The sequence below is a fragment of the Chelmon rostratus genome, chromosome 9 (assembly GCF_017976325.1).
Source record: "Chelmon rostratus isolate fCheRos1 chromosome 9, fCheRos1.pri, whole genome shotgun sequence".
Classification (NCBI taxonomy): Eukaryota; Metazoa; Chordata; class Actinopteri; order Chaetodontiformes; family Chaetodontidae; genus Chelmon; species Chelmon rostratus.
The window spans coordinates 25,554,620-25,626,708 of record NC_055666.1 but is presented as its reverse complement, the minus strand read 5'-3'; the positions used below and the strand labels follow the sequence as shown (position 1 = coordinate 25,626,708).

Below are 72,089 nucleotides of genomic sequence, written 5' to 3'. Positions count from 1 at the left end.
CTTACAGTTGGTCAATGGTGCAAATTCACAGGTCAGAATTGACCACAGTTGAACTTGAAGCATGCTAATCCACTATCACCGTGTTAAGTACCGGTGTGACCCGGTTTTTATGCATGCTGTGGCCAAGCAGTCCCAGTCAGACCAGGAGCAGTGCATAGAGACAGACTGGCCTCTACTAGTATGATTAGACAAAGGGGGAGAGCATATTGGGTACAACAAACTTTTAGCTTTAAATTTTACATTCAAATTTGGAGAAAAAACACAGATAAATCACTATAAAATAAATAATGGCAATAAATAATAAAGTTTTCTGACATTGTTAGAGTTTGAAGCTTCTGCAGAACTTTTGTTCTGACTTTCAAGTCATTTCTCCAAACAAAGTCGGGGAAAATCTCTCTGCATTGCTTCATCCTGTACAGCTATTTATTTTTGCTCATTTTGTTCTCTTGTGTCTGCCTGAGTTTGACTCTGAGTCCCTGAAGTGTTTCCCTTCAGAAGATGAGATGTCTGATCCACCATGAACGCAGCGACGGCGCCTTGGTGAACCTACCGTCGGCGAAAATCTTCAACAGCACCTGAGATATGAGATATGAAACTCTCTCAGAGCACTGCAATATTAAAATGGTAGCACTTAAACAGCATGGGCAAAAAAGACTAACATAGTTCATTTGTCATTTTTTACAGTGAAGACAACAACAGTAAATCTAAAAGATGGACTGAGGTTTTTCAGCATTACAGATTTTCTTTTAATTTCCCACATGACCTGTCTAACTAGAAACCAATATTGAGGAGTGCAAAAGGTCAGGGCTGTCTTATCTATAGGTAGAAAGATCTTGATTCTGACTGGCTGACAGGTGATAATTAAAAGGAATACAGTTCTGTTCAATGTGCAAGGTTTCTTGAATTAGTGTAGCAACGCATACCTGAGAGGGACTGAGAATACCTACAGTAAATATACATTGAACAGTTAAATGGATTACCTGTTGTACCTTGTCCTTCTATGGCAGGTGACCATACATCAGCTGACCCCAGGGCTGCCGTCCGAACGTGAACACAAACTGGCATTGGTTGTTGGATTACTAAACGAACGGGCTTCGGCAATCACCTCCACCTGTTCGCCACCCTCCTGTCTTTTCAGTGTTGTTGCTGTCATTTACCAGAGTGAGCCCGCCCACTTAATACAACAGGCGTGCAGCACAGATGACTCAGAGACACTCATGCATGCATTTGTCATGAGCAGGCCGGACTTTTGCAGCTCTCTCTTTATGGGTTTAACGAACAAATCAATCCACAGACTACAATTTATCCAGAGCTCAGCTGCACACATCCTAACCAGGACAAAAGAATCACACCACATAACTCAAGTGCTCCAAAACCTTCGGTGGTTACCTGAAAATCCTCCCCGATGTTTACAAAGCACTGGCTGGTCTAGCTCCACAGTCAGATTTACAATACATGCATGCTGTCAGTTCACAATCCCAGCAGATCTCTTCAGTCGCAAGGTGGAAATCTCCTCCACGTGCCTTGAGGGTGTAAGTCTGGTTCAGACTCAAAAATTCAGCATTTACGCTGAATGTTAAACAATGTTGAAAGGTCGAGACAGTTTAGAGTCGAGCAGAAAGGTGGACGTCTCTGTGATTGACTGAGACCTAAACGAGTCCACCCACAGGTTAGAGTCATTACAACACCCACCTGAAAGGAAATGTACCATCTCTGCTCCTATTTCTTTGTACAGCCATGGATGAGGCCACTACCAGTTAACCAAAGAAACACTGTCAACGTTCATTGAATCATGTGGAATTCTGGCAGAAAATTTGCTAGCTGGCTAACAGCACATTTAGAGAAATTAATTAATGTGCGTTGTCAGTGGAGATAAATTAAGGAACTGATTGAGACAGCAACAAAAAGGGAAAAATTTTCATCATTAGCTGTCATTCAAGGACATTAGGATCATAATTTAGCAATAGAAATGCACCATTGGAAGCCTTTTACATTATTGACCCAAACACTTGTCTCTTTATAGAAAAATGACAAATCTGCAAAAATATAGTTAGATATTTTTTAGCCTCTTTAAGCTTATTGTTTTTGTTCATTGACCCATTATTAATTTGCTGTTATTTGTCCTTCTTATCTTCCTCTTTTAGTGAACTTCCTCAGAAATGAAACCACAACATTTAATGCAAACCTGGAAGTACTAAATAAGTGATCAAGAAGCGCTCTGAAATAATGCTCCCTTAAGCATTTGCCTTGAGGAAATCCTCACTCCTCTCAGACTTATCAGAAGTACACTTCAAAGTTTGACTCCATTAGAGCAGACAGAGGGACGAGATGAACACCACAAAATAAGACAAGTTTTCCTCTATTAGGTGGTTGTCGGTGTCACGACTTGTCGACGTGTCGCTTCCTTCCTGGCACTCCGTGCCTCCTTCCTGATTGCAGCTCATTCATCTCACCTGTCCGACCTGCTCATGTGCCTTCAATCTGCTCATCAACCTAACAGTACATCCAGTTCTCTATGCAGTTGTCATTGGATCATTGTCTATACTGATGAGGATGATCACCTGCCTGCCTGTTACCCACCATCTCCTCTCCACCTCACCTCCACTCCCCATATCTTCACACAAAACTTCATAGCTTCACCTCACCTCTGTGTCTGCATCCTGCACTCGTGTCCACGCTGCAACACAGGTGCCATTGGTTGTCACGGTACGAAGCAGCTCAAAGCCAAAGGGAGGTGTGCTGCCATGCTGTTGTTTTTCTAGTGAGGACAGTCTCTCAAAAGAACACTGATGAGTGGTCGAAAGAGTTCAGGAGGCATAAGAGACATCTACATTTTGGTTAAAGCATCATCACAGATTCTCTAACACCTACATGTTTAATTAAAACCTCATAAGACTCCAACCTTCTCCCAGTGTTACGACGTTTCGAGATAAAATCACACCAGCAGGTACGATCAGCGCCAACAACAAACAAACAATAAAACTGAGGCTACTCATTGAATCCACGGATCAACACCACAAAAATGGTCCGGTTATATTGGCAACGGTCTGGATGATGGCCGCTGGACTCTTTCGACCTTTAGACTGACACCTTACTTTACTAATTAAGATCTTCTATGTCGTGTCCGCAGACGACAACAGCCAATGAGAGTCCACATCAAGAGGAGGAACCTAATTCTCTTCTTTCATGTGAAGAAAGCCAGTTACAAGCAACCGTGCAGATGACTGGCACTTCTTACAGCCAATGAAATTCTTAAAACAAAAAAAAAAAAAATGGAAAAAGATGATGTACAGTCAAATCAAGGAATTCAGTGCAAATAGGGATATTACACAGGGTTTGAAATGATGAATATAGTAAATAGCCTCAAAATATATAGCCTAAATATACATATAGATACACAAAATATGAATATACATGGCCTAAATACGGACTTCCTGAATAGAAATATATATTTTTATCTACACAAATATAGCAAATGGCCTTTGTTTAGAGAACACCTAGACATACTGTTAAATATAAGTTTTCTATTGTTATCAGTTTTTATTAAAGTAGGATGAGGGTAGCGCTTCATGCTGCGGTCCCTTTGTGTTTTGCAGCTTGCAGTCATCAGTCATCTACTTCAGTGTGTTCAAACTTCTATTACTCAACGCCAGGAGCACTTACAGTGATTCTGACTGCTGGGGATAAAACTTTGTACATTTCAAAGGCGACCAAAACCAGCATGTACTCCACAGACATTTAGGCTAATTTTACAGGAATTGGAAGGGGTAGTCATCACAACACCCACCTACAACAAAATGTACCATCTCTGTTCCTGGATTTGAGCCCTGCACCAACACTATTTTAGTTTGCTTTACATTGGTAGTGACTGCCTTCAGCTTTACTATGTTTTGTGTATCTGGATAAACCCTAAAAAATATGTATTATGAAAACAGCCAATTAGTTTTCCGATTTAAATCAACTGTCACCAGGTACAATTGATTGTCACGGTCCAAAACAGCTCTTACACAACGAGGTGTTAGGATAAAAATGTTTTAGCTTAACATTTAGCAAAAACAGGATTGAAGATCCATACAAGAAACATTTGCTACCAGGCCAAATTCTGCTAAAGAAACTCATAAGTTATGCAATTTCTGCTGTAATTAACTTGAATTTAGTGCAGTGTGTCTCTGCATTTTTCGTCATTATTTCCTGTCACGTTCCGAACAACAGGAGGAGCAAGGAATCAAACCACCAACCCTGTGATTAGTGGGCAAGCCACTTCACCTCCTGAGCATCCTGAACTATCTCTCTTAGCCTGCTGTCACCATGACACAGACTGGACAGACTGATAATGAATTACACTGATATCAACAAGCTTCAGTTCCTCCCGTCTCAGCAGCCTCTGAGTGAACATGCTGTGGAAGCTCCCTGCAGAAATGATGATTCTTGTGCAGCCCACAATAACTGATGACTCGTCATCACTCCAACAAAAGGAGCTATTCAGAGACTCCCACAAGAGCATTAGATTTTACCAAACCCTCTCTTTCACTTAAAGACAAGGAGCCAATTATGTACCCCTCATGCACTTCTAATAAACATCACCCCCGCGCCACACCCTACGCTCAACACACAAGGGCGAAAAATTGGTTGTTTATCAAAAGCCTCTCAAGTCTGTGGATGTTTGTGGATGGAGGAGAGGAGGGAGCGAGCGGCCCAGAGAGATACCGATATAATTACACACTCCTCTGGTCGTTGTCTTTGAACTGGTCTTAGGAAAGTTTGGAAACGGAGGTCAGTGGTTTAAAATAGCATGCTCTTTGTAGCAGAAGTGGGAGAAAATCTTAATGCACTGATACAGAAGCAGGAGAAGGAGAACCAGGACGTAGAATATAGTCCTAACCCTGTACGGTACCTGTTTACAGTCTGTGTGTGCATCATGATTTATGTCCTCAACATCATTTCAACCATGACATTTAGTTACAAAGCTTGTAAAGAGACCTTGAGTTAATGTTATTCTGTCAAACTATTAATTCCAAAGTCAATAATGTACCTTCACACTCATCTTTGCCTCTTTGTTTCCTAAACTTTGGATATTTGAGTTTGCATTATTGTACCAGTGAGCACCGAGTTCAGGCTGCAGTAATAAACTGAGAGGTTTATTTTCTATATTCCCACTTGAATAATTGTCACATTAACAAGATGTTTAATCATTAAAAATATATATACATTTATAGTATAGGTTTGAAAATGATTTATGGTTCTGATTACAGGCTCTATCCTTTTCACTACACATAAAGCGAAGTTCCAGAGATTATTATTTAATATTGCCATCTTCCACACAGATGATCCATAAGTAAAGGTCAATGAAAGACTTCAGTTTCCTTCTATCAACCTGTAAAAGATCGCTGCTTTAAAACTGTCAAGATCTCAGCTTGGAACCACAACGTCTTGCTTGCTTGCTTGTTTTTCCTCTGCAGCTTCATGGATCATTTCATTGCGCCTATTTTGGGATTGAAGATGTTTTTGAGTGCTTAATTAACTTCTGCTCCCCATTTATTTACCAAAGAAGCACGAGGCACTGCGGTTTGAAGGATTCTGATGAATCTGTTAAAATGTAATTCACCAAGGTCAGTAGTGACTTATTAGTGAAAAGTGATGCTTCATCTTCCGTGGTCACTGTTCAAAATCCAACAGGCTCACAGGACTAAAACAGGTTCCACCATAATATTCAAGCTACATCTTCTTGAGTAAAACCATTATTCGTGTAGAGATACAATCATCTGTTTTTGAAATGCTGACAATTTTGTTGCACATCAGCCATCTCATGCAAATACACTTTGATCACTGCTGATGCTGTTTCCTCTGATTTCAGCCGACACTTTCCCTCTCTGTCATGATGCATCAGCACATCTGTCGTCCATCCACATGTGAATTATACAGACACCCGCCCGACACTGAACCCATTCAACATCATAACCACAATTCATTTCAGCAGCCCATTTCCCTGCATGGAGCATTATTACCCATGATTCATTTCTGCATCATTAGGAGCTGTGACTGCCTGGCAAAATGTAAAAATTTAGATGATAGTAGAAAAAAATTGATCAAATACGGATCACTGAGATCATCCTATACCGGACATATCTGTCTCCAGATGATTGCCTAATATTGTGCTGTAATTGCAACGTGAGTGCACAGAGTTTGATTGGGAAATTAATGATAATTTCGCCAATGTGCAACACGGCACGCTCTTGTTTGACCCAGAACTAATAACGGCAGACATCTGGGAGGGAAAATGGATTGGTGAGCATTGAACATGATAGATGAAGCGCGGTCAACAGACGAAGGTGGTTTCTGTGTCACTGCGCTTCTTTGCTCAGGCTGACAAGTCCATACTGCCCCAGAAGACGTTCAGATGCAGGATATGTTTGTTTAGCAAAGATAACAGCCAGGAGGATGAAAAGACCACTTCAGAAGTCAGTAAAATCTACAAGAAGAAGTAGTTAAAAGTCTACCCTGCCCTCACAGAAGTTTTCTAAAAAAAAACACACACACACAATCTTAATCTCTAAACAATGCATCAGACACTAAAAGAGTTGGATTTAGACTGCAGCAGCTCCAGTCAGAAGTAATGCCACCTCACGTGAGTTTGTTGCTAAGCACAATTACCCAAAATATGTAACATGGCAACATTAGACGGCTGCTCAACACAACACATTGCTATGAGGAACTAGCAAATACCTTAGCAGGCATGTCCAAACTGTTCCATAAAGGGCCGTGTGGCTGCAGGTTTTCATTCCAACCAAGGAGGAGCACACCAGGATGGACTCATTTAATCAGCTGATCTCAGTCTGGTAATTAGGTTGATTGGTTAGAACAAAAACCTGCAGCCACACGGCCCTTTATGGAGTAGTGTGGACATGCCAGCCTTAGATGGATGTCCTAGAATGATGATTTTGGTACCAAGTAAAGCCCTTTTCACATGGGACTAGTAGCCGAGGGGATAAGTCCGTATTTTAGATAGATTTAGAATTTACTGACATTATCCCCCACATATGATGTCAAGGCTCTGCTTAACGTCCGTTTCCTGAACAACAAGAGATGAATCTCCAGAATTTGCACCAAAAATGCTGTCACACTTTCATTTAAAACTGCCAAAGCAGCCTCCACAGTTCTCTGGTGGGAAAGAGGCGGAAAAAGGTGCGAGAAAATGAAAACCTTGCAAGAAACAAAACAACAACAACAACAAAAAAAGATCCCAAATCATGGATTTGCCGTTTGGCAGGAGACTCATATTATCTCATGACCTCTGTGTCTGGAACAGTAGGTCATTTGTGATGGAATTTTTACTTTACAAACTACAGGTTTGCACAGAGGTCACAATGTCATACTAGTTCTGCGTAAATTGGGCTTAAGAGAGTCATACCTTCAGGTAGTAAATATGGTGAGATACTTCAACGTGTAGTGTCAACCCCACTGCCCGAATCGTGCTGAAAATGACCCTGTAATGGACAAATCGTCTGATCTCATTGGGCTGCGTACTGACTCACTGTGAAGGAGCTGTGAGCACATTTGTCTCTGTCTCTGTATCTTTCCCTTTGGCCATAGTGAGCTGTCAGATTTAAGAGGTGATGTAGTACAACTGCTGCATTTCTCGAGTCGTTGCCAACTCAAACTCCATCTGCTGGAGTTGTCGAGATTGAGTTATTGACTCCTGTATACACAGTGAACAAAAGGTTGAGCTGCTGTAGGGTCTCTTTTGAGGGAGTAACCCAAACCTAACGAGCGTGAATTAAAGAAAGCTGATCATGAGCAACAATAAATTAGATGTTTTGAGGCTTCTTCTTCTCCATACCATTAAATCCATGCTCGCTCTGCAGGCTGTATACCCACATGGCTTCCTAGACATCTGTGGCTCTGCTGTAAAGCCACCACCAGCTACAAGAATTGGTGACTACATTCGTGTTGTGATCTGCGGAGCTTCGTTCGTCATCCTCCGCAGAGAGACTTCTGAACCTGCTGAAGTGGAGTACAGCACCGCACCATGGATTAGCCTGTTTTCTGAAAACCGTGATGTCTGTATCTCAGTGAGGCCTCCAGGTAGCATGTGATGACCCAGATGAACAATTAAATTTCATTATGAAATAACATCCAAACCGACGGAGCAGCACTTCATGGTGAGAAATTTAACAACGCAGGCTCAGGCGCTGTGAAAGCATGTTTATAAAACTGCAATTCCTCCAAGTCTGCATGCAATAAAAAGCAACAACAGCTCAGGGACCGACAGAGCACAGATTATTTGTCACTAATTATCTAAGTGTCAGCTTCTCCATATTAATCTGTGGAAGACTCTGGAATTTGCCCCTCCATATAACTGAGGAGTTTGATTTTTTATTGATTATCTGCCTGCTGAGGCCTGCACACGTGTGAAGAGTTGAAATGATCATATTGTGGGTCAAAACTTGTTCCCAGTCACATTATGAGGACTCACCACCACCCTGGGATTAACATTAGGTCCCCTTAAGGTTATACATCTATATCAGGGTTGTTTGAGGGTTTGAGTTTGTAACAGAGTTTAGTTTATTTAGTTTAGTTTTAAAGAAGGGATCGTACAAATAAATAAAGCACATGGTAAAATGCCAGAATTAGTTAAAAGGTTATTTTCGTTGTGGTGCCTCACCAAGGTGTTAAAAATACTTCCTTCCACAGAATGGATTACTTCAGGATTTCTGGCCACAGACTCTTCTTACATATCTTGACACCTGCATACAGGTAAGTCTGTGCTGCTTGTGAGAGCCCTCGTCCACGTAATGCACTCCCTGACCATAATCACCGCAAATTAGCGAGAACTGGCCAAAACGACTCTCTGTGATCAACATTGTGAGGCTTAATGGAGGTTAAGAAATTCACAGTTCTTCTGGTTGACAATGAGAAAGGACCATTATGGAAATCAGTTCCTTTATGAAACAGTAGGGTAAAAAAAAGATAAGAGCGTGGAAGTTCATTCTTTACTTTAGAATCAGTGTGTAACAAAACAGTAAAGTCCACTTTCCACCGTTTTCAGACCTCTGAAAGCAGCAAGTGAAAAGGCTACGAAGCAGCCCTTTTGAAGTTAAGGTGCAGCCATATTACACTTGCAAATATGTGTGCCATCTCCCATTCAATATGATTAAAGCCGGCTGGAAGATATTGATTGGAGGATAACATATTGATTCCACATGTCCAAACCATGACATCACATCCCTTGTGGGGGCTGAGTGCAGGTACCTTAGGATGGGAATATAACCTCACTTTCTCTGCAGTTTCCCTTCTCTGTGTGCTTTGGAGGACGTTTGGCAAGGCTACATGCACTATAACAGTAATTAGACACAAACAGTAGCCATCATTTGCCCTCGTCCTCCAGGTCAAACAATTCATCCTCTGAGGAAATGTGTGGGCTGAGTGCAGATCAACAACCACACAGGGGAATAAATGCAATATGTCAATGGTGTCTTGCAGGCTTCCCGTGTTGATTTAACAGCCACCTCACCATTTAAACACACAGATCAGCTCTGACAGGTCACTGGGGGTCCTCTGATGTCAGTGAGTCAGTACAGGCATTACTGTTCCTCTCGCACAGCCAAACGCATAGCACTAACTACCGTGTGTGTGTGTGTGTGTGTGTGTGTGTGTGTGTAGACCAGACAGTGAGAGAGAGAAAAGAGAATAGTACATTAAAGTGGGCCTGAGTTGCATTAACAAGACATCAGGGGAGTACTGTATGTGTGTGAGAGAGGGGAGTGTATGATGATGATGATGTGTGTGTGGGTGTGTGTGTGTGTTTGTGCTCGGTCCTTGCAACAAAAGTGTGCCCAGGAGGATGTGAGGTTTTCATTTTGTTGCTCCTTTTAACCAGCTGAGCTCTCAGGGATATTGCATCAGGTTAGATTTCGGGCAGAGGTCGGATTTAAAGTGTGAAATAACAGTTTGATTTGAAGAATCAGTGTATTAGTGTCACTTCACCTCCAGTGAATCCTTCATTGACCGAGACAGAATTTTCATATCAGCTGCTGGGAAACTACACTACTACACAGACAGTTTGTGTTTTTAAAAAATGCCATTACGAAACCTTAACATGCTATTGTGACATTTGATAATGGAATTAAGAACGAAAACTTGCTGATGATTGATTTAAAAGAAATTTACTGTGAGACATTCTAGTAAAACACAAAAAGTCTCTTATTAACTGCATTTCCTGTTTTATTTTGTAGTAACGTTCTTTCTGCATTTCAGCCTGCTTTACTTCCTGTCATTGTTCAGTTTCCCGCCAGTTTCACTCATCACCTGTTCTCAATTGTCCAATCAGTCCTCCCAGTACTTATGGTGGTTCACTACCTGTTTGTCAGATTGTCTTTGTCTTCCTGCAGAGTTCCAGTCTTTTGTTATCACCGTTGTTGCTTTGTAGTGTTTGACTTTTGGCTGACCTTGTTCTGCTTATTACTTTTGAAGATCAGGTCATTACAGAACCTCTCAGTTAGCAAACCTGTTTTAAAGTAGCCATCTTCAAGCAAACAAAATCTTGGGATCAGAAATACCAAATACTCCTCTTGGCACATTTTCATTCTTTTCATCTTTGCAAAAACATGTTTTAGATTTAAAAAAAAAAATGCAACTTGTCACGAGTTAAAAGATCAAGCATTCAAACTCTATTTTGCATTTGATATATACACCACATGAAATGCTCTTGATGAAATTAAAATATCATGAATTTTCACCAAAGGCAATTCAACCACAAATTTTTGTATGTTGGGTTCAAAACATCCTCCACGTTTTAAATATCGGACATATGACTTCCATAAGACAACAAAGTCTAAGAATAACATCACTGCCACATGCTCTTTGCATGATTTCAGCACTGTAATTATCAATAAGATTGATCAGAAAACATAATGAAATCAAACAAATTCAGCCCCACTGGCAGTGCAATACTGCAATGACAGTAAAAGCTTTAAAACAATCACTTAATGAGAGTTACTATTGATCTCAGCTCCTGATCAATAGTCATCTCAGAGGCTGATGGAGGGGACACAGATGACCTCTGCTTTGGCCAATAGCCGTCCTGGGAGGAAACCTGTGGCAACAGACACACTGTAGTTTGACAGCTGAAGCTAATGGAAATGAATGGAGAGCAGCCACAGAATCAGAGACCTGTTCTCAAATGCGTTTTTTCTGTGCTCCATATCAGCATTTTACCCACTTACCTGTTTTCTGATTTCTTCACATCTCACGTCCTTCGAGCTCAGTTTTACACATTCTCACATTGCATTTAAAATAAACTAAGTTTTGAGTGACCAGCGATCAGGAATGCAGGAGTCAGTGCGAAGAAGCAGACGAATAGAAAAGATGCATGAGCTGTGTATGAAAGCTGCACTCGGCAGGTTTGTGCAAAATGAAAAGGAGGGGTCACTTCTTCAGAAATCCTGTAAGGTGACATCAGCAAGACATGCACAGTGTGCTCATGCTAATCCGCCCAGAGGCTCTTCAATGCTTTATGTCAAAAGAAACCAGAGGGACGGGAAGGAAGAAGGAAAAGTTTAAGCATCGGATTTTGCAGTTTCCGTTCCAGTGTGCTTCCTTACAAACTGACCTGAAGAATAAAATAAATTTGAATTTATTTGAAAGATTTCTGAATCACCAAACTGCGAGATTAACCGCATCCCTCCTCTGCTGCAGTCCTGCTGTTTTATAAGAGTAAGATGGGGGTATTTCGATATGAAAATCTTGGCCTGTGCTGCTTTAAATGAAATGTAGTGCGCACAATAGTTCCATGTAGGTAATTCCCTTTGCTTTTAGAACATAATTTTATACTGGCAGGGATTTCTGTGAACTCCATTTAGCTGCTTAACTCAAGCTTCATTTTTGTGCGGTTGCATACAAAACAATTTGATCTCCGTCTGAGGCACAGTTTTTGAGGAAAATACCTTGGTGAGGAAATTGAGGAAGCCTAATTACCTGAGTTTGGTAAGATGTTCAACCTTTTGTTACAGCTATTCCTCCAATAAAGTGAACAGGTGAGATAAAATGAGAGCGGGGATTAAATTTCTCTACATGCCGCCTAATTCCAGGAAACATGTCAAGTGTCTGCTATACAGCTGTATAGTGAAGGGCCTCAAGTTGGCACGATTTTACATACAAATCATGCAAACCAAAGAACGGCGATGAATGCTGAATGGGATGCTAAATGAGCTCCAGCTCCAAGGGTGTGAGACGTGTAGTTTTAGTGTCACGGCTTTGCATAAATTTGCAGAACACATCATCTATCTGGATAAAGTTTAATGCTGTATTATGTTTGGTGTCACGGCAAAGATCAGCCTCACAGGTTGAAACCTCCCCGCACGCAAGATCCAGGTAAGACAAAATGATATGAAGCGGGAACAAAGAGGACTCAAGTGGACTAACACAAACTCATAAAATCATGTATCTCCTGAAGTTCAAGCTCACTGAGCGGAGTAACAGTATTCTTTTATGTAATAAACAAGAACTGCTCAAACACTTTTTTTTAATATAAATTTATTTCATATACAGACTCACAAACTTACCAAATATGTCACTGTACACACATTGTTTGGGGTTTTTTTTACATTTGTTGTCATGCAGCTGCCATAAAAATGTTCTGCTCGGTTTGAAGTGATGCAACTTTTATCTGTAAAGGGTGAAACAAGTAGATACAGAATAAATATGTAGGATATGTGACAGTATCACATAGTGTGTATGAATCTGACGCTGCAAGCTTGCAATTCTGCAGCAGGATTTAAGAGTGTAGGATGACATTTGGCGTATGGAGCCTACGTCAGTCCAGAGTCGATGGAGCTGAAGGAAGCCACGTTAAATCTTTTAAATCATCTGCATTAAAGAGCACAAATTGCTCTGCCTTTAAAGGGGCGCTCCAGCAGTTTAATAAAAGGATGATCAAAACTGATGCACAGTTTTACACTGCGTTCAGGCTTCATGAAAGTTCTGGCTATAACGATGGTCACTGTGTCACGATTAGGCCATTATGTCATACATTCTCTGCATGACTTGGCCGAGAAACACTGCAGCCTGCATGTTGGGTGGTTCCCGACCAATCATAGCTTGCTGTCATTCATGACGTACGTGATGTCACAGGGAAGGAGGTGCCAGGGAAGGACTTCCAGGAAGAAGAATATAAACAAGCAATGGCAGTGTGTATGATACCGGCTGTCTCATGATTCATGAGGCGTCCCAGATGTGGCAGCAGTTGTCTTCCACTGTGACGCACTACTCAAGATAAAATGATCAGTCTTCACACCTGATGGACATTTTCACTCCTGATGCCCTACATCTGTTGGGTCGGGCTGATATTGTGTAGTCTGAGCCCGTCATTAGCCTCCATTATGGGTCAAGCTCAAAAAATGTGGAGTCCTACATTTCCTGTAATGCAACCCAAGCCCATGTGTCGTTAGACTTCCCCTGCCTGGTAAATGGCCACACCAGTCGAAACTCCCTGCAGCAGTTTGTACTGCAGGCTTTCAGCAACCTGAGATGAGTCTATTTCTCAGACACTTTAAAGACCCACAGAAGATATTGCACAACTGTTTCGCTGGCTGTGTAGTGCTCCCTGTGGGAAGTGAACAGATCTTCATGTCTAAAATCTAAATCCTGCTATAGATTGATGTCAGAGTTTGACTTCATGTAACAGGTGAACATCAAACACTGGACTCACTGTTCAGCAGTGTAAGAACTCTGGGACACAGGAACGTTAAAGCAGTCCACTAACAGATTTGCAATAATGGGTCTACTTAAAGGTCAAATCTTAGTAAAGTTAAAACAGCAACTGTGATAGTATCCCATTAAAAACACTTCTTTTTGCTGCGTGTTTCAGTTGGAAATGTCTGCAGGCAGTGTTACCCTGAGTTGCATGTGCAGAGGCAGTCTTGGCCATAACAGGATGCTTCACTTTTCTGTTACAGGTCTTATCAGGAGGGTACCTGAGCATCCCAGCTGCCTTTCTGATGTGACCTGGGCAAACCTAAGCAGAAAGAGGTGCCTCTCTCATTTTGCCCCTGCTTCTCACAGAGTCGATGCACACATCAGTCATACTGTATGTCCTGATGTCTAGAAGAATATTATCATGTATCAAATGTAATAAAGAAAAATGTGATGTAGGGAAGAGCACACGCTGGAATTCCCCATAGTAACATGAGGAATCCCACAGGAATATTTTGTGAGTTTTCACGTCTCATCTCGCGGAAACAAACACTAAACATGAAACAAGACGGTGCAGGCAAACAAAGAGACATCCAGCCACAGCATATTTACCCAGTACCCATCATTTCCCCGTTATTTTCTGCACTACCGTTTTAAGTGAAAGCCGAGTCTCTCTCCCTGTTGCAGAGAAGGGGGGCGGGCTGTAGGACGGAGCAGCCAGCCAGCGTCAGGGCTGAATAATTGATCTCTCTCTATCGGTCAGGAGGACGTTAGCGGGACGTTTCCCTCTCCATCCCTCCATGTGATTCAGTCGCTCCTTCCCATCACGGTGTGAACGGCAGCAGCTTCACCCTCCTCCTCTCATCCTCCTCCTCCTTCTCTCTACGCGTGTGAGTGCGTGCGTGTGTGTGTGTGAGTGAGTGAGTGTGTGTGTGTGTGCAGGAAGACGAAGCGGCAGGCAGGAGGAGGCACCAAGGACGTCCTTTTTCCAGCCCCGGGAACCGGAGATGCAAGGGACGAGCAGTTAGATTAGCCCGCGCTGCTGTTGCCTGCTGCAGGATAACTTCGTTCCGGAGGGTGCTGCAGCTGAAGCCCTGCTCTCTGATCCTTGCTCGGCGTGTGAGTGTGTGAGAAGGATTTCAGCCAGTCGCCGGACGGAGGTGAGTCGATGCTGCTGATTCAATGCAATCCCACGGTTTGGGGAGCTATCCAGCCGCGGTGGTGCTGAAACCAGGCTCTGATCAAACAAGGAAGTGCATGTGCATCGCTGCTTTTACACCACCCCTGTCTCTTTGCACGCAAATGCACAATCAGGTCGATTTTCAGCATGTTTGCTGCACGTCCACTGCATACATAGCTGCGAATACGCACGCATCCGCCTGCATTGTTGCTTAATTAACGCACCGTGCGTGCAGCGTTCCTGATGCCGGAGTGGGATGGCTGTGTCCAATGTCCCTCCAATGGAGGATGGAAAGTTTTACCACATGATCAGGAAAAATACACAGCAGTGGTTCAGTCCACATGCATGACAACAGACTGTCCTGCCAAGCCGGGGACTTGCACCGTGCACTTTCCCAGAAGTCGCTTGGCTGCGGGCGGAGCTCGACCACATAGAGGTTATAGTGATTGTCGTGACACATCCTCCCGTCAGTGCCTGACAGCCAACACTCAGCTGTCCGCGATCCTTGAGAAAATCCGCGAGAGAAGATGAGCCGTAGCTGCTGATTTGGTCCGTAGAGCCGAGACGTTTGTCGCAGTTCTGTGTTTCCTGCTGTGTTCAGGTTGTGTTTGAACCGCTGACCTTGGCGTCCTTCAACTGGCGCATTGAAGAAACGTGTCTAACACAGCCTGAATGTGACTGTTTGGCTTCGCGCATGCTGTAATTACAGCTAAATGCTGTCATTTCAGAAATAATTTCCTATTCTTAATGAGTTTATAATGACTTCTTCGTCCCACTTATTAATATATTAAGTCATATTAAGACTTGGTCAGTCTTCCTTTATCATGTTGCATAGTCATTGCTTTTGCTGTCTTACTGATACGTTTAAAGTTTAAGATTTTTTTTTTTTTTTTTTTTTTTTTTTACCTCATTTTCTTTCCAGATCTGGGCAAAGGAGTTCTTACTTTTCCGCCACAATTGAATGTAACATCGCTGGGATAAGGAAGGCAGGGAATTAAAAGCCATCATCATGAATTTCGTTATGAAGCAAGCGTTGGGAGGTAAGATCGTCCTTTTTCACTGTTGCACCCCGGAGTGTGAACACATGTGCGTGTGTGAGTCTGATGGTGTTTCTGCTTCTCCTGGAGCTTTTATTTTCCTCCAAAACTTCTGTCCGACTTTGTGGTTTTCAGGTGCCTCTCAATTTCGCATCTTGACGCACAAATTCACGCATCATTATTTTACTCAGTGTGATGCATCTGCAGAGGAGGCAGTCAATTCATCTTTTATGTCTTATTTGTCTGGCTTTTGTTGGGGGAGGGTTTTTTTTCCCTCCACATCTGCTGCTGGCTCGCTGCGCTCATGGCGCACTTGGCCTCTGGGGCGCACTGAGTGCAACTCACTGTAGTGATTTGTAAAGTAAATTGAACCGTTATGGCCAAAAGGTCATTTCATGTTCCAGTGAGTGCCACCTGCTTACCATAGGGTGTTAAAACAGGTGGCTCAGTCTTACCATTAATCAGGCTGTGGCTGCGCCTCTTGACTGGACGCTGCAGTGACTCTTATCTCGACATGCTGAGTACACATTTTCCACCTGAAGGGGAAAAAGATAATCAAGACAGAATCTAATCTTCAGTAATTTCATTCCAGCATGCAGGCATGTGAATGATTTTCTAATTGCCTGTGCTGCAGCGACTCCCCGGACATGAGATAATCATAACAGAGTAATGAATTTTGAGGGAATACGAACTTGTTATCATGTATGAATGTGCAGATGGTGCAGTGGAAGGTGAACGGACCTGAGTGGTTTTCACGCAGCAGAGACGGTGCTTGGTGAGCGGACACGTAAAGTCAATGTTTGCACAGAGTGGAAATCCAGGCCTGGCTTGCTGCTGTTTGTGTCCTCAGGAGATGATCAGGCTGTGATGTATCTGCACTGAAATTCCTCTGTGATCTTCAACCATCTTGACTCTTTATTAGTATTAAAACCCACTAAGAAATCTCTTATTCATGACTAAATAAACAACAAAGTTAAAACTATTACAGTAGATAAATTATGTACAAACTAGGTGCCTTCATTAATGTTTTACCTTGGGTTTAGTACAACGTGGTTAAGCTTAGGCATCAGTCCAGCTTTGTTGCTGCTGTTTTGTGTGTGCTCTTTAACATGCAGACATGCAAATTCATAAAGAAATCTGAAATTAAAATGTTCAAAGATCAAGTTTAGCAGTCATTAGGGCCATGTGCTCTGGTTGATCAGATTTGTGGGTTGGTCACATTAGCAAACCAACCAACTATCATCACATTTTGATTCAAATGTTGCTAAATCATGATTGATGCACAAAAATATGTGACTTGAGCTTTTTCCAAATGAGCCCCGCCCACTTCAAGCTAGGCAGGAAGGCACAGCCAAAACTAGCATCGGCAGAAGTCTCGCAAGTGAATAATTCAAACAAACCTTTGGAGAAAATTGCATTTATGGTGGACACAATCTCACATAATAACATATTAAGAAGCTGGTTGAGAAAACATGTTTTCAGGGCCTTTAATACCGATGTTTCTGAAACAGAGACATGGAATGACGTCTTCTGTCTTCTATCAACAGGCAACACTGGTTTCTTTTAACCATGCAGGGGATCTTTCCCTAAACATGATTGAATTATTGACCACTTGATCAAATCTTGAAAGCTGACTCTGAAATGTCGAGCTCATTCCCTCATGGAGGATAGCAGCTGTTTCACAACATCCACACTTCTCACACCAGTCCTGAGGCAAAAATCCACTTCTCCTCTACTGGTCTGCGTTGTTGAGTCCAAACAATCATCACTGCTCAATAAATCTCTAAATGCTACGGCAGAGCTTTGGAGCTATGAGGAAGTGATGGTGTGTCATCGTACAGTGCAGCAGGTGGAGACTTTGAAACATGAGACGGAACAGGATCCACTTCGTTACACAGGGGCTGAAAGTGAGGCTCCATCTTCTGTCTGTGGTTTCCTTGTAGATATGAAACCACCTCAGTCTCCTCTCCTTTCTGATGTAAAAACTCTACTCCTGTTTAGGATGCTTGATGTAAAATGACCTCTGATGTAAACTCATCCAACCTGTGAAACATGTGACACAGTGAGATTTTTGGATGAAGCTGACTGAGCGTGTCATGTTGTCACCTGGGCAGGTGCTTCTCATCGTTTCAGTGATGTGCTGATCTGCAGTGTGTTTCCCTTTTTTCCCCAATGTTAACATTTTCCACAGGATAAGACAGGCATGATTCCTGCTCTCTTTCTCCACTGAAGGCTTTCTGAGTGACTCAGGAACATTAAATATTTATTTGAACTGAAACCACTACTAATTATTATTGTTATTTTTGTAAATGCACACTCCTCTTGGACAGATTTAGATTCATTATTCATTATTTTCCAATTAGGAACCTGTAACAATCTTCATAGATTACGCTCATGAACTTGATTCCATGTTTGTTATTAGAACATTAAATCTACATTTTAATAACCTTTAGAAGCAGGGAATCAATGGTTTGCATGTAGTGGTTACTGATATGACTGTAATATAATTAAAGGGATTGGTAAAGGTATATAATTTGCTGTGAGACTAAAAATCCTTAAGATCACAATGATCTTTTGAGGAACCACACCAGTGGTTTTTCATGTGTTATCCCAGTTAAGCATTTCTACTTTATAGCACAACCAACCGATTTGAAAAACATGCTGTGTTTTAGAAATCTTGACGCTTTTACCACTGATTTCCATTCATTTCTGCATGAAAACTCACTTCACTGTTGTGATGTGTTGCAGATGTGCAAAACCATAATGTAGCTTTGACCACTTTTAATGTACACTGCAACAGATTATGCAACAATAACTAGTTACAAGAGTCTGCCAACAGATCTTATCTCATAGAGAAATGAATGGAAACCAATGGTTAGCAGAATCTATGACACTGTAAAGCCTATATGATCATCAGAAATGTCTACAGGATTTGTAGTTAAGGAGTTAAAACTTGCAAACACACTTGTGTTGCTGTAAGGCTGCTGGTCTCTGGCTGTTTGTTTGTATCAGGGTTGTACAGTAGCTGCGTGTTCACCATGTATTTAGGTGTGTGTGTGTGTGTGTGTTTCACTGCCGGTGGGTGTGTTAGTGGGTGTCCTGGGGAGCTGCGTACAAAGCTCCTCATCAATAAAGAGAATGAGTCAAATCCGCTGAACTCTGCATAAAAGAAATTTCACACATGAGGAAAACCAGGCAGCTTGTGCCAAGGTCTTCACCTTAAGCGGAGTATTTCTTTCCGTCTTGGGGAGCAAGTTTTTTCGTTTTGTTCTTAAGGAGTAATGAGTTTTCATTTTGCAGTGGATTAGCTGTGGGCTATTATCTCACTTCTCTCTCTCTCTGTGCGCTCTGAGTAGAAACTCACACTCCATCTGCTCCCATCTATGCTGTGATTTGTATTCTGTCTGTTTTATACAGTGAAGAGCAAGGTCGTCTAGCTTGGCACCAAGGAAACACTCGTCTCTGTCACCCAAGACCCCTTTAGCCTTTCAAATGCAAGCCTTAACAGTCTGTACCAGGGAATAAGAAACGACCACGCTGGTTGCTTCGTATGTTTTGGCTGGTTCACCACTAATCATGTGGATTTAAGTGTAAGTGCATCCAGGCAAATAATATTCCTCGCACTTGCCACTTGTGGTAACTACTTGCGTTTTCCATAATCTCTGCAGCACAGCTGGTTAAAAGACCACACGTGACCACACCCAGCTGTGTTGTTCAACAAATTTAAGGCCTCGTTAAACCAGAACTGCATTTTTCAGTGAAATGAATGTAATTCAATGGAATCACCATGTCAACAGACTTGCTATCTGAGTCTAAATATATCCACTGTAGTGTTACGTCGAGTTTATCTTAGATGTTCTTTGATACACAAATGTGCACCTTTGATTTTAAGCAAAAAGTCAATCAGAATCAAAGTAAATGCAGGACCTGTAACTTTCCCACAGTTTTAAAAAACATCTTTGAAGCAGTAATACAGTACAGCACAGTAGTTTTCCTAATGTTTGCCTTCTGAGTGTGCTTTGCTCAGGTTTGGTTAGACGATTTGGACTCAGCAGCAGAAATGAGTCATGACTTCATCTAGTCAAGACTTTATACAGCAGATATTTATGAAACAACATAATATGATCACATTATCATGATACAACACCACTGACAGTCAGTCCTTTATGGAATTGTCACCAGTCATCGAATCAAGTTTAGGACATGCAAAATGGTCGCCACAGATATTGAAAATATGATTCGCAGATAAAGATTTAAAGCATGCAAAAACACCTTAAGCCAAAGTAAATGGAGCCTTTTCCTCTTTTTAATTCACTTAAAGGCCTGCCGGAGTCCCTGAACCACACCTTTAGAACCGCTGGCCACTGCTTATCAGTGACATGACGGGAGAAAGTATGGACAAATGAGGAATTGATTCGGTTTGCCGGGCAGTAACAGGCTGTGTGTGTTTGTTTGTTTGTGTGTGTGTGTGTGTGTTTTATTGCAAGAGGAAACGGTGCAGCAGGAGAGACGAGGATTTGTTGTATATGACATCATCAAAAATGCTCAGAAACAGAAGTCAGCTTTCTCACCTCTGTCTCTCGATGAAGCTGCAACAACTCCTTCTCCTCCCTCCTGCTTCGTCCTTGTCCTCCTCCTCCTCCTCCAGCATCTCTGCCCTCGGCCTCGATGGAAGAGGAGGAGGAGAATGAGGTGTAGGAGGAGATGAAAAGTGACAAATTGATCTTTAAAACTGGGTGTTATATCATCAGCGGCTGACGGCAGCGGTTGTAAAGGCGCGCTGCACTCGGGACCAGCAGAAGCTGTAATCTCCGTTTAATGGGAGATGTTTTCTGTCCTCTGCCGCCTCAGAGGTTCTCTCCTTATCCTCTTTCCTCATACTTCCTTCATTTGTGAGTAATTTCTCCACTCCTTTCTCCCCCCAACACTCCTCTCTGCCTTTACTCCATCACTCTCTCTATCCCCTCTGTGTGCTTCCATCCTTCAATTTTACATTTCCTTCCCTTTCTTCCCCCCCCCCCCTCCATCGTCGATTACAGTAAATCTAAAGGGCGAGGCAGGGAAACCTCAATCAGGCAGCCACAGGGGAAACAGTGTGTGTGTGTAAGTGTGTATGCATGTGTGTGTGTGTGTGTGATTCAGTGTTTGCCTGTGTGTGGCGAGAGAGAAGAAGACAGCGGCAAAGTGACAAGAGAGACTTGGGGGGACCTCAGTAGTTGGCTTTAGCTGGCACTAGATGATAAAGTGTGTGTGTGTGTGTGTGTTTGCCCAAGTAAGATGGAGGGAAAAACGATGCTGACACTAACACACAGAAAAACACAAAACTGGCAAGCGACGCACAAACACGTGAACATTGACACACATCATCAGGAGATTCAAATTTACTGACACACTGAAACACAGCCAAGCGCACACACACACACACACAGAGAGAGAGAGAGAGAGGAAGTCGTAATCAGTGGGATGTTGCAGACCTCCCACTCAGTTGAAACCACAGCAGGGGAACGGTGAGGGAGCTCTGGGGGAAACGCACCACAACAGAACAGACAGAGCAGCCTGCAGCTGAACCTTTTACACACCTGCTGGACAAACACGCAAACAGTCTGTAAGCAGACAAACGTCTGTGTGTCAACAGAGAATAACACTGTGTAATAATGGTGCATCTGCTGCAGAGCGTTTGGGCAGGATGCACAGACACACGTACACGCCGAGGCAGGCATTTCAGGGACTAAAACAAAAGAAAAGCCACACTGCTGTCAGTCACTTTCAGATTTTAAGTCGTGACTCTTAAAGCTCCCTTTTCTGTGCAGAGCAGCAGTGTTAAGGCTGCTGTCTTATTTTTGGAGGAATAATGATTGAAAAGAACGACCTTGACTATTATTTCATATTGAAATGAAATATTTTGAACCATGTTGGGTATTGCTTCCATTAGAGGTGCATTCTTTGAGCAAACTTACTGTCCCTGCACAGGTGAACAGTTACTTTATGTAATAAGGACAGGTGGTTATCATCTGTATTCACTCAGGTTTATTGAGCACAAATGCCTCCCTCAGTGATCTGTTGGCACTGAGCAGACGGACGTGGGGTGTTTTGCTGAAGGGCACCTCAACTGTGGTGAACTGAGCTATCGGTTACAAGCCATTTCTCTCACCTTGAGGCCACAGCTGCCCTTTGAACGGAGTTCCACAAACATAAAGAATGGACTGATTGGATTGTGTTAAATCACATCAGGTTGAAATGAACACATTTCGAATATGACGTGTGCTGTCGTTAAGGGATGCTTAAGCTCATCTAATTGGCCTGTGGGGTATAAAGTATGCATTTTAAATAAACAAAAAGATACCAATTCTCTATACTACTAATGGCATCATCAACATAATCGCCATGGCAATAGACCCACCCGATACACAGTACTGTTGCTCTACAAAATCATTGCAGCAAGAAAGAAAATACTGAATAATACAAGACTTTGTCGTATAGAACATTATGAAGACTCATTAAACTCAAATCTTGTGTTGTGTTCAAATGGAAAACATGACGGTTTATTAGCTCCTGAAAAGCCGGCACACTGGAAATCCACTGTTTTCAAATTTAGTCACACAAGTACACACATACACAGTGCATGTGTAAACTATAGTGGGTGCAATATGTCATGTATGTCTGCAAATGTGGTCCTGTTATGAAAACATGCATTAACCATGTGTCAGGTGTCACACTAACATTGATAGTGTAACTGTGAAAATGTAACATGCAGTATACTGTAGGAGGCAATTCCCTGCACTCTGGTTGTGCAGTCACATAGGAGATAAAACATAATTATCCTAAAGGATTAATTAGGATTAGCTGAAGAACTCTGGAGGATATATGGCTATATGAAGATATATAACTCCTGTGTGACCTTCCAAAACCCCCCAGGTACATGGGCTGTTATTTGTTTACTTGTTCAAAGACAGGAGACTCATTTGTATCTTTTTATTTTGTGACTTGAACTTTTCTTAAAGCTGCTGCAGTTATTACAATGTACATCCCCTCCCTCAAAGTATGTACTGAAACAAAGCTACATCTGTAAATCAGTGACTTTTACATGCCCTCCTCTGCACGTCGGCCCTCTTTGCTCATCCTTATCTCATTTCCTTTTTTTTCCCCTCTCTCCCCTCTATCCATTTTGCTCTGTCCACTCTCTGCTAATGAGCCTGATATGGACTGTGTCTTTATGAGCTACAGGCATGGCCTCTGTCCTCCTGCTGTCTTTTAAAAGAGCTGTGGGACAGATTCATGCACAGCCTCTGTGCAGCTACAGTGTTGATTATTAAAAACTTAATCATTTTTCTTCTTATGTTAAGCTTTGATTTAAACAATGGGAGCTGAAATGGGATTTTTGTACAGCAGCAGTCCCATCAGCGTGACTGTGATATTACAGCATGCTATTAAAGCCCTTCAAGCCTGAACATACAGATCAGAATCACTGGTTTTCAATTTTTTTTTCTGTTATTTTGCAAAATGTAGTTTGTGTCCACTCTTCATTTGAGTCAGGACGCCAAAATACATGATGCACCTTAGTTGAGCATTTGAGCACAAGCTTAGATAACAAGACATGTAATTTCTATGACACACGCTTCCTGCTGGATTTCATATAAAACCTTTCCACATGGGTGGGCAGACTCTGTGAGCAGCTCAAATGAGGTTCTTCACACTTAACTGGCTTTCAGCTGACTTGGCATATAAGAATAATGTTTTATGGCGGATATCAACCTATTTTAACCCAATTCAGAGAAATGAGCCAAGAGTGGAGGGAATGTAATCCTGATAAATTGATGTGCAGTAATGATATCTGCCCTATTTAGACACCTCCGCTGCACAGCACCGTGGGTTTTTTTTATATAATTTATGGAGCAGAGCCTTAGCATGGAAAAGCAATATTAGGCTCTAGCTGCATTTAAATGTTTGACTTCGTGTTGAAGAATTTGAATTTTCATATCTAAAATATTTCATATGTATTTTCTTATTTCATTAACATTTTAACAAGTTATCTTAAATTCTCAGCCAGCCATACACTGCATGTATAAGATCACATATCTCATTTTATAATTGCCCATTCAATGGCGAGGCGGTTATAAAGTTCACAATATTATAATATGGTTAGGCGGGAATCTATCAGCAGGAGACAAGGCTCATTATCATCGAGCAAGGAAAGGATTACACCTCTGAGATATCTGTTAGGATGTAAAACTTACAAAATATGCTCCTCAAAAGTCTTTTAAAGCAGTTGAAAATAAGAAATTATCCTTACCTCAACTTTATTTCATTAATTTAAAAATACAACTCTGTGTCAAGCTTCAAATCCTTCCCAATTATTCTAGTGAGGACTTATCACAGGACTTATCTAATCAGGTCAGGAGGCAGAATAAGAGAGTAATGGTGAACCTTTACAGCCAATAATCACTGTTTCTTTTGGAAAATCGATAAAACTTTCACATCATTCAGAGGCAGATACTCGTATAAGCATTTAGTTTATGATCCAAACTTCCAGTATCTCTGCAGTGGACTGGAAAGAAGACAAATCATCATGCATGGAAGGATTAAGCTGCTGAGGTGACTGACCAGACCCAGCTGAGTGAATGCACAGATGATAGAGATGGAAGACCAAAATTCACTACATTTACTGTCACAAGATCACCCAACAGTTTGATATTTCCTTTGTATATTACTGTTTGCAACCATTCAAAATAAGCTGTTGAGGGTAGCTTCCTTAAGGCTGCTGTAAATATGAATACATTTATTTACCATTTGACATTTGATGTGTGGAAATGCCGTAAATCTGCATTATTTCTAATGGCCAGCAGGGGGCGACTCCACTGGCTTTAAGTCCGATTGAATGTAAGCTTATGAGAAATTGACCCTGTTTGTTACTTTATTACCTCAGTAAACATAAAGTTTCCTAATGAGTTTATGATCTCAGTTGCTAGTTTCAATCCTTCTTCAATACATTATGATGTACATTTTGTAAATTATGGCCCCACTTAGAGTAAAATAGATTATAAAGCAGGCTAAGCTTTAGTGTGTGGATACCTTGTGATTTACAAGTCGCTACCATGGTGTTTTCCCCGGGTTCTCGGTCAGATCCAATCAGAACAGAGTAATGCGTATCCTCCTCTTTATATTTGGTATGTGCGCTGGCACAAGTCTTCCACCTGGCTCGACTGAAGGGGCCAATTTAAAAAAGTGTCAGTCTGCAGATGATTGATGCATTGATGTTTGTCATCCAGCTAGTCGCCCTGAAGGTCTCAGAGTCACAGCGTGGTGTTCTTTGTATTATGATCATGATGAAGTGACATCGACCAACCCGCAGGGACCTTCTGAAACTCAACTTACAGACCACTGTCCTCAGAAGCAGCCATGTCCAAAAGATCTAGTTTGGCAACGTATGACGCACCCCGAGGCTTCGACAGTCAGGAACAATGTCACCAGTCTTTTAACCCGGGTTGGTTCTGGGACTGTTTGGGTAACGCATGCTCTTTTTTAGTAGCAGCCACTGAAATCATGCTCACAGTTACATTTAATACCATTTAAAAGGTACGATCAGAGTCTTTTCACTGTTCGCAGCTTCCTAGATAGATCAATAGAGTTGAAACCAAGTCAAGATAAAGGCCATTCTTCTCAAGTCCTATTCAAAAGTAGGTAATAACAACGATCCAAAAGTAAAAATAATGGTTAAACGGCTGAAGGATCTGCTTGTACTACTGTACTGTACCTCAACACTTCAAGCTTTAACATCCAGCTAATGAATGACTGGAAAACTGAATGATACAGGTGTTGTCCTTAAACTGTTTTTATTGCCAACAAGAAAAACCAGACAAGTCTAAAATAAAAAGCCAAAGTTGAGTCAACATCCAAATAAAATCCCGTCTGTAACACATTTGGCGTTCAGACTTCTACTCTGAGCCAGATGGTCTCTGTGCAGTACTGGACTATATTTCTCCTTTATATAATAATGGTAATTGATTGACATTCTCCAATCTGTGGGGGTTTTCTGCCCGACAACAGCATGCCGTGGGCAGACAGTCAAACCACTGCAGAGGGAATCCCCATGTGGCTGACATGGCTGTCAATCAAATCCTTTTCATTTTCAACACGAAAAGTCCCTGACGCATTCTGCATGTGGAAACAGTAGCAAGTACCGGAGAGGAATGAGCAGAATGGCCACCTTAAATAGCTGAATGCACACCCGCACTGGACACATGAAAAGCCAAAATACCAACTCTGTCAATGCGGATGTCTGCTTCACAGGCATCTTTAGGCAACAGTAAACTACGGTTTCACACTCACTCACGGCTACTTAGTATGAACTCATGGTGGAATCAGGCTACAGAACATCTAAAGCATGTCCTCAGATATAGTCACTATGTGAGATGATCGACCTGTTTTGTCTGAGAGTCATAACAGACTGAATGTTGATGCAATTGCACTGGCTTTGAATGCCCCATGTCTGTTTGATTGGAACATTTTCTGGGATTTGATATCTGTATCAGTGATCCATGTAGTCTGATCTTGGCTTAAAGAATGTATGTTTCTGGCCACTTGGGGGCAGTGTACACAAGCTGTAAACACCACATTGATATATTATTGGCTAAAGTTAGCATGTTGCCGACATGCACACCCACCTAATACGGAGTAACGCTCATTTGGAGTCATGTTACTGGTCACTTTAATGAAAATAGGTTTATTTTCACTATTTTTAGCTCCTTTTTGGTCTCCACCAACCCCCATATCTGATGCTTTAGCAGCTAAATGCATTTACATGATTAATAGCTAGCTGGTTGCTAAGTCAAGTTTGCCATTTGGTGCTTGGCAGGTAGAGGACAGTAAGTTTTTTTTTTTGCTCAGAACAGTTTTCTGCTGCTGTTGAAAATGTGGTAGAACACTGAGATTGAACTGTCACAGTAAAGTTGTCGGCCCTAATCCCAAAACAAAGATGCTAAACACTTTGAATGAGTCTGGTGATAACTGTCATCACTTCTTCACTGTAGGAGCTGTAATTTAGTTTACTTTTCTTTATGCATAACATTTTTCCTCTGTGATTCCTTTTGTAGCTAGCTGAGTATATTAGTATACATAGTAAGACTTCTCAATAGCCATTCAACTAAAAATGTACTTTTCATATATATTTGCCGTATATTAGATTCAGCGACATTGCGGCTAACAAACCGCCGATAAAAAGATCACATGCATTCATTTTAATCACCATTATACCAACCAGCGTGGTGATCCTGATTGCATCCTGTCTTCAGCATGGTCAGAACTAATGCCTCAAAAATACAGAGCTTTAATTTTGCTGTTTCCAGACACCTCACCTTGTATGAACCGGTGAGTGATCTCGTCACCGGCTAAACGCCACGACTAGACTGCCACCGGCACAACAAATAAACACACACCTGCCTGGTTACAGACACACACTAAAACCACACGGCAGCCCCGCTCAGTCATCCTTGCAGACAGACGAGCCTCTCTGAACTTAAACACACAAACACATCAAGTCTTTAGCTTCTCGGTGCTAATTATGTCTCCAAATGGATTCTTTTTTCTGTTCTGATGTTGGTGGTGAGTTCAGGGAATCAAAACACTGTACCTGCACCGCCGGGGAGCCGAGAGACACCGTGCAGCATGAGCGCCGCTGATGCTCATTACTGATTCACGCTTTGACCTAGAAAGCAGTTAATAGCGTACGCTGAGGCTGCATGACACTTAACTATACGCTGTGGTGAGAGGGATGACTGGATAGCACACATTAGCGTTATGGAGCACCCTCTCCATTGTGTTTGTGTGTGCGTGTGTGTGGCTGTACATGCATACAGTGTTTCAGTGTGTCATTATTCTGCAGGAATGGTGCTGCTCGTGTTTGGCTTTTTTCGTTGCAGTTGACTCAGTGCTCTCTGAGTGTGATTATTTTATTCAGTTTTTATGGCTCTAAACTGACCGTTTTCAAACGTAATACAAAATGTTACAGCTGTAAATGCTGGAGTTTAATTTTTGACACCATCTGTGCATATATCTGTCAGTGTTGTTGATTTGTGACCTCAAACACATCAGCTCAATATGGTTTTTAGAGTTTATTATGTTAAAATGAGCCAGAAGCCTTTAAAAACTCATCGCATCTTGGACAGTAAACAGTGTTGTATCCTGCAGGTTTGTTGGCAGCACACTGAAAGCTCGTACATTCGTGAGATCAATGCCAAGAATCTCTGACAACACGAGCTGGCATCCTTCCAGCCACATCCAGCCAGTTGGGTGCCTGGGATTAAGTGGGGAAGTAGCGATGCACTTGAAATTGTCAGGGTTCATTGAAATTATTCTAAAACTAGAATTTTTTTGTATTAGTTTTTTTTTGTCCTATTTTCATAGTTTTGAACACCACTCCTATCAGCTATGAAAACTGTCATTTGACAGTTTTGTTGCTGAAATCTGCTGAGAGTCCGACAAGTGAGCGCACCTGAAATGTCAGTTAGACTTTCAGATCCCAAAGAAGTCTTCAACTCTTGCAACAAAGGGATGAAGTGAAAATTTGAATGTTTGCCTTCACATTTTCCTCCAGATATGTCTGATAATACTGAGTTTTTTTGGCTGCCCCATTGTCTGACTGCTCATTTTGATGATGGCCAATAAGACAATTGCAAAAGACAACAGATTTTCTTTAGTGTCATAGGTTTATTGCATCTTTATAAATTAATTCCCAAGTAACATTCTGAGGTTCCCTATTTCAACAATCTGAACAGACCATTAAAAGCATCATTTAAATCTTTTTGAAATTTCATGAGAAGAGAAAACAAACATGGGTGGTCTACCATGAGTAGTGAGACTTGCAGAACACTGTACAGCAGCGACTAATGTACAGCAAAAGCTAATGCACATCCAGGCAGTGCTGCCAAGGTTTCATGCAGGTGTAATATGAGTCACGATCTCAGGCAAACAATGGATGAAGTCCTTTTAAATGCTGCATCCTTCTTGGGCATCCTGCTACTGTAGCTCACAGGCACTTAGCAGACCAACGTCAATCTCTTGTAGAATTTGTTTTCTGTGGAAAAAAACTCACATGGACCTGCAGGTGATTCATTGTCAGACACACTGCCAGGTTATGTAGGTTGGTTGCTGACTTCATGGATATCTAGTATATTTCTGTCTATTAAAGTAGTAGTCAAAGTAGAAAATTGTGTCTCTGGCTGCAAAATTTACATAGTAGCAGTATAGTCTTGTGTAAAAGTCTTGTGGGCTTGATGAATTTGTCAGGTTGATGACAGATGAAAAGATGCAGGAGTGATTATACATGAGAATTCAGAATGCTGTTGTTTCATCCTACAGTGCAGCAAAAGAGGTTAACAAAGACAAATACAATTAAACTTGCAGTATGTCCCAGTTTCATAATGCTGTACATGCTAATAGTTATTCCAGACAAGCAATCTAATATTGACGGTGCACTGTTGTGGCAGGAAGGTTGCAAAATGAAAGTACTTAATCGGGCAGAAGTGTTTGAAGTAGTATGCCTTTAGCATGACTTTGCACAACTTCACAGACAGAAGAACTGGCCAGAACAGCAGGTCGATCAACCCAGCAGTATCCAGAACTTTCTGCCGGGGTCAGCAGCTGCACACTTGACGTGCACACGCGCACACACACATATTGGCAGTGGCAGGGCTGTCTGAACTAAGGGCAGAAGGAATCAGTGATGTGTTGTGGCCTGCTGAGCCGCCGGGTGGATCCTGATGCAAAGAGACGCTGCCTGCTGCTGCGACACACACCAAAGGCCGTATAAGTTATCAATGGCCGCTACAGGAGTGGTAGAAGCTGCAGAGTTTGTTCTCTCCCACACAAGTTGGGTCGCGAAGTGAGTTTTTAAGCACATGGCCAAGAAATCACTGAGTCACTGTTGTTGCTCAACAACCTTAACGACCCCTGCAGATGTACTGGAGGACAGTTTGTGCAACCAGACGGCAAAAATCAACTTACTGCTCTGCTCATGATGATGAAACATACACTCATAAACATATGCCTGCCCACCAAAAATGACATGCAAACATAAACACAGATAAAAATGTGAGTATGCAAGTTCACTCAGCGACTCATGCCGCAAATGAAAAGAACAAATTCAAGTTAACATACATAAAGAGTCACACATGAACAAACTCATTCATTCAAAAGCACACACTCAGAGACACGCAAAGCAGCACATTAGCAGCACACGCATGCACACCACAGATGGGCTCCCTCTACCTCTGCAGCGACTGTGCTGCGAGGAAATGACTCATCTGTTAGGCCTGAATATTTGCACCTACATTATGCAACATCACAGTGCCGACCTCCACTGTCCGTTTATGACGATTTAACATCAAACAACACCCTTTAGCTTGGGTCAGGAGAGTTGAACAGACAAAATACAGAGGTAGTTTTATAATAACTTCAGGGCTACATGAAAATCTAAATATAAAACATACACACAGCAAAGTTTATCAGTCAAGTGGGAAAGTTATTATATGGCTGCTATTCTCAGCTGGTTTCCTATAGAGCGACGGGGAATTAGAACGCTGGATTTTCAGATACAGAACGATTTTTAAAGGCAGAGCTGCTCTGATGGCAGCAAGAATCCGATTGGTTGATTGAGCATTAGTGGGAGGAGCCAGGAAACTACCGTCTGCAGTTATCTTATTGTAACAGAGTTGTGACGAGTTGCTGTAAAATTTTTCCCCACAAAGTTTTTTGTTTTTAACAGTTTTATTTTAAAGATATCCTCAAAGTAATAAAGTCAAATCTTATCTTATCTTATCTTATCTCAATATTCCACAAAATATTGAGATTTGGATGTTTCTTGAGCTCCTTGGGAGTCTCATATTTGACTTCTCTCCTTCAGTTTCTATCTACACGAGCTTATGCATTTGACTTTTTATTAAAGAAACAGATATTTTATAAGACAGCTATTAATATTTTGCATTGGTTCAAGCAGGAGATCTTAATGCCCATAAATGCCTTGGAAGTGCATCAGAAAATGAACTTTGCTTCACTGGTTGAACTATATTAGGCAGTGGAAACTTCTCTCTATGACCATTTTATTGCAAAAGTTGCAGGTGATTTTATAAAAGGAACCACTGTTGCCTAAAATAACTGTGGTGACGTTTTCCCTCCTTATAACCACTAATTTTCCACTTGGCTCTCTGATACAACATGCTGGGCTGCTCTGCCCGATGAGAACAATGTGTAGTTCTCTGGCGAGGGCAAAAAGCAACAGCTGACCTTCACCGCACCTTCTTGACTGGCATCCAAAATGGCCGCCCTCTTCAATATGTCACCTTGGCATAAACTGACTGTCCGCCCCTCCGATTGAATTATGCTGTCATCAACAAACACACAGAGGATTAAGAGTGATTCCTATTAAGTTGCACTGTGTACCCACACTCATATGCAGACGTACACACACAGAGACACACACACTGTCCATGAAAAGCAAACAAAAAGGCTCATCAATTATGTGGACTGCAGGCTGAGCTGCTGTAGGTCCATTAAACTGTGTTGCTCCATGTGGTCTGCTGGATCATTAATCAGAACACTTCTGCTGCAACCTGCCTCTGCAGGTGTGTGTGTCTATACCCTGCACACATCCAGAAGTGTTTGTGGTGCTGTTGTGGGTTAGAAAGGTGCAGAGGGTCTGGAGGCATTGAGGCATTTCACTCAAGGTTACATACAAGGTTGCTGCTTTCATCTTCAGTGATGCTGTAGATGTACAGCATTTATTTCTGAGTTCAAGATGAGTAATCGAATATAAAAAAAATGTTCGCCTTGTGTGACAGCAATGCTGCAGTTTGTCGCCTGGTACTTTAATATTGTTCCAAACATGGCACACTGCTAGCATGATGACTTCTCAATTCCAAATGAAATGTTCTACTCTTTTTATTAATGAATAATTCCCTAATTGCACAATAAAAAACCCACAAATGCATCCTTGAATGAATCAATTTGTAGAGACTGGTGCCCCACTTTTACTGTTTGGAGACTTTTCTCAACCCATGATTAAACACAAGATCCTTCCATTTCTCTGAAAATGTAAAAGCCTTCATGACATCATCACATTTACATCTGCTTTTATTGTTGAATCTCCTCCTTTGTGTTCTACAGATAAGTACCACTGCCAATCTTACCAGTTAGCTGATATTAACAGCTCTCACCTGGCCTCCCAGGTGTTAAATAGTCCTTCATTAGTTGGCAAGAACCTTACGGCCTGACCAAACATTTCTTTTGCAAATTTTTTTTTTCCTCTTTGTTCAGGTCTCTCGTCCGCACACAAACAGTGCTTTAGGTCACAAAAATCTCTTTAAAACATCTTCTGAAGTGCAGATTTTTCAAAATGCACCTATCGTACTTATGCATCATGAACAGTGCTGGTCTACTGGCTAGTTTACGTTTCGTTAGCAATGCGACCCCATGCGGCAGAGAGTTGTTAAATAAGTACAAATAAATAAATTAGCTGCCATTGTTTTGTGTTTTTAAGCTCCCTGCACATGCTCAGAATGTTGATGCGTTGATGTAGAGTTTATCGTAGTGCGGAGATGTTCTGTAGAATGAAGGTTTTGTGGACAGAATTCACTGCTGCATTCATTCCTTTGTTGCCTATCCAAGTCATAATCCTACATTACAGGTAGTTAGTTTCTATATGTTCCTCCACATGGGTCACTTTAAGTGTTCCCTTTTTGCAGTCTGTACAGGCCAAGCTTCACGTCCCGCTGGTTGTCATATGTTGAGTGTCCTCAACAGTCCTCAGCCCTGAACACCGCCAAGGTTTCTGTGGTTTGATTCCTACTGGGCCAAGCCATGCTGAAAATGTCCGCACTCACGATATTGTGGTTCTGTGGATTAATAGCTTGTGGTATTTGGCCTGATATCGGTGAACTGCCAGGGGAGAGGGACATGTGGACGAGGGGAGGGAGGTTAAGGTGGGGGGTAGAAAGCACACAACACCGGCCTGACTCTGCTAATAAGATCGGGGCGACGTCATCCACCATCTGTCTCAGGGAAATTCCTCCTTCACCGCTCTGGACGGAGCAACAGGAGCAGGGCGAAAGATGACCACCGAGGTGCACACAAGGAGGCGGAAATGATGGCGGGAGATGTGCCAGCAAGGTGAACGCGCACAGGTAAACACATACAGAGGAGGCCACATTTAAACCGTGGCTAAGTGCCACATTTTTGATTTTCAAATTTCCTGCGGTGCATTCCTGGAGCCTCTTAATCAGAGTACTACAGACGCACAAGCTACGTCTGTACGAGACACACCAGGCTTTCAACCAACCCATCCGAGGCAACATCAGACGCCGAGAGCAAGGTGACGAAGCATCACAGCAAGAGAGTCTGCAGATGGAGGAAGGAAATAAACACACAACTTTCAGCTGGGAGATCTCCTGAAGCTAACCAAGTCGTTTTGATGCTTCAAACTATCCAAGCAGTCCTGGTGCTGTTTGACAACATTAACCACATGTTAGACAGGCTTTGTGCAGTGCTGGGATGAAAGCATGTTGCTTTGGGCGTCTAATATTAGGTTGTTACTTCCCATCTTTTTTGCCTGGTTGCAATCATGTTACATTGTAGAAATGGATTAATACCATTGGTTGAGGTCATTGTGCTGCTAAATCCTGCAGACCCTCCACATGCATTTGTACTTCTAGTAACTTTATCCTGACACCAGGCCAGACTGCTGTTCTCAGAGCTGCTGAACTCGTCTTTCTTTTTTCCTCGCAGATTTGAATGCTCTCTGTGGGAGTTTAAGTTTTGGGTGGAATCCTCCAGGACAGTTTTTTTTGTTGTTTTGAGATTACGGTAGCTGGAGACTTTCGTGCATATCCCTTCAGCGCTGACTCATGGCACGATTCTCCCAGCAAACTCCTGAGCTCGGGTGATGACTCTGGGGAATCAGCTCACCAATCCTCAAACTGATTCTAAGCTTTCAAAGGCTGAATGTGCTGTCCACAGCGGGCTGCAGTCTGGGCTTTTATACATCGCTGGTGTGTGGTGAAGCACACATGCACTTTGTGGACACCCACACACCCGAACACACACAAAGTTGCCTGCAGCATTTACCTTTTGTAAAGTTATTTGTTGGGAGAGAGTTTGATTTGCAATTTAAGACAACAAGGAATTTAAAACAGCAAGAATTCTCTAAATTAAAACTACTGCTAATGAACGACTTGTATTCAGACCCCAGGCCCCTTCATTGATTCTGTATCTATATTATACATAATTCCTATAATGTATTTATACATTTTATTCATTAAAAGCCAAGCAGCATCCAATTTTAAAGCAAAACAACTCTTAACAACAATAAAATAAATCTGAGTCACTCCTGCCAAAAGGAAACATTTTTCAAAATTATTTAGACAAGTTTGTACAAAAAACTGTTTCACCATGAAAAGATTCAGACTCTCTCCATGAGAGCCGAGAAAATAAACACGTGTTGTTCAGGTAAAGCCACTGACACTGCACTGTGAAAGCGGTCCAATTTATCTCAGAGGTGCAGCAGATCAGCACTTTAAAGGCTGAATCGAGTGACAGCAGAGATGGTTTTGGCACAACAAGCAGTTTAAGAAAGGGACTTTGTAATAGATCATAGCTTTCTGCACCATCTCTATGGGTGGAACACGGATTGCTTTTCTTCCCCCTCTCAAACATGAGCTCCCACTTAAAGCTGAAGGTCTTGAAGCTGCATTGCTTACTCTGCTCACTGCGAACCTTTGTGAAGGTACGCAGGCTCGGGAGATGTGGGTGTTGAGAAAAGGCTGCCAGGCTGCCGTGTGTGGGAGTGTGAACTTCTGCTGACTGCTAAAAAGCTTTATGAAGCTTCCTGGAGCGTTCCACCTAAAGAGGAGCAGTGGGCATCCGAGAAACCGGGTCGAACCATTATTGCTAGCTTTGGGGGGCACAGGTTAGACGCTCCCTTTAACCGACTCTGACTCCATATTTCCTCCCATTGCTTCAGGGGACCTCTCTCCTGTGCTATTTTTATCAACGCGAAAATAATTCAACAACTTGCTTCATTGCAAGTTGCAAAGGAAAGGGGCTCTACTTATATCTTTTGATATGTGAGCCCTCCTGCCTCCACAGTTTGAGGAATTGGGTCTTTGCTAATAGCATTTTCTCAGTTAAACATGCTGTGTGAACAGCTTTAAAACAAAAGGGGAAACTCGCTCACCGAAGGCCAGTTTATGGAACAGAGCAAATATACCCTCTGTAAGATGCCAAGCCACTGAAACAAGAGCAACTCTGGAAAAAATGGAAGAGGAGCCAGCTGACACAATGGAGCTCTAATTAGTTTGCAGATGTGAATTGGATGGCAAGTGCCTGGATTTTGGGGACGGTTAAATGTGTCACTGGCAGCGAAGGAGAGAGGCATGAAATTAGCCTGCTGCATAGCTCTTTTAGTGAATCACTGAGGACCATCCAAAATAACATTAAGGTGCGAGTGTAACATAACCCCCACATTTCTAAACACCTCATCAGGACCTGAAAATTAAACCACTTCATCAAACAGACTCGGGAAATAGGAGTAGTGTTAATATGTGTGGAGAATGTTGTGTTTCTGAGATCCAGGGAGTTGTTAGAATGAAAATAAGCTGTTATAAATTAAAAGGATGAACAGGTTTAAAGGAAGTTGTTGGGGTAGGTGACAGATCTCAGGTTTAAATATTCAGCGTTTCTGAATATAACACTTACTAGCATTCGAACTGTCACGCCTCGGGCCATGTTTTATACAGCAGGGGTAAAATGTCACTCATTGCCTGCCCTGGTGCTCAGTAAACTAGCCACTTGTTCTCTTCATTCAAAGCACAGGAAACCAGTGAGTCATGTGGAATCAATGATCATGACCCTAAACCTAAAGTAATGCATGACAGCATTTTGGATTTAACAGTAGATACCATGAAAAATGCATTTTATCGCAAACAGCAAAATCTGAAGTCACCTGGTTTCAGCCTCTGAAACAAACATCCCACTGACACCTACTAACATCTGGCTTTTGTCTCCAGTTTGAAAGGGTACAATCGGCATTAGTTTGAGGGTCACATGACTCTGCAGTAGTTGCTGGTATTATTGTCTCCAGCTCCATTTCCACAGTATAATGAGCAAGGAAAACTGGCTGAAACTTTAAATTAAAGGAAGAGTTCAACATTTTGGGATAAAGACTTATTCAGTTAGATGACAAGATTGCCAACCGCTCTCACATCTTTATGGTAAATATGAAGGTACCACCAGCTGCTACTTAGTTTAGCTTACTATAAAGACTGGAAACAGTGGGACACAGCTAGCTTTGCTCTGTCCAAAGATAAGAAAACCTGCATACCAGAACTTCTAAAGCAACTTCCTACAGTCCCCGCTAGTTGCCTGGCAACTGGAAAGATGACAAAGTATACACAATAGTCAGTACGCATGCTGACATCTCATCCCAGTGATGTACACTTCAGTCCCACAATTCACTGCACAAAGAAAATGGAGGCCCCGCTCGTAGTTGCAAAGAAATAAATAAATCACACAAATGGTGGCAGATGGTCATTCTATGATGTTTGTCTGTGGGTTGGAAGCAGGAAAGTACACTGATTTCTCATATGTTAGCTGCAAAACCAGTTTGCTATGACAATATGTATGGTACATATTGTATATTCATTGGTATGTGATATTTAATGCTCTCTCTCTCTCCACTGTATTTCATTTGTGAAATGTTAGTGGAAATGGTTCGCTGTGCTGAACAGTAGGACGTATCCTGATGCAGATGGTGCAGGGAGGGGCTGCCTTTCCCTGATTCAAGGGCGCAGTTTGGTAATTTATTCAGTCATGGTGAAAGGGTCAGGATTGAGGACGAGGAAGATGACCTCCTGTCAGACATTTAATACAAGCTCACGCCCTGAAGTCAGGCTGCCAGCGAACACACCGACAGGAATAGATTTTATATGACTGTGAAAGAAAAGTGGAGGCAAACCTTTGCTGTAAAGGTCAGTCCTTCCATAGGTGGTTCAGAATAACACTGACTCAGTGCTAACGCTTCACATACAGTAACACCTACTCTTACTGTGACATTGCTGCAGTCACGTCACCTCGCTGACTCCCCGGAGGTAAAAATGATAGAATCAATAGCAGCCTGAGGGTCATGCTGAAGAGGAAGAATTGCTCTTTCTTTTACCACAGTGATTATGACAGGGAATTGGCAGCTTTGTTATCAGGGCGGCGCACAGTTCAGACATCAATGCCGGTTTTTGTCCTCCAGGACAAAGGAGAGGAGATATCTTCTCAATCCATATCTACAGCGCCACAAAGAAACATGTCCCGCAGCCCAAACGAGCAGAATCAAAGCCCTTCGTCGACTGAGCAGATGGAAAGTTATTGACGGAGACGACAGCAGCAGTGTTCGGTAAAAACACTGTCAACGGAAATCATATTCCTCTAAGTTGGCATATGCTATTTCTTTATGGGATTCCACTCAACAACAGCCCAATTTTCTGTTGTAAACCAATTTCTGACTCATATTTCGTCTGCATGCAGCCAAAATATGATGCAAGAAGATGCTGATGAACTCAGTTTACCGTAAATGAGATCTCAGGGAGACACTGATGGGTCAGGGAACGCCTCCTGTGTTAGAGGGAGCAGAAGAAAAGGGTAGAAAATGTAAATAAGCTGCTGATTAACAGTTAACCTCTTAATTCTTTTTAAAACTTTATTTTGGCTCAAATTTTAGAATTATTGATTTTATCAAATTTGATTTTCAGCCATTTTCTTTACATAAACACTGATAATTTTAGAGACTTCACACAGTTTAAGCAGTGCCTCTACAGCTACGTCCACACTGAAACAGCCAGTATTCAGCCTGCTCGTACAGACAACTTAAAACATCATGAAACTGAAATATTGATTTCCATCATCCAACCATCCAACAGTGAACCTGACGAATCCTGATATTTTAGATTTAATGAGATTATTTAGGTGGTTGTCTTCAGAGTGAAGTCATGACTAAACTCGCAGCACCAGCAGGACTCACTGGGTTTCATGAGGGCGATTCATTAACCAGCTAATGCAGACACAACAGCCATTTAGGCTGAATTACGGAAAGATAAACGGCATCCACTAAATGTTTGAGGAAATCTAATTCCTCTTATTCTTTTGTCGGTGTTTTACCTTATTTAAGTGTCACTGCCGAGACATTAGTCTGATTCTTGTGAACCAACAGCAGTCTGTTCAGAGACATTCAGGAAAGGACCATAAATAATTCATTTTCTAAAACAAGTCAGGACAACGCTGCTGTGCAAACTCCAAGATTAAGATTGTGTATTACTGAACTGCACATAAAATATGAATATGAACTCAGGAACAGTTCAGTTTTGCTCCAAAGCTGTGCTAATTGTTGCAAACAGTCACACTTTTCAGAACTGACAGTCAACTCTGACATCAGTCTACAATCAACAGAAATATTTAGAGAAGCGTTTCAGTTGAAGGCTTTTTCTTCTGTTTGTCGAGAAAAAACCTCACGAGTAAGAAGGCGTGATGAGGAGATTGCATATGAGAAAGGGCATAAATTTACATTGCTGCAGTGATGGTATGCTAATGGTAAAGCTGTTAATTACTGATGATTCTAGCTCGAGTGAAAAAACAGATAAAATCGAGTCATGTGACATGAAGAGTGTTGATTAATTAGTTGCTTCTTTTTTTCGCCCTCGAGGGGAAACACTTGAGCAGCAGCAGCTGCAGTATGCTGTCACATCAAAGAGACTTAACTCTGAGTCAACAGGTTCAGAGCATCTTTGATTTGTTCGTTTTTATTCAACCTTTATTTAAACCTCGAGGAAACGCTGAGGGCACGCTCTCATTTCTAGTGATGTCCCTGCAGGTTTTAATGTGTGTAAAAATAGTGTGTGCAGCCAATAACTAAAAGCAGCTGCCCCCAATTCGGTGTTTGCATGCTGGACTTTAGCGCAAACATTTGTCCACAATATCTCACAACGACTGAAGTCACACTTTCTTTCAGCTCAGTAAAAACACGAGTGTTACTGTACATCTGTCAGCGTCAGTTCAAACTTGAGAGGGAACTCCTTTGATTTTACCTCACGAAGCAGCTAAAAAATCTTGAAAACACGCAGAGAGAGATAAAATCCATCTTGCCAGACTTTAATTTGTGTTTTTGTGGCCAAACCACAGTGATTTGGACCAATCAGCATCCTGTGAGGAAGCACTGTAAGCTGTAAAGAGGTTAGTGTAGAAGCTGCTGTAGAGTGTTTGTTCATTAAGAGAAGAGCAAAGAGCAGCACTGAAGGCCTTCCTCTGCAGAAAAGATGTTTTCGCCCTGGCAAGAGTCCTTCAACAACATCACATGCATCATTGATCTGATTGGTTGAAGTTATCCCGTAATAGATGGTAATAGGCAGATGTTGGTCCAATCACCTGCCAGGTATTTTTTAAGTGTCTGCACTTTTCCAAACACTTTCCAAGGATGACTTCCCAGATGGTTCCGTGAAACAAACCATCTGCTGCGTCGGGTTACATTTGATTTGGAAACAGGTTTTGAAAGAAAATCTGACTTCAACAGACTCAGTGACAGAAAGAGGACACATGGTGCGGAGATCCTTTTAATTGTATTTTCTTAATCTGATCAGTTACGGTTGCATCTCAGCTGTGATGATTTGCTACTTCTTCTGTTTTATAACATTTTAAATTTAATATCTTTGGGTTTCAAACCAAACATGCAAACTAAAGTCATCACACTGGGAGCTCTGAGAGAGTATGTTGGGAATCTTTACATTTTATCTGACATTTTACAGACCAACTCATTATTAATTAACCCTAAAACCCTTCATCTATTCCTTTGAACTGATTGAAACGTGAATGTGTTACAGTTTGTAAACTTCTGTTGGCTCCGTTGGCTTCTCTGCCTCTGGACTCATTGGATTTGAAATAGAACAATGACTGAAAGTTGTGACTTTCAGCTTTAATTTGAGGATGTTTATATCCACATCACGTTAACATCCTCAAATAAAAGCTGAAAGTTAGCATTTTAACACACTTTTAATCTAATGTGCTGGAGTAAACAGTATTAAATATCACTCGAGAGACTGATGCATTTGCACTGCCACAAAGATCTACCTAAGAAGAGAAACTATCCTGGATATAAATAGTGACTTTCCGGCCTCTTGACTGATAAAAACAGTTACAGTCTGGCGTCCAAGCCAGAGTTCCCTGCCAGGCTTTTATCATCAGCCAGCTGAGCGATCTAAGCTGCTCTGACATCAGTTCACTCCCCATCTGACACCTTCCAGGTCCGGTTAGCCTCCTGAAACCTGGCACACACAAGTATTTCCTCTCAGGGTTAACGCAGCCCGCCACCAGCCGGCATTCCCCACTCAGCCCAGAGGAATAAAGGTTAATTTTCCGAGTGAGCTGCTCTTGTCAGATGCATTAATGTACTGATTCATACACAGCGCAGCGGCCGTGTGTTGGTATGTACGCGGCGGCCGGCGGTGAATGCATCCTGCTGGCTGTGAGTCACACACCCGCTGGCTCTTAGACATCGAGCCTGTCAGACGGTCTGAGCGAGCGCTGGTGCAGCTCCGACCCAGAGAGCAAAGAGAAATCAACCGCAGCTAACCAGGCGGTGGCAAGTCTCATTATGACTTGTGAGTATTTGTATGTGACCCCTTCTTTGGAGTGTAAAGATATTGATAAATGCACCTTTAAGGAGTTAAAATCACTGTAAGGGGAACCTTGTCGATACGTGAAACTGAACCTCAGTGAGCAAAGTGCTGACCAAAGCAAACTGAAACTGGTCACATGAAGTCTCTTTATGCTTCACATCTTCTATAAAGACTGCAGCAGCTTGCCGTCTCAATGCTTACACACTGCGTAAACAGAGGCCGTGAACCACAGGACATAAAGACAACACATCTGCAACACAGTGCAGCCAATTTCAAACAGACCACACTCACACAAATGAAGTTACTTTAGGTTTTTTAGATTTATCTGAGGTCAAGTCGAAGATCAGGTGTGTGGTGGACAGTCGGAGGATTAATGTATTCATTGAAAGAACAGAATCAGGGACAACTGATGGCCCTCCAGACAAACCCTGGAGTGTTCCTGCTTGTTTTTTTTAACAAATGCTCTCTTGCATGGAGGATTTAGTGATATATTCAGTGTTATTCTATCATGAGGACTTAGCAACTGTTATCCAAACACCTTCGTATCTCTGTGCTAGTTAAAGGATCGGCTGTCAGTGCAAATGAAAACACTCAGTTTCTGTAAAGGAATAATTATTCTCTCTATGACTCCCGTTCTTTGTGCTTAGTTTGCAACTTCTTCTGTAACCGTGCTTTGCTACTGAAGTTCAAACAAAATACTTTTACCAGTAGATAAAACAGGCTTCAATAATTTGCTTTTTGCACAGGTCCCTTGTCTTCGTGTTTTGTCTCTTACCTACTGCTTAAAAAAAATTTATAAAATACACGTGAATATGTGGGAAGCTGTGCACTGGCAGGGAAAACCTCCATCTGAACTCTCCCACTGGGATGACACAGGTTTAGTGAAATACACTGACATATAATCTATATAATCTACTGCTTTATGTGGAAAATCTCCCCCGTTACAAGATTATTTTATCAAGGTACGTAATGAAGACACGATAAAGTGCATTAATGATTCTCCCTTAGAGGAATGGACTTCCAGTATACATCTTTGTTCTCTGTCTAAAAATATCTCACAGCATCCTCACTGACATTACCTTGACAGCCTCCCACGACAGATCAGCAGTCCATTTGTAGTCAAGGAGCTTTAAAATGTGTTTTGATACGGTTGTTTTTCAGGGGTCAGAGCATTGGAAACGGACTCACTGACTTCATCACATCTGATTGAACTGGTGTTGCATCCTGAAGCAAAGACAATAGAAGAAAAGCTTTCTCACTCCTCTCATCCCTTCTCGCTAAATTCTGGTTTTCTGCCCGTCCTCCATTATGAGGTCAGACATCAGGGAAACTATCAGGCCTGCAGAGATGATTCAGTGTCTCGCTGAAGGACGCTTTTAGCAGGACGGACGCTCACAAACACAACTGCTCTCACGCATATAATGTACCTGAAGTGTAGTCTGTTAAAAGCTGCATCCACCCACAGTCCAAATGGCTGAACCAAATATATTTGTCAGGCCAGATTCAAGCTGGGGAAACATGAACATTAGCACCATCCACCAAGCAGAGTTTGTGTACTGAACTTCCAGAAATAGAAGCCATAAAGGACGTTTTCTGCTCTTAACAACAGCAGCTGTGAGCAGATGACTGTGTTTCTAATAACTGTGACTTGGCTGCCTTCAAATTATAGAACAAACTGGGTTAATGTCTGCTCTGTAGGCAATGAATGCAAAGAAAGCCTATAAAAAACCCACGTTAGTTATGTAATACAACCACAAATGATGAATATAGTACAAGACAGACAACGACAACCACTATTACATTAACTCAATTCTGTTGTTTTCGGCTTGCCTGCAAGTGACACATTTGATTGATTTAGTCTTTTAGATAATGTCAGCTTGTTAGCTCATTAAGCAATTTTTGAAGCTGAAATATATAATGATCTTTATTAATGTTTTATTATAGCTCGTCCATGTAAAGAATCTTCAATATAAATATCGTATCTGAAACAGTAACGACAATATTAGGGATTGCACACGTCTCTCAAACGACTCTTCAATAAGACTATAATCACGCTCACATCATGGACAGGTTCAGACCACTTTCCCAACAAGTTATTATTAGGCTGCGACCTCTCTTGGTTGTAGTAACTATGACGGGAGTAAAGGAGGAAGTCGGGTGACGTAGTACAAAGAGCAAGACAGTCTGTACATGGAGGAAGGTGGGGGGGTGGATGCATCAAACAAACACAGGACTGTCACCCTGGAGACTGCTGGTCATGTCCCGTGTAAAACCGAAAGCCATTGTTGATCCATTTTAGGTTACGTTACATCAAATACGTAAAAGTGGCGCACTTATTTCAACCCATGATCTTTGGTTTTGGGGACTAAACATGAGCAAACTTCGACCGTTCTGTGTTAACGATGTGAGGGTGAGGGTCCAGTACGATGGGAGTCCGCCTTCATCCTACCTGTGACTGGATCTCTCCAACAGTCATATATGTCGTTTTGGGAGTCAGCCGTTTAGATAGGAGGATGTGTTCGATGCTACATCATTATTTACATCTTCGTCATGAATTTTGGCAGTTTGGTAATATTAAGGTAGCGTTAGCTAGTAGGTGTTTGTGAGAAAGTTGGGCTAAATTCACGGTGCATGACTTGGTTGCTGGACTCTGTGTGGTCTGTGTTCATCAGCCTCAGACAATGAATGTGCATACGTTGTGTAGAGACGTTAACAAAGTGGGCGTGTGCTAGCCTGTGTGCTTATGTTCCGCCCAGCCTCTCTCTCGTCTCTGGGATCACCTCAAATTTTCCTCCTAAAATGACACATTTTCCACTCGCACATCTTCACCGGAGTTCATGCTGCTCAGGGTAAATTTGCACCCGATTACGCCCACTCACGTCTTTTCGTTTACTTTCTTTACCTCTAAATTTTGACTCCTGTTCTGTGCAAAGCATAAGCAGCAGCTAGTAGGTGGATCTTAACCTTGAAATCAACTTCTTTCCACTACTAACTTTTACTTTTACCGTATTAGACCTTCACCATGTAGTATTAATGTCCCAGTAGATATATGATGGAGATGTGGATATGTAACCACAGAGCTTTGTTGCAAAAACACTGAGATTCTCTCTAAAGCTCATTACAACCAGACTTGTCAGATTTTGTCAGAGATGGTTAAGAGCATGTAAAGTGTGGCCCATCTCAGCATTGATATTCGGTAAAGCTCCCCTTCCTCTGCCAGCCAAGGTCACTAGCACGGATGAGTCAGCGTCACAAACCCCGCCGTCACACTCTACTTCCTTCTCTGCCTCTGCGAGGGCCAACTCTCAGTCTCTCTTTCTAATAGTTTTTCCTCTTCTCCCCCCCTGCTTCACTCTCAGTCTTCCGGACTCTCTCCTTCCTTCACTCTCACTCTCTCTTCCATCGCACAGGGATTATGTTTCTTGAAACGCAGAGAGAAAAGACGGTAGGGAGAGATCAGGGAGCGCCGCCTCAAAAAGCTCGCGGAGAATCCAACGCTGACCTCGATTCTCAGCTCACTTCTTACACTTTCTTTCGCTCTTCTTTGCCCGAGAAGAACTTCAAAGAGCTGTGTGAGAGGCAGGGGTCTGGTCGCCTGGTGAACATCAGAGGACACAGAACATCAACCAACCCTGAAACTGTGCCAGAGCGTGTGCTATGACTGAAGATCAGTTGAGGGAAAGGCATGATGGGATTTTTCTGCTGCTGTCAGTCACACTGTATGGATTTGCCATATGGTTCTCAAATTTCATGTCCAGATGAGTTTCAGTGCAAAACAAGGACATTTATTACAAAAAAAAACCCCTAAATATACCTGACTTCCCTTCAATATTTGACATAAATTTTGCAGCTTCCAGCCTTCCTCAAGGGATTAATCATGCAGCACAGCCTGAAAAGTGCAATCAAGAGCTGTGCGGTGTGGAAAATTCACCTTTCTGCTTGTTTGCAGTTGGATTCCTCTCAACAACTCCTACTTGCCACTCACACGGGGTGACAAGTAGGAGTTGTGTCTTTTTGGAGGAAGGTGTGAGCCAGAAAGGTTGAGCTTTTATTCTGGTCTGACATTCAAAATGCTAAATTCCCTCCAGAAATAGGCACAGAATATATCTGACTGCTGGACGACAAAATAATAACATACAAAATACACAGCCAATTGTTTTTTGTTCATTGTACTGTAAGTCTCAGCTTTCTTACCATCATTTACAATTGTTTTAATGTCTTTGAGGCTGTAGCTCCTCTGTTTTCTTTGATCGTTCCGTCCATCAACTGCAAACTCAAAAAAGCAAATTCAAATTCCCTGCATGCCAACCCAGAGAGACCTGGAAAGAAAGAGGCATTCAAGGCACTGCGTTGGTCCGATATGTGCAGGAATGTGCACATTTCTCGTGCATTTCTTTGAATAACATGAGCAGCGATCTCTGCTGTTTACCAGATGGATAAAAAAAATGTCATTGCAATACATGTCTGAATTATTAAGCACTGTGAAGAATTTAGACATCTGGAAAACCTTCACACTCAATTCATTTCCAGGATCATACTTCATCGTCTAATTGGTACCTGAAACATGCACACGAAAGACAAAATATTTCAAACCCAGTGCTATTTTTGGTCTTGATGCCCAGTTAAAATACATCCTGACAACTCTGAGTCACTTCAGCTTGTCACTTTTCCAATTTGAACATTGACAGACTCTAAATCTGGGCAGTAGGGTCCTTTGACACGGAGTTGGAGTTGGTGGAATCTGCAGCTGTTATTAGGGATTATGGGTAATATCTCATCCTGGAAAATTATCTGGTTAAATTTTGGCTTTCAGGCTTTCACATAGTCGTTTTTGGTTTTTTTTTCATTCGCATTTTGCAGAGTGATCAAACAAAAGAACAAACACTGAACAAAGACCAAGCCTTGTTTTCTCTTCTGTGGGTGAGAGGGAAAAACTCAAACAAGTCAAACTGCAGAGAGGTCACAGAGCACAGTGAGAGCTGAGCTTCATCACGCAGCCGCGCTCGCTTTTCATCAAGCTTACAAAAGTAATAACAAAGAAGCTGTAACACTGCAAATTCATGAGACTGAGAATTAATGTCCCCCCTTTATGAAAGGATAGAATATGTTTTATTACATACTATCTTGTAGTTTCAAAGGAGGGTTTAATGGAGCTGCAGAAAGCGAGAGAGGCTGCGATTGTTCGGCAGGCTCTGATTCACAGTATGAATCAGCTCCGCTGTGTTTTATGACCAACTGTCATTGTGCTTCCAGACGGGATGATGGCGAGTAAGTCAAAAGCGGAGCTTCACATGGGAGTTTGCAGCCCGCTCCGTGACAAGACTTGAAAAATATTTTGTTGCTCGCACGCTAAGCGCATGTTTATTCATCTCCTCTGCCAGGCGGCGTCGTGTATTCGGGCCAGTTCAGCTTTGAAGTGCAGCGTTTTTAACTTTCTTTTGTGTGCGCTGAGTCTCACTGAATGTATAAAACATGAGGAACACCTGGCCCCTTCACAGAATGCAGCCGGTAAACACGTGAATTCACGGGAAAATTCTGATCCCATTTTGAATTTTAGATTTAAAATTCCCCCCGTTGACTTCTGCTAACTCGACAGAGGGACTTTTAAGCCTTGAAACAGAAGGTGGTACCTGTGGTTTATGAGGACAGGTGACTCAGGATGTTGACACTAGTGTTAATGTGAAATATTTTGAGGTACTGGAGGGAATGTTGAGCCTACCACAGTGTCAAAATACTACAAGTCCTGCATTCATACTTTTACTTAAGCCCTTAATCCTTTCCAAACATCGATTTTAGGCTACTTTATACTTTTACTTGTCAACATGTCAAAGGAAAGTCTATTTAGCGTATCTGACAGTTGTATTTATTAGTTGTTTGGCAGTTTTGTCTTCATTCATGATCCCAGCATTGGTGGCACACCTGTTAAACTGTGGGCGTCTGAGGCCATTTGACAATATAAACTGCAGATAAACATAATTTATAGACTTGGATTGTAGAAAACAAGATAACTCATATTCACAGTACATTCAGAAATTGCTACTTAATGTGAGCCACGGTCCTGCTCTTTATGCACACACGTCTTTGCTCTTATGTGACCACTCATGCTGTGAGAGGGTTTGGCATGAATTGCTTTTTCATATTTCACATGCTCAAAAAAACTTCAAAGCTACAAAATCCAAGCCACGGGTGACGGTGTTGAGGTTGGCGCGGTCTCATGTTTGAGTCATGGTGTTAGTTATTGACAACAGATTTCTTCCATGTGATCGATGAGCACACTCAGACAGTGGCAGGGGGAGGATGATTATGCATAGCGGGAAGCTACGGATCCGTTGAGCTAATTCACAGACTGTGGCTCTCCAAAGCCATCAGGAGGCACAGAGGACTGAATCACAGTTCCTGATATTAGCGTAGAGGCGGGAGGTGAAATTGGAGCTAAAAGCCTAACTGGGGGGTGAGAGGGAAGCAGAGCCTTGGGTCTTAGGGATCAATGTGCATGCATAATGCTGAGAATACATACCCGCAGAGGATGTCAGCCGGCTTAGCTGCATGGGGTTTTCATGGAAATGCCTACGTTGGAAGGTGGCTGCACCATAACAGTGCTCTCAAAGGAGACCGAAGCTTTGAAAAGACGTCTTTCCTCAAAGGTCGTACTCCAATTTAGGATTACAATAATAACTCTTCTGAAGTCTTTTTTTCTTCAATCCATGCAACAGAAGCAGCTTGATGTCCCAGTTCCTTGTCAATAAAGTAAAACAACTCGGGTAATAAAACAAATTGTGGCTTCACTTGGAGAAATCCCAAGTATGCAACACTGAAATACTGTACAATGTAAAGCTCTGAATCATGTATAGCTTTGCAGCATGTAGAGCTCTGTAGCATTTAAAGCTCTGCAGCATGTAAAGCTCTGTAGTATGTAGAGCTCTGAATCATGTACAGCTCTGCAGCATGTAGCGTTCTGTAGCATTTAAAGCTCTGTAGCATGTAGAGCTCTGTAGCATTTAAAGCTCTGTAGCATGTAAAGCTCTGTAGCATGTAGCGTTCTGTAGCATGTAAAGCTCTGCAGCATGTAGAGCTCTGTAGCATTTAAAGCTCTGTAGCATGTAAAGCTCTGTAGCATGTAAAGCTTTGTAGTATGTAGAGGTCTGAATCATGTATAGCTCTGCAGCATGTAGAGCTCTGTAGCATTTAAAGCTCTGCAGCATGTAAAGCTCTGTAGTATGTAGAGCTCTGACTAATGTAAAGCTCTGCAGCATGTAGCGTTCTGTAGCATTTAAAGCTCTGCAGCATGTAAAGCTCTGTAGTATGTAGAGCTCTGACTAATGAAAAGCTCTGCAGCATGTAGCGTTCTGTAGCATTTAAAGCTCTGTAGCATGTAAAGCTCTGTAGCATTTAAAGCTCTGCAGCATGTAAAGCTCTGTAGTATGTAGAGCTCTGACTAATGTAAAGCTCTGCAGCATGTAGCGTTCTGTAGCATTTAAAGCTCTGTAGCATGTAAAGCTCTGTAGTATTTAAAGCTCTGGCTAATGTAAAGCTCTGCAGCATGTAGCGTTCTGTAGCATTTAAAGCTCTGTAGCATGTAAAGCTCTGTAGTATTTAAAGCTCTGTAGCATGTAGAGCTCTGTAGTATGTAGAGGTCTGAATCATGTATAGCTCTGCAGCATGTAGAGCTCTGTAGCATTTAAAGCTCTGTAGCATGTAAAGCTCTGAATCATGTAAAGCTCAGTAGCATATAAAGTTCTGTATCTTACGATTTTCTTTCATTAGCTCATCGAGACGGAAATGGGCAGACAGGCTCAGATTCTTAACCTCTCACTGTTTGCTTTATGACTTCCAGTGTTTTATATTTGTTTTAAATGATCATCAGGACATACTTTGCCTCTGTTTCAGCCTTCAGATGACACCTCCATCAAATCAGATGGGGATATCATCATGGCAAACATCGGACCATTGGTTTTTAGATGATAGATCCGGGAAATTGTGTAAAATGAAAGCCATGTCGGAATCTGCTGTTGTTCGTAATGTGAAAGAGTCTTTCGGCTGCATGGATAATGGGAAATTTTATTGCAGAGCTGAAGAGGGGACGACATTAGCATCTGTAGTCATGTGGGAAATACCACGACTGATAATGCAAGTCGAGGACTGATGGATTCTCCTAAACATAGCTCTTGGTTGACAGATTCCCTTTTCCATTAATTCGTAGAAGCATGTTAACTTTAAAGCTCTCATCTGAGAATTTGTTCTATGTACAATAAAATATCACTGCTGCTACATACATTAGAATCAGAACATCAATCAGAATACTTTATCTCAGTAATGAAATAGAAAAAGGGAACCAGAAATATCTCAGCGAATGTAAAATATACATATGATACACAACTATACAATGATATAAATCAGCCATAAATAATAAACAGTGTGAAAGAAGACAGTCAGACATGTTTGAGGCTCACTGTCATGCTAGTTTACAAACAGAACAGTAACAATGGGAGGTGAAGGAACCTCTTAATTAGTTAACCTGTTAATTAGCTCTGGTAAGGTGTTAGAAGTCACAACTCAGGCATGTTGGAAGGCTTTAAATAGGACAAATGCAAATAAGAGTGAAGATTATCAGGTAAATGTGTGATAAAGTAAATCACCCTGCAAAAGAAGCTGATGCATAACATAGAAGTCCTTTTAGCTGAGACTGGCTCGTCGCAACTGTTCACACTCACGATCTCATTTTAAAGAAACTTATCAAAACATGAAGCAATTTTGAAAAAGTAGTGACATCGTGGTTGCGACCATTCCAGCGAAGTTATTCCTCTTCTTAAAAATTCCCCAACGGGTAATCGCCTAAAATACAGAAGCAGCATTTCAGTATAAATCAATCAATAGTTTTTCTTGTAATTGTAGTATAATTAGTTTAAGAATCCAATCATATCTTTTTTATTTGTCAAGTGTGCTTTGATCCTCTCAAAGGCAATTATCAGAGGCAATTATTCAGCTCTGCAAAGACCCTTTCTTTCACTAGTCTTTGTCTCATCTGACTCGGACATAATCGCTTTCAGGTCTCCTACCTGGCAGAACAAAGCAAACAGCAGAACACAACCAATTATAATTAAGCGTTGCATAATTTGTGTGGCAGTGAACTAACATGACCCCAGTGATTGGACTGATGTGTGCTTATTACAGAGCTTCAAAGAAACAACCTGAGTTTAAAAAGTTTTTAAAACTGTTTCCTCTGATAACTCGGACCTTTATAAAATCAACAGTTCTGCTGTTGATCGCTTTAATCAATGAACTGTGGACTTAAAAGTGATTCTACGTCTTTGGCTCGAGAGCTGATTGCCTGGCTCTTCTCCTCTGTCACATAATAGCATCTCCACAAAGCTAATCTGCTGGTAAAACCTTGTGCTTTCATGTTTTTTATGCTAACAAATTGCTTAGCATTGTTAATGCGATTTAAAGTCAAACAGCAAATGCTGTAGTAGAGACTCATTACATCTCAATACCTCTAGTGGCCATAGTAATTATGACGTGAACTCGAAAGTCAACATTGACTTATTTTAACTCACATAACATACTTAATTACATCATGAACATAACAGCAACGCACTTATTTTAACCCAAACTGGATATTATCCGAAACCTAATTATATAATAATTGTTGCCTAACCCTATGGAAACTGCGACCATTTCACAATGTTCAACTCGACAGCCGTTGCCGGTACTTTCCAAAGGTGATATGTTGTGTTTTTGGAGTCGTTGGCAATCGACCTGTTTGGTTGTTCAGGTCTGAGTGTGTGTTGTACAATAAACCACAGGAACAGGTTTCACTTTTTCAGAAATGCTCAAGAAAGAAAGAGTCAATGGAGGATTGCATAGTCATAGAGAGCAGATAGGACTTTGTTTTCCACGTCAGCAGAGCCTCTACCGTGGCTTCCAGCTTGGTTCAGACGTACAGAGAGTATATAAGGTTGTGGGATTTGCATTCAGTAACAGGTCTGAGGAATCAACCGCATATCGTGCTGCTTTCTAGACGTTGGCTTCCATGGTGACAGCTGCTGTTTTACATATGAAGCAGATGAAACAGGTGCTACTTTTGGGTACGCATCACTATCAATGATTTGACTGAAGAGTGAACAATCAAAGGGACAAAGTACTGAAGCAACATTAAGGTTTAGAAACAGGCAACGAACAAACACATCATCACACAAAGAAAGGTATGAAGAAAGCAAAGTGTTTCTTCAGGAATGGACACGTGGAAGACGTCGTTTCTGTTCTGTTTCTTTGGACATTTCTTCAGACTGATGTGAATTACTTCTGAGGTTGTACACCATCAGGGATCGCCGGCTTGATGCGGCTCATTGAACTGCCAGGACAGATGCACATGACTTGAACTCTGAGGGGAAATGACAGGTGAAAGGAAGTAGTTCTCATTGTCTTGGAAGTACTTCATCCACTTTTCCAAATTAAGATTTATTCAAATTCTGACCAGGAAAACATTTGTTGTTGATTCCACCAGATTGTGTTGATTCAGTATTTAAAGTATAACCAATAAAACCAACAAAATCTCTTTCATTAGTAATATTAAACCCAAACATTTGTCCTTGAATGTGAAAAGACTTCACACAGCTCTTCATTATGTTAAGAAAGTCTACATTAATACCTTTGTCTCTCACACATGCATTTAATGAGCCGTCTGGCGGGCTATTTTTACATGTTTCCTTTAATGGGAGCACACAGAGGGATCAGAAAACCAGACATGGCCCTGAAAAAAAAACCCTGGGTGTAAAATTATGCCTTCAAATTACCGTCTGATACCTTATTGATCCCTGCAGGGGGAAAAAAGGCTGTGTTTTGACTGCTTTTGTCCTTGAAGCAGGTCAGATGGTCAGTAAAGCAGGTTCATGTGTTGTATGCGTTTGGTTCAATATATCAATAACACCTGTACACACACACACACACACATATATATAAGTCAATAAGGTACGCACAGAATTTTGTTGTTTTACTGTCTTAACAAAGTCAAATTCACTCATCAGACTATACAGCAGAAGAAGAAATACCCTTGATTTGGCCTTTGTGTTGTTTCATTGTTTGCTCAGACCCTTGCATATTAATAAAAGTGTAAAGTATGTAGAGTAACTGAAAAACATTGAGAAATTACACGTTACTTCTTTCTAGTCTTCGAGCTGGATTAAGTGATTTTTGACCTCTAGTGGCCAAAAAGACAAAACAAGTGACAGAAACACGGCCCTGATTATATAATGTGAAGAGTGAAAACAGCCTAATACCCAAAAGATGATGTGATTAACATCTGGTGTTTTTTCCTTAACATGGATTAATTGGTGATGCTAAATCTGCTATTTACAGTCCATGTTCCTGCGCTGTACCTCTCCCATGTCTCTGTGGTGGCTACATTGCTGCTGCAGCGTCGCTTCCATGACTCATTACTGCAGTGACTCCAGAGTAATTGCTGATGAAGTTCTGCGATTGCTCTCCGTGATCTCTGGCACGCGACCAAACTTGCCACCCCGAGCTGTCGTGGGTTGTTAGAGCACGCTCCGCCACAGATAGTGCTTATCTGAAGAGCCAGAGGAAGCTATCAGACCGAAATTCCATACAAAGCCAGTTATCATATAATGAGCTGCTGATCATCATGATGGAAGTGATGTTGTCCTGGCGGTATTTTATTTCCCCAGCGAGGAAATGATTGCATTTTGGTGTATTTCTGGCTTCAATTGTAGATTTTGTTGAAATCTTTCATGGGTTTGACTGTATTTTCTACAAAGCTCACTGGGATTTGTATCTTTCTTGATCTGACACAGTTCTTGGAAGATTTATTGCTCCTCTTATGTTGAGTCCTCTTATCATAAACTTCCATCTAGATTTTGATTTATTTGCTCATTTTCATGATTGATAGTGATACTTATGAATCTGTTCGAACATGTTTTGACTTTACATATAACTAAGATAAACAAAGTAAGTAAATGTGTGTTGTGGTGACCTGCATTCTGTGTGTGTGTGTGTGTGTGTGTGTGTGTGTGTGTGTGTGTGTGTGTGTGTGTGTGTGTGTGTGTGTGGGTGGGTGGCTTGCCTCGTCCTTGATGCCAACCTCAGAGGTGATAAATGGGGCCTGTCCCTACTCGCTCATCGACAAGGCCAGACTCTGTGAGGCTGTCTTCCAATGATAATGGTTGTGAACGGGTGATAAAGCAGAGGACTGATGGACCTCAAGCCTCCATTTCCCACGGACCCCAGAGATTTACTGTGTGTGTGGGGGGGGCACACCTCACAGCACCTGAGTGTCCTCTTTCCATTTCACCACCAGCACATGAAAAATCATTCTGTGCTTCCTTCAGCTTTGCCAAATACTTCAGCCACTGACATGCTTCCTATATTTCAAGTTGCCCTTCTTCTCATGTTCTGACTCAGTTTTGCCCATACATGCCTATTGCACTGTTCCACCTCAGACACATTAAAAAATTCACCAACAATTCACCCCAAAATCAAAATGCATTTTTTCCTCTTGCCTGTAGTGCGGTTTATCGGGATGGATTGTTTTGGTCTGAGCTGCTGAGTTCTGCAGATAACAGCTGTACAGATTTCTATCTCCTCTCGAATATAATGGAACCAGCTTCCAAAGAAAATAGTTCCTACATGAAACAGGGTCATGATTTCGGGAAAGAGACATTGCATTGGGGGGGGGTTTGGCCCTTTGAGGACCATAAGCAGAGTCCCATCTAGCCCCATTATATTCAAGAGAAGACAGACATCTCTACAGCTGATGTCTCCAGAACTTACACCAAACAATCTAGATGGATAAATAGCACCACGGGTAAGATTTTGGGGTGAATTGCCCCTTTAAGGTAAGAAAAGTTAAGTGTGTGTCTACTGCTCGTCACAGAATATAATGCCTTTTCAAAGATTAGCGAATATTTTGCCACAAAATTAAGCAACACACAGAGAACTATGCTGGTAAATGCTATGCTTACACAGTTGCTTAACAACATGATGCAGGAGTGAAGGCAATGAAAAGGAAAAGGCTTTGTGTCTTGCTCAAGGACACTTTACAGGAGATTGAACTTGGCACCATTCAGCTATAAAATAATCCTTCCCTGGTCAGCCGTCACTCCTGGCAATACAGAAGCAATTTCTGTTCTGAACAGGGCTTTCTCCACTTTTACCCAAAGTGTTGTTATAGCTCTCCAGGGACAACTGTTCCAAAAACCAAACCAGTCTCCCTGATAAAGTCAATAGTTGTCAAGGACCCGCACAGACAGCACAGTGTGAAAAGTGACTCAGTGCTGCTCAAACAAAAGAGGTTTTTTCATCCTTTCAAGGTCTGACATTGATAAAACTTTGTGTAGGAGTCGAAACACAGCCGCAGATCTGTGAAAGCATCACGATGCAGCCATGACTTCTATAAGAAGCTGTCGAAATGTGGACGTGGACACGAGTTTTAGTCGCTGTCTAAACACCAATACTGACACCTGATTGCCACCTTGACTTCACTGTGCGCTTTAATTCCAAAGACATTGAACTTTATGTTGCTTTTAACAAGTGCTGAAACAGATTTTTCATGTGCAATAAAATTTGAAGACTCTCCTTTATGCTCTGTTTTGGTTTCCACCAGCTCTCGCAGAAATTATGTTCATATACAACTAATTTGTGTTATTACATTATGGTGACAACATGATCACTGTCTAGTTCTGATTCAGAGTTGCAGAGAAGTAGCCGGGTGGATAAGAGGCATACGCAGTGCAGAACCCAGCATGCACATCCAGACAGTGGGTAGATTTAGGCAACTAAAGAACTTAAGGTTAAGGTTATAAATATTTAAAAATAACTTTTTATCCATCAAAACAGATCATAATCTGTCCCTAACCAAGTGATGCAGTACCTAAACATAACCATGAAAAGTTGCCAAAAAAAATGTCCTCATTATGTTGAGAGAAAAACTTTCCATGACGTTTCTTCAAGGCACATTTGCTGTCGCTAATAAGTTGTATAAAAACGTAATTTGTAGGCAACGGGGCTGCTGGAGGAACACATCTGGCTCTTTGGCAGCCAGTTGTTCCATTTTCTTCACGAGTTAGTCACTAACTGTATGGTTACCATACAGTAAACGCCTGTAAAAACTAAAACAGTGCACTGAAAGAGGTGAAGAAGCTCTTTTTGATAACGTTTGAGATGCAGCTCTTGGAGGCCTCTGAACGGCAGAAGAACGCAGCTAATATTTTCTGCTCTCTCTCTGCAACCGGCCATGTTGTTTTCTGCTGCATGGTAAGGTTCCCGCGGTGGTCTCTCGGCTAGGTTTCGGGACCACCTTCCCGCCCAGCCCGGGGCAGGAGGCTGATGATGATGGTCTGGACGGCTGGTGTGGGCCGTGGGGGTTGAAGCTGGGACCTGCTGGTCGACGGCCGTGGATATGCTGAGGACTGGTGACAGATGGGAGAGCAGGAACACAGAGTCCTTGAGCAGGTCCTGCTGTTTCCTCTCTCTTGCTCTATCACTTTTTTTCTGCAGTATCTCTGCTTTTCTCTCACAACACGCTTGCCCTTTTATTACATCTCTCTCTCTTTCTTTTCTTTGAATCTGTTATTCTTTTTCTCGCCTTCCAATCTTCTCTCCCTTCCTCTCAACCTCACCCTATTATCACTCAATCATCACCATTTTCACTCCCTGCACTTTGTTCCTCCCTTCACTGCTCTTTCTTTCCGGCCATTATTCCTCTTTTCTCTTCCCTAAGTACTCCTCGCACTCTTTCCTTCTCTAGTGCTCTTCATCATCGTTTTGTGTATCACTCTCCGCTCTTTCATCTGTCCTTGTTACAGATTTTTTCACTTTCAGTTTGTCACTCCCTCTTTTCTCGCTTATGCATGATCATTCTCTCCATTGATCTCTCTAATTTGCTGTGCCGTAGTGACGATAATCTCACTCTCATTCTTCTTAACCTTATTTCTCTGCCCTTGTTTTTCTGTGTCGTCCATTTCAGCTCCCTCTCTCCCTCTCTTTCTCTTGCTGTCCTTCTTCGTGTGCCTTTGGGCTCCACAGGGGACTCTTCTCATATGGCTTCAGCCATCCTTCAGCACGAAACATGCAACTCACACAAGCGGAGACGCTCTTGGAGCACTCGGATTCACCTGGAGGACACACACTCGATTATTCTCTGTGCTCTGAGAGCCCACAGTGACCGCACACGCTTACTGTGACACACACACATCATACAGCGCAGCTCCATAGAGGGAATCAGGAGCTGTACATTTTGTTCTCATTCTTGAGCACCCAGCAGACCCTCATCCACACACACACACACAGCACCACAGGTACTTCTTCTTCTCCTCATGCTTCCACACGCACTCCAAATCCACAGCCAGCCTTTATGTAACTCTGCACAGTCTAATCCGCTGTGTGATCCACCCATCCACAACTTCCAAACTTCTCCCCGATCCCTTTTCAATTCCTACTCGTCTTCTCGCCGAGCAGAGGAGCCTCCCCTCTTTTAAAATTAGCCCTCAGGCCTCAGCTGACCTAAAAAGTCCTATTAAAGCAGTAATGATTTAGCACGGCGGACTAGCTCTCCGCGCTCATGGCACGGATGTCACTAAACAGGTTTGTACTGTGGAGAAAGGGGATGACTTAGAACATGGATTTTATCACCCTAGCAGCGTTGGGAGGGGACGGCGCTGTCTGTCTGTCAGGTCGTCAGTCAGTCGGTCCTGCCAATGTGGTCCAGACTGAAGTATTTCAACAAGTATTGGATTGGGAACACGGGGAAAACATGCAAACTGACAGTGCAAGCCACTGAGCCACCGTGCAGATGCTCGACAACTACTGGATGGACTGCCATAAACTTTTGCAGGTGTGCACGGTGCCCAGAGGGAGAATCCTCATGCCTTTGGTGATCCTTTGACTTACCTACCAGCAGGTTGACATTTGATGTATACACAACTAAATCAACATTTCTGAGTAAGTTTGGTTTAAATTAGTCATAATTTATACCAAAATCAGCCTATGGTTTCTTTATGGAAGACAAGCTGAGGTCCATTTACTAGCTTTTGGGGAATTTCATTTACGATCAACAGAACTTTATTTGCAGGTGCCTTTGAAGCAGTCACCAAGTTGCCTTGTGTAGCTCGAGCATTGTGTTGAGGGAAGAGTTATTCATTGTGCTTTCTAATTAAGCACTTTAGACCATGTTTCAGTGTTTTCCTAACCATAGCCGAGGATCTCGAGTTTTCTCGTTTCACTTGCTTGCAGACTCTGCAGCTGGCAGCGTTTGATGACACCAAGGCTTTTGGGAATGACAACTGTCTCACGCCGCTACACAGCAACTTTGTCACAATCAGACAAGCTAATTAGCCCTGAGCAGCAAGATTAGTCATGTGGAGGTGTGGGAGAGGCAATGCAACATGTGCAATGCAAGAGATAAAGTGGAGTCATTGCAAAGACTTAAAAAACCTCAGAAAGACCACTTAAAGATGGGTAAAACCTTTAAATTAGAGCATCTCCTTTTAATAAGACTATAATTGTAAGAGAACCAGACAGATCTAGACAAGATTAAACACAATTTGACACATTTTTCAACTATTATGACTGAATTTTGTCAGATTGAGATATTCTAAGGTTAAAAATACTACATTATATCCATATTGTAAGCCAATGTTCTAGACTTTGCTAGCACAAATTAACATGTCAGTATCAGTGTCACTGCTAATGAGGAGGTGAGAATAGGTCTTGATGACAAGAAAGTAGGAAGATATAGCTAAAAAAGTCTAAGCTCGAACAAGATATAAAGCGTGTCGTGCTATTTTTAATTGGAATCTGCAGACTTTAAAGTTTAACAAGTGTTAATTTCAAAAGTTTCTCTGTTCGGCGTTGCCAAAGAAGAATAAATTATCCCTGAAGTGATGAGGGAAACTCTCCACCAGAGTCTACTCAGCTTCTGTGAAGATTGCTATGCATACAAGATTTGGGAAATCTCCTCAAGCTACCAGCAACAAATCCAGAGAGAAAACTTTACAGTCCCGTTCAGCAGTTCAGTTTGTCCTGGGGCGAAGCACAGACACAGACAGAATCTCCAACACATGTTCTCATGAGTGGTACTGAAAGAAAGTAACTCTGCAAGGTACAAGATGTATGACAAAAACAGCTTCTCTTGTATATTTGTAGCTACTGCAGTTTTTATGGAGTGTGTATGGAGATGGGACTGATCAGGGGTTGATATGAGGCCACCAGTTTCATAAGGTTGCATGAATTATTCTACACGTTAAGGTGAAAGCAAAGTTTATATTTAGACGTTCTTCATTATTTATTCACAGTAGGTGAATCAATTATTGATGAATAATAAAAATGGAGCGCAGCATTTAGTGGCTGAAAATCAACAAGCTTTCAGTTTGAAGAGAAACCAATCAGGAGAAAGCAAATCTCCATCCGACCAACCATGTCCAGACAATTTTCTGGAGGCGGGGCTTAGAGAGGTGGATGTGTATCATTCGATGTTTGGTTTTAAATTTCTGATTTTGGGCGCTTTCTTTTCTACTTAAAACTTACGCTAATACAAAGCAGTGAATTTGAAGGTGAAGTAGAACCACTACCATTCCTTTGTGAAACATTTTAAAGCAATATGTCTGTTTAACAACAACAACAAAAGAAAGAAAAACCTCAGGCATCATTTATTTGGTTTTCAAAAGCTTTCAACTGCGTCTCGCAGTCTTCATCAGTGGATGAAGTTTGATTATGGGATTTGGTTTAAAGCTCCAGAAAATGTTGTAAGTGCACTTTTTTTTTTTCAACATTAAGAATGAGAAGAATGAGCTTTCATGCCTGATATATCTGATGATGTTATGTATTATATGAATCCTTTGTAATACAAAGAATAACACACATAAAAGGCTGATGACGAGTGTTTAAAACCGTTTGGTTGGGAGAATGATTTGTTTGGAGAAATAATATTTATATTCATTTGATTTATGCAGTAGAGTCACTGATTCCAGACTACAGACCTTTTTATGTTGCCTGTATATCTGCCTGTTACACTGACATGAAACAGCCTCGACTTAGCGAGCATGATGAATTCTTAGCGTGCCGACACGTCATGTGTTCAGCACACGAAGGAGTTAATGAAAAAACAAGAAACATCAACATGTCTGTTTATTAATTAGCAGTCACCCCGCTCCTCATGACTAAGGACTGGGGCTTGTCCTGATCCGTCAACACGGCAAGTTCGGACTGCAGCCAAGAACCGCAAGGTCGCCGCTGTCTCATCAATTTCACGGCCGAAGCAGATGGCTGTGTCTTTGAGCTGTTCCTCCAGAGAGCCCGCGAGGCTCAGTGTAGCGGGCGAGCACAGACCTTGGGTGCAGACAGAGGCGCTAATAGCAAAAGGAAGTGTGCTGGACTCGGGGCAGGGAGAGAGCCAGACTCATTTCGAATTTGCCCAGTGTGCTCCAGGAGGTCCAGTTCTTGTTAAAATCAATTTCTTCCCTGAGAGTTGGAAGTGAGCGTAGAGTCGTGAGTTCAGGGTTCATCAGTCCACCGGCTTGTTTGCAGCCACTGAGCTGGAAAGAGGAGCTAATGCCTCTGGAGTGAGAACACACAGCCGGAGTTTCATGTAAAGGTAATGCTCAAAAGCACGGCAGGAGCAGCTCAACACGCAGGACGACACTCAGGATTAGTCTGTGCAACCTCCTGATCTGAACAATGGCCTCTGGAGTTGTAGTTAAAATGATAATACCAGCATTTGTTTTTAAGGGTTTTTCTTAAGCAGCAAAACAACCATGTTGAGATGAGAATAAGTTCTGGTAAGAGCGCTGCCATGTAGCACTCTTAACTAAATTGAGCAAGGCAGTTATTGTGTAGATATTGTCTATTTTATAACAAGAGGGTCATATTTGTGCTTATCTATGCCTGGTTTACGTTCCTCATTATCATTTACAAAAGAACGCTGTTGTCTTTTTCAGCAATAGAAATAAAGCCTCTCCGTCGCAGTAAAGGTAGTGAGACAGTCTGCGATTCGAAGGCCTGTTTTCTGGGGAGACTTGCATCTGTTCCTGTGTCGGTACTGACAGGGATGCATCACACTTGTAAAAACACTTTGCTCGGCACAACAAAATGGCATCGGAACAGGAACTGACAAAACAAAATGTGTCCTGTGGAGGACTTATCTATCTGTCTCTCTCTGTGGAAGGTGTTTTCATGTTATGGATGAATGGCAGAATTGGAGTCCTGGCGGCTCCAACGGTGTAGACACAGTGTGCACACCAGCACACGTTTTCCCATCACTTTGAAAGTCCTTTTTCTACAGCTGGAATGGTTTCCACAGTATGGTGATTGTAGTTGTATGGTTCAGGTTAGGCAAATATGAGGTTAAGGTTTGAGAATATGGGCTGCACCGCCACCCACCACCACAACCGTTACCCCCTTACTCTTCACATCCCTGCATGAAAGACATATTTGTTCCAGGGTTAGCACTGGATGCAAACTGCAGAATCATTCAATACGAATGTAATTCCTATGGATGCAGGGCCGTGTCATGACACGTGGAGCGTGTTATATGATGCCTGTAGCTCTCACCAGATTCTCCACACAGATTAAAGAAGAAGTCAAGATACAGTAAGGCGTCAGTGCCTGAGACAGCTTTGCAGATGTCTGCAGACATTTTAAATTAGCCAGTCAGTAAAGCTGCAACAAACAAAGGATATCATAATAAATGTCTTTTAACGACATGCTTGATCTCTTGTTTAGCATATCTAACAAGGACAGGCAGGAGATGGGATCAATAGCAGAGTGAGTCCCAGTGTCTGTTTATTGTGATCCTCTCCACAGCACTCCAAGCCTTTTGTTCTCAGGTCTTGACCCACAGTCCAAGTGGAGGCTTTGCATGAGGACGTAAATTCCCGCTGGAGATAGCGAAGCCCAAAGGGAGCAGCACAAAGACAATCAAGAGAATTGCTAATAATTTAGCGCAGTGCCTTTTATCTCAGGCTCTTGTTCATAGCGTTCACCTCTTGTTCCCTCTATTGTCAGACACTTTTGTCTTTGGTTCATTCGAGGGCACACTGAGCTGCTCTTTCAGGGCCTGGATAAGGACTGAAATACAAAGCAATGCTGATTGAATTATCCGAATCTTAGATGTACCACAGTTCACATCAATGCTTACAAACACCCGATAGCTGGGATCTATTATGTGTAATTCCCGCCGATTGCTAGATTCTCGTTAAAATTTCTGCTTGACATTTGTTTAATTTATCACTTTTGTTTCTCTCTCTTTCTCTGTCGCCACCAACAACAGGGGCCACCAAAGACATGGGCAAGATGCTCGGTGGGGAGGAGGAGAAAGATCCCGATGCTCAGAAAAAAGAGGAAGAAAGGCAAGAAGCACTGAGGCAACAGGAGGAGGAGAGGAAGGCCAAATACGCAAAAATGGAGGCAGAGAGAGAAAACATCCGGCAGGGCATCAGGGATAAGGTAAAAAAAAATAAAATAACTGAAAAACTGAATACACTGAGCAGCGCTAACAAGTTAAGGAAGGTACCATTCTTGTTTGCAAGAATGTTCACTCCCTTGTTTACTCCCCGGAGGTGCAGCCTACATTTCCGAAAGAAAAGTTGGGATGTGATCATTTCTCCCACGTTAGCTGCTGCACGACCTCTCTACAGCAACGCATGCACAAGCTCCCGATATAAAAAACACACACAGCTGGACTGGACAGATCACACGGTGAGGTCTGCGTGACTTTCTCAAACTGACAAGCATTTCCACTTCAAGTCTCGGCTGGCCAGGTGTGTAGAGGTGTGAGGAGCGCAGGATTTGAACTTCTTCACAGCTACGTCTGTCACTTCTCGTGTGAAAAAACAAGCATAACACCATGGGAGGCTTTCTGGAAGTGTGCAGCGTGTGATTGATCACACTCAGCTCCTCCCTATAATGCCAAGCTTTCTTCCCACTTTTGAGTGCGACCATACTGAATCCTTGATGTTGCCCAGACTACGTTTTTAATCAGTGCCGTCATATCGAACTTCTCCGCAAAACATTCATTTGAACGTCTTTCTCGTAATATCCACTCCTGCAACAAAAGCTTGATTACACCCAAATTACAAGAAGACGCATTTTTCCACCTCCAGCACTTCTTGTTTTATCCTGTCATGCAGGTGGGTTGAGTTTTTGTGCGTATGTATGCGTATGCGTTTGTGCGTTTTTGTGCGGCCCAAAACAATGGCGATGAATTCAATTACAGTTCAGTTTGAAGCTCGACAGCAGCGGGTCTTTTCGGAGACAATGTCTCACTGTACTGCGAGGCTGCCTTTAATATGAAGAGCGTCACACATGTTCTATTCAAAACTAATTAGCTAATGTAAAATAGTTGCATATGAAGTTAACGGGCAGGAGAATTCTTTGTATCCTTAGGTTGCTTTAGATGATTACAGCCTGGACAGGGTTGTAAATCCAGGTGTGCTGCATGCACTTCAGTTAACACATGCAGGATTCTTTGGTGATGAAAGCTTCAGTCATATGTTTTTGTCTTACTGACCCTTTTCTTGTCTCGCCAAGACTCTAGCCTTTGATAAATTCATGCATACTGTTTTATTCATAGGTAATAAAATGTTAATTGATGGTATCAGAGTGTCTGCAGCTTGCAGTCAAATATTCCTCTTGACATTGCTAATGTTTCATTGAATATTTGACTTTGGCACTCTTTGAGGGCTCTCTAGCAGAGTTGAAAACTTCTCCATGTGTAGGCCTTGTAAAGCTATCTTTGGAGTTTGAGGATCAGCTCCGCACTCCACTGAGTCCCAGTCTTTGGTTTTGGAACAATTGCGGAAGAATCGAGCGGAGGGGGACTGAGCGATATGACAGCATGTCTTTGGAAAGTGTTTGATTATAGCGAGTGGAGAGCGGCTGAGTAAGCGTGACTGCCTTCACTTTAACTGACACAGGCCTTTGTTGCTGTGGAGCAAGTCTGAGAGTGAGAGAGAGCGAGCGACGAAGACGGATTGCAGGAGAGCGAAACAGAGGAGCACGGAGGGAAAGCCGAGAACAAACAAGGGAGCAGAAGGAGACACAGAGGAGATATCCATCAACCGATCACACCAATGTTATTTTCTGTCATGGAGTGAGGAAGAAACATTTCGGTGTTTAATCAAGATACAGGACTTCACTTCTCAATTCTTCTGCAAAAGTGCCTCCAACCATGCAGCCAACCGGACTTCTGCTGATGCTGCGTGGTCACGCTCAGGGTACCGTTTCGCACCTGTGTGCCAGAAAGCCTTTCTAGCGTGTGGTTGCAGTTTGGTTTGGTTTAGGCACTACAAATAAATAAATACTTATGGTTTCACATGTGACATGAATCCTGGTCCTCTGGGTGGAGCTCTGGTGTATACAGATGCTGGAGGATTCATCCTCTGGGGGCCATGCATATCCTTCTTCAATCTGGACCAACGTGGTTGACTCCCTGACTCATCTACTGGCCCTGCCATCCCTAGAGCAAAGCCAGTGGCTTGGCTAACATGCCAACACTGGCTGCTAGTATGAGAGGGCCACTGGTTTTAATGGGAATCTCAAAAACAGTATACAGTATGTATATAAGTATACATGCATGTATATGTTTACCAAGTCAACCGACTAAGATGAATATGATCTTTATTTTGCACATTTGTTCAGTATACCTGGATTCTCATCTTCACTATCAGATCAGCAATTTACAGACAGGAACAGTGAATGCTCAACTATTGTATATGTATATTAAAGATGAAAGTGAGAGGCATGTGTAGTGTGTGTAGTTGTAGTAAGTATTTTGTACAAAAAAAAAAATAGAAGCAGTCATGTTATGGGAATCAGGTTAACTGGTCTGCAGTTATCCAGGTATTAGACAGAGCCTCTGATCTCTCTTTAACTGATGGTTTTATTTGCTGCTGCTTCCTGCTGATTGATTGTTGCCCCACACTGACTTCATGCTATAGCAGCAATTTTTTTTGTAGCACTTTGTTAGCCGACAGGGGATTAAGAACTCAGAAGAGAGGGAGCTCCAAGGTCTCACTGGCTGCAGGATGAATCCTTCAAATCCAGCGTTGAGTCAAATATTGGACCAGAACACGAGCAACTGCCAAACCAGCTGCTATTATTTGTCCACGTGCTTTGGCCTTGAAAGTCTTCCATTGCAAACAAAGCTGGTGCTCCTGTCTAAAAACATAAAGTCGTCCTGCCCCCCGTGCACATCTTCACAGTGGAAACTAACACTAGTAGTCATCCTGTAAGATATTTACTGCTCCAGAATCACCTTAATGGGCACCTGGGAGAGCAGCAAAGAGGTCATGGAGGAGTCTAGCTCATTTTCCGCATCTCTGCCTCAAGATCAACCATCGCTCAGCCTGTTGACCTTCCAGTGCTCTGCAACCTTTTCCTTGCAGTCCAGCTGTATTGATTTTGCTTAAGGATAACACATACACAAAATGCACTTAAGGTAACAGTGGACACAGACCCAGAACCTTTAAGATAAGCGCTGACGAGATAGTGGTTTTGACATTATCTTGAAGTTGGATTTAATTCATCCTCACTCCAGCTGTACAGATTAATGAAAGCTTCAAGTTCAATTAAGGAAGCAGTGTTTAAACTGACACGGATCGTTAGTGGCAAATTGTCTGAGCTTGTCCAGTCTTGTTTCAAGTTGTTATTGTGTTGTCATTTTATTCCCCAAATAGAGCTTTTCCAAAGCTTTCGTTTGGCCATTTGTTGTAGGTCTTCAAATTGCCAGTAATCTGCTGAGCACACATCTCCAGAGCTTTCAACTGTATTTCATGGTCCTCATCAGTATATATTGTTTACATTTATTGAGTATTGCAGAGAGATTGCTCAAGGCTCAATCAAGGTGCTGTGAAACGGATTTCCCAGCTGTTGTTGTTCTTTTTAATGATTTAAATGGTTGTGCTCTTTCTCCTCTAAGAACACTCTTGATTTAATAGAAGTCAGTTGGGGCCCAGGGTTTTGTAAACTAATCACTAGCATTGTCCATTATACTACTACTACTGAGATCCAGTAACTGGTGCATAAAAAATCCAGGAGGGTCAAATTAGACCAAGCAGCAGTTAAAACTCACGTGCACGTTCACAAACACATGAGCAAAAGCACAAAAGCCAAAACTGCTTTTCAAGCCCAACTTTGCATCTAATTGCAGAAATCGATTGTAACTGCTGTTCATGCAGGACTCAAAAAGCTGCAGTACACTGTGCTTAAACTTCTCCAGGAAGCGGCCTGAAGCTAATTCATGCAAATGAAGAAATGTGAATTACTTTGCAAGAGCAGTAATCATTTTCAACCAATTTACCTCAAATGCATGAAATGATCATGTCACGCCTCGCATGTCTCTATCTTTAGAGTACAAACTGCCACATTTTGAAGTCTGCTGCAGTACTCATCGGTTTCTCTGCTGGTTTTGAAGTGAGGGGAGAAGCTGTTCCCACCTTTATGCTAAATATAGAAATCATATATTGCTTCAGGTACATGAAATCACATTTTTGTCATAGTGTTTCATATCCAAACTGCTTTACAGTTTCTCATTGAATTGAAAAATTACTGCAACAGTTTAGAGGCCTGGGCAGAGGAACACTTAAGAGGCATTAGAACGTGGCTTTAGGGCAATAATAACAGACATACACTGGTTAAATACTTGTAAGTGCTTTCCAAAGGCAGCTGGACTTGCTTGAGGTTCTAGAAGACGTTTCACCTCTCATCCAAGAGACTTCTTCACTTATTCACTTGGCTCAATGACTCACATGTGACCTCAACGACTCCCAAGTGTGAACAGTCCTGCGAGAGGATAAAGGCCTGGGTTTCCCGACCAGTCAGTTAGAACTGAAGAAGCCTCTTTGAAGCATCTTCTAGAACCTCAAGCAAGTTTCCTTTGGAAAGCACTTGACCTGGATCAGTGAGAATCTTGACGGACGCTGGTTAAATACATGCTCAAAATATAGAAGAGGTATTTTTACAATTGGAGCAAAACCAGAACTCATTACTGGACATAATTTACTGTAGGCAAGGACAGTGCAAAGTGCTCAGAGGAATAGTTCATCACATTTTGGGAAATACGCTTGTTCGCTTTCTTCGAATAAATTGCCTTCCAGCTCTAGTTTCATACGTGGTGCACTGAAAAGAAAGTGGTCTCAATAATCCTCCGCTTATTCATGAACGAATATGCATTTTTTCTCAAACTCAGTCTAACTTCAAACCAACCCTTAAATAAATCCCATCTGGACGGGGATTAACATAGTTGCCCGCTTGTCTCTTTCCTGCGCAGTATGGCATCAAGAAGAAGGAGGAGAAGGAGGCCGAGGCAGCGGCTGCGATGGAGCAGGCCTCTGAGGGTAGCCTCACCCGTCCGAAGAAGGCGGTTCCCACCGGCTGCGGCGACGAGGAGGAAGAGGAGAGCATCGTGGATACGGTCATGAAATTCATCCCGACCCCGCTCATGGATATGTTCAATAAAAAGTAACAGTGTTTTGGGTGAAATATGATTAACTTCTTACAGCATTCATATAACCAAGACTAATGTCGTACCTTTCTTCATCCCCACACCCCGCCCTCCCACCCCTTCAACCCAACTGCTAAGTGTTCCTGGAGTTGAGCAACGTGCCATGACTTTGCCCTTGATTTAAAATATCTGATCTCTGATGGTGGTACGTACTTTTTTAATCTCTCATACAGAGCATATTTCTCGATAACCTGTCATTATAACTGTATTTTAAAAGTACATAGCACCTCCACGGATCAGCTTCTTTACTTCACGGCAAATCTTATGCCATGTTTTCAAAGTGTCAAGCACTTAGAATAAGACCAGACGTCACCCATCATCCACCTTTTTGTTTGTAAATAGCCTCGGGTTATAAAAAAAAGAGAACTATATAAGAGTGAAATGTGACATATAACAAGATGAATAAGAGTATAAGCCATATTTTTAACGTTTAAGAAATTATCCAAACCATATCAAAATTTGATTGAATTTTCCTGTTATGTTCTTGCTAATATTTGATACATACAGTGTATATAAATACTTGCATTTTTATTAGTTCTCCGTTGTGAGGATTCACCCCATAAACTGTCCCTCATGTTCGCATTGGTTTATTGTGAATGTGAAATATGAGCACCAGTAGAGTCAAAATGACACCTGTAAACCCAGAAAGTGAAGGAATTCATTGGACGTTTTTTTTTTTTGGTTTTGTTTCCTTTTTTTAAGCATGCAGTAAACTTTTGTGAAGTGAAGAACACATATGGATACCATTTCATTTGTTATGATGAAGCAAAATACATTGATATTTGAGGCAATAACTGGTTTTCCATTTTTATTTAATTGACATCTCAACCGCCATGTACAGCAGGCGATAACTGACTTTGTGTCTAAAATGTTCTTCCATGGGGAAAACTAAATGTTCGCCATACATGAAGTTTGTCTCAAAGCGGTTCGATGAAATTCTTACTGTAAACTCGCTGCTTATACATGTTTGTGGTTTGAGCGTTCAGTTTTTATGTCCTGTGGCAGGTGTCGCTCGCTCTGCTTTTGCAGCATGACGTGCACATTTTTAGACCATTTAAATTTCTGTTGACATTTCCATCATTTTTTTTTTGTAAAAAAAAAGAAGAAACTTCACAAACACAACTATGTTGTGAACACGCTATATGTGAACAGACAGTGACAATAGTGCAATATATTGTTCAAAATGAAGTTGTCCTGTGTCCGTTGGTTTAACTGATGGGAGTGAAGTCCCAAATCAGCAATAACAGACAATCTTCATTGTTGTGTGTGTAGACTTACTCCTTAATGTGTTAGTCGATGTTCAAGGCACAGATGTGTCCGCATAGTGACAGTGAAGACATATTTGATTCAAAAAGAGAAAAGGGGGAAGGTGGGACGATTTGTTCTGTGTCGTAAAAAAACGTTCCGTCACATGTTACAGAATGATGAGCACAGCCAGGATCTACGTTCCAAATCGCAAACCAAACTGCAGGTTTTCAGAGGCAGACATCCACTCTACATGCAGAGATATGAGATGAAATGAGGGACTGAGTCCTGCATGAACACTCCATGACCGCACCACAAGAAACCTTTACCTGCTAGAGTCCAGTCCGTCCTGCTGGTCAACATAACGGCACAAATTTAAAGGGATAAAATCAAGTGTTTCTCCATATGCCTTCTCTTTTATTTCTCCTTCATTCCACAGTGTCTTGTTAAAACATTCCAGATATTTCAGACATTCCACCAGACTTGTGCTGGTAACACTAGAACTTGGATATCTACAGTAGTCCTCAGTCGATGCCTTCGTTAGTCTACAAGTACATCACAACGAATAACTTAAATTTGATGTTGTTATAACCCAAAAATAGACACATAGAGTGAATCGAATATACGTGAAGATTCAGAGTGGTTTTAGCTGCCATGTACAGAGAAAAAAAATCCCTTCTGAAGTTTAAGGGAAAGCGTAAATGTGCTTCTAGGAAAGATCAGTCCAATCTTGTGCTAAAATTTTGTTAGAAAATGTTTCTGTGATTCACATGCGGACAGTAGCTGTAGGCGTAAAAAGGTTCTCTAAACCCGCTTTTTTTGTCTCATGGCCACCGTTTTTATTGAGGTAGCTAAACACGAAAAGAAACTAATTCTGAACTTATGCATTCCTGTGGCATAGACGAGGGAAATGTACCTTTTATCAGCGCTTTGTGAGCTCTGTGGTCATGTTGAATATATAAAAAAACATCATCGGCGCGTTGTGGTAAGGTCTCCTGTAGAGCATATTTATTGAACTTTCTGTGATTTTACTGTACTTGCAAACTGCCTTTGCCAGCCTCCATCCAAACAGTGTGTTAGCGTATAGTTAGCAACCAATGTTTACAGTAATGGAACCATGCATCAACAACACTCAAACCCACCATCAGAGCAGTTATCCAATCAAACCAAAGAATCGTGCTGGTAGTAGTAGACTTAGACAAGACGTTTCATTCTATTGATTTACTGCATGTCTTATTTTTTTGAAATTCTCAGGTATTCTTGTTTTAAGTTTTAGTAGAAGTTTGAACCATAACTAGCCTTCTCTTAGCATAATTAGCCTTCTCTGCTAAAAAAAAAAAAAAGAACTATTTCTTTGCTAGGGGCCTAGCAAACCTACACCAACATTAATAATGAATGACATATGTCTTGTTTGGCCCAAGAATATTCCAGAAAGCTACAATTACTGCCCAGTCAACCCATGTATACGAGTTTCCCAGCAACAAAACCTTAGCAAACATCATAGCATGTGTCATGCATCAGCATCTCATCCATCAACACCATCATGAACTCATTCGTCATCATCTTATCGATGCCAATTGATTGCGCTCTAAATGGCTTATACACCACTGCCCAAACAAACTGCCCAAGTCATGCGTAATCAATATTTAGTCCAGCATTCACTTGCAAGTCGCGGATTTGTGCCGCTCATACAGCCATTAATATTATAAAGAAACTGCCTGAAAATATTCCACCTTAAAAATACTCCTTTGATGTGACTTGAATGTAACTGTCTGATGTTTCTCTCTCCCTGCATCTGTCGTTCTCTGTTCTGTACGTGTTGAGAAGATGCTTACTCTCGTGCAGTGTTTGTTTCATTTTCTTTCTCGTCGTCTCTTTCCGTCCTCTGGTGGTTGGTATTTTGAAAAAAAAAAAACAAAAAAAAAAAAATATGTTAATTTGGTGTATTCTTTTGTACTGTGAAAATCTTCTCACCCTTCTCCCTCCTTCTCTCCCTCTATCTCCCTATTTGTTGACAAAATGTATGCATGCTTATGGTGTGCGATGTAGGCAAGGTTGTTGATAAAATCGTTTCGTGTCTTCTCTGTGTTCAAAGCTCCACCTGTTAGCCTCACTGCATGCCATTTTAGACAGATATTTCAGTCTGTAACTTTCCTGCAAAAATGGAATCACCGCACACTCTGAGAATAAAGTGATTTCATATAATTTTTCATCGTCTTGTGTTTCTGCATTCAAACGGTCGTGCGGAAGGCCTTTGGTGACTGCTCCTTCTGTGTGAAATTAAAAACAGCACATGGAAGCAGGGGCAGTGACGTACAGTGTGTTTCTGGTTTGGGAGGCGACATCATGCCTGACTTGTGAGACTGAGACGTGACCTGCAGTCATGGATCATATCCCATTGCATGGCATTCGTTCAGGAAGTAAATGTGCAAAGACCGTCAATGTATATCCCATGTTACTGTTTCTGTCAGTCAATCCTGTTTTTCATCTCAACATGGCTGTTGTGCATTTTTTTTACAATTTATTTTTTCTCCGAAGGAATTTCAACATCTCTTCAATAAAAGCGAAAAGGGCTGTAAACCGAATGCACTGTGTTGTTCAAATCGTGATTGGAGGGCTTTTCCAAAACCCCCCAGGGACATCAAAGCAATGCAAATAGCCTCTCTCTCTTAGCAAGTTTGTTTGTCATAAGTGGCTCTCTGATGTTGGTATCGGCAAATCTTTTACATCAAAAAACTCCACTGAAAAGATGATGGGGGAGCGCCAAGCAAGGATTAGGGATGCCAGAGGCTTCAGAGATGGGTTTAATTCCAGCGCAAAAAGGAGGCCGACAGTAAAACAAAACTAATTGATTATGATGCTTTGACATTTTTGGTTTATTGCTCGCTTGAGTTTTTGTTTGGATTTTAAACGAGGTTCTTTCAAGAGGTTGCTGGCATCACCTTTCAGCATATACAGTGCAAAGCTTCTCATTTTATTTACCTTCCGCTCACACATCAGTAAATCTCTCTTCTAAAGGTTAGCCGTCATGTCACATCCTACAGCAGTGCAGCTGTGTTTTTACAAAAGAGGCACTAGTTGTTTTTTTTTAATGAATAATTGAACACATTCATTTATTTAGTGGTTCAGTTGGTGCATAAATAAGTATTTTCTTTCACTTGAGACATCAGACAACTTGGTGGTGCGCTATCATGCCTCAGTAAGCACATGTGGTTTGCAGAGCAGGGGGTAACAAAATCTTTCTCACTGTCTGGTGCAACAGATGTTGAGTGATTTATGCTCTGCCAGCTCCTCATAGAGAACCAAAGCCCAGAGACGGGCTCTTATTATTAGCATCCTACCATACTAGAGGTAACAGCAGTAGTATTAAGTACAATTTTCTTGTTTTCCCCGAATGAAAAGCCATAAATCTCTCGGCGTTATTTCCAGGCTACTTCTGGGCATTGCACCTGCGTGTGTTGTTCCACAACAGCAAATTAAGCTATAAACAAGATCTCAAGTCAAAGTAGTCAGACTTACAGCGATTCTGGCCTGCTAAGAAACACGCTGCTGTGTATCTTATAGCCCTGCTGTTATCCAAGTATCGCAATGGACTTAAGCACCCCATTCGTCAGTTTTTGAACATTCTAACGCTAACCGCTAACGCCCGTTGAATTCGTTATTACTTCAGTAAAAGTGCATCACAGCTTCAGTATAACTAAGATATGGTTATGGGTATGAAAGTAAAAATGCTTGGTTAGGGTTGGAAAAGGCAGCTGTCGGTCTGATACAGGAGGCGTCCGCCACCCTGAACTTTTCATCCTGACATTCTTCTATTCTACCCTGTTCTTCAGCTGTGTAGCATGAACCTTTAATAAGAATCAGATTGGTTCAGCAGAGGTGGAGAAATCCTGTTTTTTGTTCATGTCTAGACACCAAAAGTCAAATTTTAAAAACCCTGGATCCTCATTTACCCTGATCCAACTCAGTGGTGTATTTTGTGAGACCCTCCCTGCCTGGGAAATGCTAACATCTTTCAAACACCTCCACTCTGTCGCACAAGCTTTCTGCTATATGCTGAAGATCTGAAGTTGAAAGTGACCCTGAAGATTTTAAGATTTTAAAAAAGTCTCAACATTATGCAGCTGTTTCCACATGCTGACAGCACATTTCTCTACCTGCTCCAAGAGAGACTGAACTGATGTGACGTCAGCTATTTAACTTTCTCGGCTACTCGTCTCTTTACTTATGTCAGTTTTATTTGCACACAAGCTTATATATGTATATATTAAGCTTACGTCAGAATAACTGACTGTTCTCAAGCTACAACATTCATTAACCTATAGCCAACTAATGATGACCACTTTCTTTGCCATGGAAACAGATCAACTTACTACCCCATTCGCCAGTGCTCTTTGGAGGTGAAATTAAAATCTACTCAACATTTTGGTGGCTTTCCAGTCTGTTTGTGTGCTATTATATTCACAAAGCCATTTCTCTGGTGGAGCTCCATAATGGCACCAGACCTAGTTGCTCAGTTTGTGACAAAGCTGCAGAGTCTCTGCGGGTCACACTGTGCGGCTGCTTTTCCGCCACTTCAGGCTGTTGAGCACAGATGAGGGTCTTGGCTCCTCCTTTGCAATAAAAGTCCACAAGTCTCCCTGCAGGAAATGGAGGTATAAATCAATTCCATTAGTATTCATGCTCTGAGGTAGCCTTTTCAGACCAAGCTGCCTTTGTGCTCTCTGAGCGGC

The 72,089-nt window shown here is 41.9% G+C and overlaps 1 protein-coding gene across 1 annotated transcript; it reads left to right on the top strand.

The window, feature by feature from the left end:
• The first annotated feature begins 14,784 nt into the window (after window positions 1–14,784).
• On the top strand, window positions 14,785–66,072 carry LOC121611822 (complexin-2-like). The gene is made up of 4 exons (XM_041944522.1): window positions 14,785–14,849; window positions 15,792–15,909; window positions 60,880–61,055; window positions 65,878–66,072. Exons 2-4 carry the CDS (start codon window positions 15,879–15,881, stop codon window positions 66,070–66,072), a joined length of 402 nt encoding a protein of 133 aa, XP_041800456.1. The 5' UTR covers window positions 14,785–14,849; window positions 15,792–15,878.
• The last annotated feature ends 6,017 nt before the right edge of the window (window positions 66,073–72,089 follow it).

What these genes read in the sequence shown, in the direction of transcription:
- LOC121611822 (XM_041944522.1), top strand. Translation starts at nt 15,879, where the DNA reads ATGAATTTCGTTATGAAGCAAGCGTTGGGAG. An exon ending in TATGAAGCAAGCGTTGGGAG is followed by an intron (nt 15,910 to 60,879) that starts GTAAGATCGTCC and finishes CACCAACAACAG; the next exon opens with GGGCCACCAAAGACATGGGC. An exon ending in GGCAGGGCATCAGGGATAAG is followed by an intron (nt 61,056 to 65,877) that starts GTAAAAAAAAAT and finishes TTTCCTGCGCAG; the next exon opens with TATGGCATCAAGAAGAAGGA.